Source organism: Lactuca virosa, chromosome 7, assembly GCF_052849685.1.
Source record: "Lactuca virosa cultivar CGN04683 chromosome 7, Lactuca_virosa_CGN04683_v6, whole genome shotgun sequence".
NCBI classification, from domain to species: domain Eukaryota; kingdom Viridiplantae; phylum Streptophyta; class Magnoliopsida; order Asterales; family Asteraceae; genus Lactuca; species Lactuca virosa.
This window is the reverse complement of record NC_136432.1, coordinates 35,171,473-35,243,007: the sequence shown is the minus strand read 5'-3', so window position 1 is coordinate 35,243,007 and position 71,535 is coordinate 35,171,473. Positions and strand designations below refer to the sequence as shown.

The following is a 71,535-nucleotide window of genomic DNA, read 5'->3' as shown; positions in this document are numbered from 1 at the left end:
ACATTTATACTCCCACTAGCTTTGACATGTATTCAGAAAACAGTTGGACTTCTAAAGACAATACTTATTGACTTCCAAAGTTCATATTTCCAATACGATGTGCTTCGATAAGCCTTTATCTAAGCTTCTCAAACTCATACACCTTTCCTCAGACAGCTCACATGTGTGTCTAAACTAATTCAGAACTTATATTACTAAGTCCCAAATGTTCAGACCAATTGCCAAATCTCACAATTCGAACTATGAAGAGGGATGCCGTAATCATAATCGAATTTGAGAATGCAATTTACATAATCGCTATCTCTTTAAAATCTATCTTAGTGAAAGCGTTTCCTCACAATCATTTTCATGAAGGAGAGAAACCTTATGACACTTAGATTTTATGGTGCATGTGTTCCTATCCATGCAAATTTGTCATAAGCATAATCATAAGATAATGTTTGTGACGAATTCAAACTCTTATGGACAGAACTTGTTCATTCTTAATTTCTTGCCATCAAGGGTCCCACCATTGCTTCCAAGTTATTTAGCAGCTCACCTATGTCGGTCAATGTACTTTCATTGAACAAGGTGTTTGCCCTTATGCAGTTAATTGAGAACTCGTAGAACTCATATGCATAAGTAACTTTACTGGAATGGCATAAAATTTTGTCAACACGATAGGTTATAAACCTCAAGTCGTGTGCTAGTGTTTAATAGGTTTACTTCTTGATTTGTTCTTGAAACTTTTCAAGATCTTTTAGACTCCCACTGACCTCTTGACATATTAGATTCTCTTATCAAGAAACATTTCTTGACAAAACAAATATCCAAGAGTTAGTGTGTGTCTATATCAAGACAAAACCTACACGCAATTTGGTACTAGTTGGTCTTTGTCTTATTCAAGACATCACAACTTACCAAAATGTGCAAGTGTAGGAACATTCCTACTTAAGATTATCTCACTCAAGTCACAATCTTGGAGTATGACTCTAAGACTTGATTTTGGAACGAAGTACGATACATCTTATTGACTTAACCATTTCAACAATTCTTGATTCCTCTTCTTAGCCAAACTAGTGCACTAAGGTGTCCTTATAGGATGAATCGTAATGTGGTTCCTACGATTACTAAGACGATCATAAAACACGATACAAAGTAGTACTCTCCCTTCTTCTTAGATTGTAGAAACCTTTTATCTTTCTGCCTTCATTAATTCTGCTTATTCGTTCTGTCATTCATTGAAACTTTTCAATGATTCAGAATTACACTTAATCTTGTAAGTATAACCACATTTACCAGACCTTTAGTAAATCATGAGGAATAATGTTATCATTATTTATGGTGGACTTGACTAGCGCACAACATTGTGTACTAGTTCCTTTAGTCCTTCACTTGACTCACATACTTATGTGAACAAGGAATTAGCCTTAATTACTTAAGTACCAAGATTTCCATACATCATACAATACAAGTTGTATGATTCCAAGTTTCTGTCCAATTGAAACTTAGGCGATAGGAATCTTTCCTTACTTAGAAAATTATGACATTACCATAAATAATATAACTAAGAATCACATCCATTTCAACATTGCTAATAATAGAAATACACAAATATCAATTTTTCATACATGTCATTGTAAGGATAAATAAATAAGACAAAATCAAAATTTATTTTATTGCGGAAAAATTTGTCCTTACAACGCAACTCAATTGAAAAACTATGTTATTACATTTCTTAGCAATCTATCCTAACTCTAAGGTAGCAGCTCAAAAAATCTGATCTTCGAATTCATGCGATCGAAATCCATTTCTTCACGATCAGATTCAGCACGCGTCTTCCTTTAAGCTTCCTTTCTTTTCTTCGATTCTACAAAACATCAAAAATGTAATATTATCACATAATGTATCAAGAATCAAAAATAGGAACTTATAGAGTTAGTTAATGGATTTTACCTGAAGCAGAGCCAAACGTCTTGACTCTCCTATCTCTTAGATCTCTCAGGTAGACAGGACAACTTCGTCTCCAATGTCCCTTCTCTTGGCAATAAAAGCAAATTGACTCTTTTGGAATAGCACACAGAACTACCTCAGACTTTGCCTTTCTCTTATGGTCAAACTTTTTGACCATGGCATGCCTTTCATTGCCATTGCCTATGTCCATGGAGGTTTGGAAGGCAGATCTACCAATCAACTTTGCTTCTCCAGTACGCCAAATCATTTCTGATTAAGTAGCAACAAGCAAATAGGTGAGATCGATGAGGGTCACGTCGTGGTCCATCATATAGTACTCTCTTACGAACTCACTATATGAGTCAGGAAGCGATTGAAGAACCCAGTCAACAGCCAGCTTCTCACAGACAACGATTCTTAACATTCTTAACTTGTCATTGTGCAACTTCATCTCTAAGACGTGTGCACACACTAACTTGCCTTCTTCATGTTTACTTTCCAAAAGGGCTTGAGTGAGCTTGAACTTTTCAAGTCTTTGAACTTGTGGGTTAGGGAGAATAATAGGAGGAGGTGGAGGAAGTGAAGCATGATCTCGTGTTCCTCGATCGAATCGTGGAATATCATCTTCATGTGGAAAGCTTGTTCCACGGGATTTGGGAAGACCATAGCTGTCATACTTTGACATCTACAAAACGGGAGAAAATTCAAGTTAGTTGATTGATTGAGTCCTTAATAAAACACCCAAATGAGATATTAAGGCTAGGACCCAACACAATACTCTACAACTTGGGAGAGGGATGCCGTAACCCAAATTGTAGAACATTTGAAGGTAAGTGAATGACGATTCACTAATTTTCCACCATGAAAAACGAAAAAGAGATTAAGTTTTAAATGTATTGAAAACTCCTAGATCCTTTGAGATTCATTGAACTTTTCAATGACATGTTTAAATCTCGATATGCCCATCAATTTGTGAATGGGATGCCGAGGATCACAAAACAGGGTGTGAATAACCATGCAAACTTACATGGTGCCCCCAATGTTATAGTCACATATTCGATGTGCCGGTTAACCACACACGCTCCACCGAACTATGACAAACATCGAGTCACCCTTTGCTACCTTTGCTTAGAAACCATTTAGTGTGCCGGTTAACCACACACGCTCCACTAACGTCTTAGCAAGGGTACAAAGTGTAATTTCATGGAATTGCATGAATTCACTTTTGCCTAAAGTAACTAAGATTGGGAATTTTTGTAAAACATTTAGTTACTTTAACATTCATTATACTTTTAATAAGGAGAGGGTTTGCCCTATCCTACCCGTTCGGCTAACGACCCTCTACCAATCAAGGAAGCGGTGGGTGAGAGTGGACACTCATTAAACGACCATTTTATAGGTCATAACTTTATACCCCCTTATAGATCGACTTCGTGAATAAGACCTACTAACGGTAAGACTAGCAGTTTTAGTTATACATATATAATATTAGACTTTTAATTTTTATATATAGTATAAGGGTGTATTTTACACTTTTAAAATACTATGTGGTCTAATTTAACGAATTACACTTTAAATTTAATTAAATATAAACCATATCATTATGGATTTATTAACTCTCTTTTAATTATACACTTAATTAATTTAATAAAACCATAAGGGTGCAATTTGAACTTTTTCAAAAATTAGGGTTTTAGAATTTAACATTTTAAAATTAAACTTTTAATTAAAATTTAAATTCCAAAACTTGAGGGCAAAATTTTGAAACATTTCAAATCATTAGGGTTCAGAATTTAAATATTTCAAAATTAAACCTTTTAATCAAAAATTTAAATTCAAAAACGTGAGGGCAAGTTTTGAATTTTTCAAAAACACAAAGAATCAAATAGCAAATAATTTTAAATTAAACAATTAATTTAATGATTATTTAAATTTGACCTAATCAAGATTATTTACAAGATAATTCACTAAATAAATTCAAATAATCAAAAATTATCAAATAAGGAATTTATTATTCAAATAATTGGTAATTATCTCTTGTTTTGTTAGGGATATTGACAAAAGGTAATAAAATTCGGATTTTATTAAACTAAAATGATTTAGGTAAGTATCCTTAAGCAAAACAGCAAGAAATCCTGAAAATCTTTCTGTCTGACAGCTAAACTCGTCGAGTCCACATTGGAACTCGTCGAGTTCATCCAACTCGTCGAGTTCATCAGACAGTTAGCTAAAAAAACGATTTTAAAGCATGAATGAATAAACAAGGCATCAATACAATAGAAAACAATCAAGGCTCTGATACCACTGATGAGTTTTATACAAAAGAACATTGTGCTCATGCAAACCCTATTGCTTGGATCTATGTTTCTCTATTGTACATGCAATTCATCCAAGACTCAAGAACCCTAATCTAGCATATGCATTTCGAAATTATCACATAAGAGCAGATCTGGATGATTACCTCTTCTTCAATGGCTTGAATCTTCTTGTCTTTGGAGCTTAGAGACACAAGTGTCACTCCTCTAATGGCTTACAAACACCACAAGCAAGAGAATGACTTATGAGAGGGAGGAGGAGCACCAAAAACGACCTAGGGTTCTTCCAAGAGAGTTCACACCATTTTTGGGGCCTTAGGGGTCCTTATATAGTTAGGCCATTAGGGTTTTCAACTAGGAAACCCTAATCTGACTGCTTAGGCCCTAAGCAGCCCATGAACTCCCTTTAGAACACCCCTTGGACGAATTCCTTATGGGCTTCCCATAGAATTCGTCCAACCTATGTTCCAAGGTGATCCATAGCCCAATTGTAATTATCTTATAATTACAATTCCAGTCCCCTAAGTTTAATTAATGTCTTTTAGTCACAAAACTAACTATTAATTAATTCTTGACTAATATTAATTAAACAATATGATTTCTCCTTTAATATATTATTCATATAATATATTAATAAATCATATTTAATCCTCTTTCTCCATAAATCATCCTATCAAGTTGCTTTGGTGAAGGCAACCCAAAAGGACCATGCACAACCGGGTCAAGTACATCCCAAATATAGTTACGGGCTTAGACACTAATCCAACACCAACTGTCCAACTCCAAAACCCGAGCCTGATCCCTCACCAACACCAAAACCATTAACTGGTCTTCGTCGAAGGGTCACCATACTGAAAATAGACCATTCAAACCATCAGAACACACATAAATAAATATCGAGGAGTCTCATACTCTACAAGCTTCCTGGTATCCTCTTAGCTCTCCTTGGCTTGAGTACGGATCCTCTGCTTCTAGTAGTACGGACCCTTACTACCTTCCACGTCTATCCGTACTTTCCTCAAGGATTGGTGTGAATCCTCCAATTCACTCCTTATCTATAGATACAATTCTCAACATGACAAGGCTCCCAACACTAAATCTCTTCCTAGGCATCTCCTAGGGAAATCACCACACCACTCTCCGCCATCAGTTGCGGAAGGAACTCCCACTAACTCCCTCTAACTAGCTCACGAATACAATTACATATCACCAACACCAGATAATTATTCGAATGAAAGGTCTCACACTACAACAGTTGGATTTAAAAAAGAGTTGAGCAATAGAGTTAAAACCTAACCTTCTAAAATTATTTAGTCTCAGTAATATGTAACTTAGCATATTCGCTTACTAGTTAGCTGAAGTTAATGAGAAATCCTAAAAACCACAAAGCAAGCAACATTCGAGCATTGAGTAAGTGAAATCAAACATAACATAAACAGGCCATCCTATCACTGACTGATCAGTACTAGCATGGAAGTCTACAAGCTCATATAGTAGGAATATAAAGACATCTCTCCTAGAACTCTATCATGCAAATCATGAGCAGATCCTTAGCCCTAACTAGCATGCGATTCACAGATTCCCACATCAAAGCATATCATCAAACATGTATGGATATTTTGGGAAAACTTACTTGAGCTCGGTCCATTGCATGCACCACACCCCTTTTCTTTTATTAGAAATTCCTTATTATAAAACATTTCTTTTTGAAAATTCTACCAAACCCTCAATTTAAGTTCAGACACACCCGAGAGTATGCCTGAATCCCTCCAACTAAGGCCCTGATACCAACTTGTAACGTCCCAAAAATTAAGACTAAAAATTACGTTTTTTAAATTAATAAAACCATTATTCAAAACCACATTATAAAAACCATGGTGAATCATAGTGTATCAATAAACATCCAAGTACATCAGAGTAATATAAAATGTGGAACAATATGGTGTCTGCACTGCAATCATCCCGGGCTCTTCCCCTTCGAACCAGAAGTACCTGAAACATAAACTAAAAATCGTAAGAACAAAGCTTAGTGAGTTCCCCAAAATAACACATACCATACATATCAAACATATAATGGGCCATACCCGTCATCGGGCCCCGCTCGGAACATATCTGTCAGTCATCTGGCCCCGCCTGGCATCGGGCCCCGTCCGGTATACATACAAACATATAAACACATGCAAAAATCACAAAGATAAATAACACACAATATAATCATCAGGCCCCGCCCGGTAAACATATCGTAAAACATACATGCAGAGTCACACAGACAACTAGCATCCTAATCATAATAAACCATGGGCCGATATTGGTGCCTTCGACCCGCTAACCACAGTGAGGAAACTCACCTCAAAATGTTGAATCTCTCAGATAAAATCTCGGTCGCCTGATCCAGAAAATCCCTGCACTATCATCATCAGTAATATCCAATTAATAATTGGATCTTAATCCAAAATCAAGAATCTAGATCACTTGTCCAACATCCAGGGTAAAAGACCATTTTACCCTTTTTCCTACTTGGCCCAAAACAAGATCCAACCCATTTGCTCCCTAAAGGCCCAATATCCTAAATGACACCCAAAGCCCAATATGGCCCAATCTAAGAAAGCCCAAGGTCCAGAAATTATGCATAGGAGTTAAGGGGCCAAGCCCAAATGAAACATAGCCCAAAAACCCAAGCCCACAACTCCTTCAGCCCACAGTCTAACGTACGCTCGGCGTACTAGGCTCGTACGCCCTGCATACGCGATCGATTCAGAAACGGGTTCGCAGCCAGTATGCTCAACGTACTCAGGAGTACGCCCTGCGTACTGCCCTGATCCCAAACCTTTGGCCAAACGACTTAATCACTTCAGATATTATCATTCAATCCACAAAATGTCATCATATTAAAGTCCTAATCCATAAAGTCGAAGGCTTTAAGCCTTTGCATGGCTAAAAACACCCCAAGGTCTAATTTTAGCATTTTAGCCCAATTAAGTGAAACATCAACTTTTCATGGATGCACAAAGCCCATCAAGGTGACATTTTTATGCATTATGGACCTCTAAAACGTCCAGATTTAGAGACTAAGTTCCTGAAGTGACTTTTACTTACAAGGACAAACCAAAGGAACTAAAATAAGCCATGAATCACCCCAAACTAGATCTATATAAAGAGATGTCAAGCTAAGAACTTTTTACCTTCAATAGCTTGAAAAAGAGGTGACAAATCTGGATCTCAAAGCTTCACTCCAAGCAATGAACCTTAAATGATATTCTATCTCTTCAAAATGGACAAGGAAACACTAATATTCTTCACAAGAGCTCAAGAACACTAAAATGGTGGCTAAGGGTCGAGATTAGGGTTTAGGAGATATGGAGGCTGATAAGAGGTAAGGATCAAGGGACATAATGAGCTTATATAGGGGTAAAACCCTAAAGATTAGGGTTTCTAGTTGGCCGGAGTACGCCCCGCGTTCTCCCACGTACGCCCAATGTACGTGGGCGCATCCGCGATCCATCGAAGAACCAGTACGCTCAGCATACCCATAGGGTATGCCCCGCGTACTGAGCTAGGGACCAAAATGAAAGGTTTTGGCATAAATGGTTAGAAAGGAAACATACCAATAATTCAAATGTTATATAAATAGACTCGGGGGTGAAATAGACCCGGGGGTGAAATAGACTCGTGGGTGAAATAGACCCGATTCAGCATTGAGCTGACATTTATGTATGATATGTGGTATTTGGGGAACTCACTAAGCTTTGTGCTTACGGTTTTTAGTTTATGTTTCAGGTACTACCAGTTCGAAGGGGAAGAGCTCGGGATGATCGCATCGCACCCACCATAATTTTCCGCTTTATTTGATCTTGATGTACTTTTGGATGATTGTTGAAATACTCATATTTTCCTTATGATTTTTATAAACATGTTTGGTTAATGGTGTTATTAACACAAAAATGAAATTTTTGGTCATAAATTTTTGGGACGTTACAATCGACTCGTTCCCCTTCTTTGATATAAGAAAACCTGAAATCATCTAAACCACAAAGCGTAAGCACAAAGCTTAGTGAGTTCCCTAAAATACCACATACAACATATCACATATAACATCTATGGGTTATCAACAACCCTAGAGACTACCCGAAGTCTCAGTGAGCAAACAATACGCCCGGTGGGTTATCAGCAACCCTAGAGACTACCCGAAGTCTTAGTGGGCAAACAGCATGCCCGGTGGGTTATCAGCAACCCTGGAGACTACCCGAAGTCTCAATACATACAGTAACACATATCAAAGTAACAACAAATAATATCTAACTGGTCAGCACACGTATACTACCACACAAGCAAGTATAGTGAGATGAATCACCTCAATCCGATGCTAATTAATCTCTCTCACACACACACGAGCTGTCGATGCGAATGCTCCTCACACTAATCATAACCAAAATGACCTTGATTAACAATTAAGGCAATTATCCATAAACAAGGGTCCATATTATATTCTATCATGCCAAGGGTAAAATACCATTTTACCATTCCGTTACTTGATCCATTTAACCATGGCCCAAACCTAAAATGACCCAAGGCCTAAAAATGTCCCAAATGGTTTTCTAGTGAGTACGCCATATGTACCCACCCATTACACCCCGCATACGCAACTTCAACAGAAATAGAATTCGGAGCAATCCCATTGCGCACTGCATACCAAGATGGTACACCCAACGTAACTCGTTGATGTCCAATCTCCACTTTTGAGTGCTTAATCCTTGCAAGCAGTCTGAGACCTATCCTTCCCCAGTTCACCCTTAATTCCCACTCACGATTCAAGGGATTAGATCTTACAACCGAACTTGTCAAGCTTCAATAAGGCCTAAACTTTACTTTCTCAAAGCCCCAAAGTCTTCACATAATCGATTTACGGCACACGAGTCCCGAATCACATAATGATCCAAAATAGGGTGTTACAGTGTGCTTGGGTTCCCTTGGAGAAATGCACAAGTTATTATCCTTATGAGTATCTAAGTAAGTTAGGGTTTGAGTTATGGGCTCATCCATGAGGAGGATCTCTCATTCTCAGAAATAAGCCTTCACTATATACATACACTCTTCCCACCAAGATGGTTATCCATTTAGGATAAACCATCTCCTTATACACATCGATCTAACTTGACTGTCGGAGACTGCTCCCAGGGCACAGTCGGTGAGATGGTTCTAATGGTTTTGTTCTTTGATGGTAGCGAGGAATCAATTTAGGAACCTGCTAACGACACCTACTCCAGATCTGACACCAAAATTCGATAGCCCGATTTCATGTCACATTAGTGGGTCTTATGACTATTTTCACTTAGCATAAATAACCCAATATTACCAAAATGAGCAAGTAATTTTGGTTTTTGTTCACATTTAAGTAACCATGTTTTTTTCGTATTTATTTGGCCAGTAAACTTGTTTGACATGTTTATACTAGGATAATATCACCGGTAACTACCATTCATCTTACCCGATTTTGAACATGTCAAACAAGTTTACTGGTCAAATATCTACGAAAAAACATAGTTACCTAAATGTGGATAAATTCTAAAATTCGTTACCATCCTAGGTCATTAACTCTTAAAAAAACACGTTCATAACCAAAACATTTTAATATTTTACCGTACACCAAAGGATACAAGATTAACGTAACTCCTCATTAAAACAAATAATATCCAATATTATGTCTGAAATATATATATATATATATATATATATATATATATATATATATATATATATATATATATATATATATATATATATATATAATTACTTTTTTTGAACTGTTGGATAATTTTATTAGAAAAGATTAACAAAAAGCTAACATATAATTACATAGGAATTATTTTATTAGAAAAGGTTAGCATAAACAATTAATTACAAAGGAATAGACAAAATCAGATTTGACATCCATGATATTCGACTAATACTAATTTGTTTATTGCTAATAAAAAAACCAGTTATAAGAATAGTCTATCAATCTATCAACTAACGAATTTCTAATAATAACAGTTTGTTGACTAAAAAGAATGCTATATAATTATATTTAAAATTAACGTTTGTACTATCAAAATGAATTACGTTAGATCAATATACATATATATATATATATATATATATATATATATATATATATATATATATATATATATAGGTTTTGGAATTATATATATATATAATTTTTATATTAAATAGGTTTTGAAAACGAAGTTACTATAATAACAATCTATTTTTTGATAAATCAACTTGACTTATTGAAAATATTAAACACCTATCTACCCCTTATTTCTATAGTGTATTAAAATTGCCACTTCAAGACTTTAAGTAAAAAACCATTTCATAACGTTAGACTTTTCAAATTTAAAGTTATATGAAAGAAATAAATTAGTAAGAACAACTATAAAAAACAGTTAAGTACTATATAAAATATTTCTATTTACAATTACAGTTGAATTCTATAAAAGTATTTCTATTAACAAATCCATAATGGAATAAGTTGAACTTATGTTCCAGTTTAAAAGGATGGTCTATTTTGATGGTTTAGTTTGAATCAAAATGATTTTTGAATGAATTTTATCATAGAAATTATAAAAATAAAAATATATAGATATAGATATACAAATACATATAAATATAAATTGATATAGATATTAGATTTTCTTCCTTTTGAAAGCGACTATATTATATTAATTATTATATTAATTGATTAAATAATCAATTTGTAATATAATTTAGATTATAATGTAAGATGTATGTGAAATTATGAAGGCTGTTGATTTAGTAATCAGTTTGTTTGATTATATTTTATTATTAATTTGTAAAACTAGTAAACATCTAGAAACATTTCTTATACCAAAGACTTATTCGTGGTTATCCCGAAATGATTAAATGATTTTGCATTTAACGAGCATTCGAAGACTACATCGTCTTGTAATGAGATTTCTATACTTGGGTTCAATGATTAATTGTAGTAGTCGAAAGGAAGGCACTAGAATTTTGGCTAAGTTCTATGTGAAATTCTTACTGCTAGCTTTCAACGAGGGAAAGGAAGCAAACTTCATAAAAAAAAACTATTGAATTTTATAAGGTTTAGAGGATAGCCATAGTGCTCAGAATGGTGTTATCTTTCTCTTAAGAATAATGTAAATAATCGGTCAAGACAAACTAGTAGTCTTTTGTTATAGCACAAATTTTGTAATTGTACAACTTTTGACACATATGGAAACAACTTTTGTACAAACATGATATATATATATATATATATATATATATATATATATATATATATATATATATATATATATATATATATATATATATATATATATATATATATATATATATATATATATATATATATATATATATATATACTAGCCGTTTACCCGCACAAAGCGACGGGTGCGAATAATTTCTTACGGAAATTAGTTTCTAGATGCAATTAGCGTTTTTGTACAAATAGTTTACGACATCTAAACAATTAACAATAAGAGTCACGCTAGCAGAAACGAAATAAAAATGAATTAAAAATGAAAAGTTGAGATTCTTTACAAATGTATATGAACACATGGTTGGTTGTGCAACACTTTTTTATACACTACATTTTATGTATAGACTTCACTGCTTTTGAATTGTTCGTTAAGGTTCACTAATTCTTTTGTATTGACACGTGATATCCGTTTCGATAATGTCACCTAAAGTTGACCATGCGTGAAAACCGATTCTGGAAAATAAATATCTATATTTGAAATTGTTTGTCCCTAAGCTTTATCGAATGTCATTGGGAAACATAATCGAATTGAATATTGTTTTTATTCAGCTTGAATAGGAACATGTCATCTTCACACGGACATAGATGAATCCTTAGCGAAAATACTCTCTTTCCAGCATATTGACTAACAGCTATTTCAGCATCAATGAGGTTGTGCTGAAAACTTTTACATATCAATCTGGTGCCACTACACAATCCATTTGATGTGTTGAGATTTCGTAACAATATACATCCAACTTTTAGTCATAGGTAATGAGGGGATAAACCACTAACACTAAGCGTGTACAACAATTCCACGGGATAAAAGTTATTTATATCGTTTAGAGTTAGACTAACGTTGACCGCCTCTAGTGTCAATTTAAATTTTAAATTTATGCTTATTTGGAATATTAACGTAGAATTATAACTTATTATTTATTTATTTTTTTAAAAATATAACTTAATAAATTCTCCAAATTTCTTTATTGCTTATTTATGTTAATAATTTGAATCATATAATCTTTAAAAGATAAAACAAAAAAAAACAATTTTTTCATGAAACATATCAAGCCCTAGTCAAAATGCAAGGCTTACAGATTTTTACACAACCACAAACACATAAATGTTGGTGTTTGACAGAAAAACCACAACAAAGCATGGATGAATCAGAGTCGTCGTTATTTCACATCCTCTAGATTAATCCAAGACATGTATAAAACTTACGAATTTCGTGAATATCTTTACTTCACCATGAAATTAGAGTTATTTTAAACCATTTAAAATTTCCATCTTATTTTTTTCCTTCGAACAACAAAAGATTATTAATTAAAAAAAAAGCAAGTAGCTGGACTAAGTAAAAGAAAAAAGACACTAAACATTTAAATATGAATTTCTAGTTCCTTGGTTCATAAGTAGAGACCACTATTTCCATCTTTCTTTAAAATTCATAAAAAATGTGTTGTCCAAGATGTAAAGTAGAGTTTATAGTTCTTAGTAGTTCCAGCAAAGAAAAAACTTTGGACAAAACCATTAATACATTGAAACTTAAATGCAAAAACGTACATTTTTATTTATCCATCTAATCGCATGGATTCACAAGCAACCAAAACAAAGATCAAGAATAACAATACACTGCATCAGAATCCGTTGAACAGTATAATAAAAAAAACTACAAGTGATGATCGATACTACTTAATCTTAATGACGATTTGCTAGTAGAAGGGAAACATACAAAACTTCTTGATGAATAGACTTACAAAATGGCATCTCAACAACATTATTTCCATGTTGACCTTAATAGAGTGAGTAAAAAAATACACATAAATGGAAAAAGGTAGTAAATATACTCCTTGCATTTGGAACTTGTTTTTGTTAATTCACGAAACCATTCAAGGACTTGATAACCATCAATATTGCCTGTCAACCACCAAGGACATCAATTAAAAAGGTCAAATTTAACAAACTAAAATTATATTGTCAATGGCTCATCAAAAGAGTAATGTTTAATACACCGATTTTAACTTTTTATTCAGCAACTAATTGTGGTTCACATACACCATTCTTGTACAAAAAATAAAAATCAAGTCAAATTACTATAAAACAGAGGAGGTAACCATTAATGACTACTAGACAAAGGAACTGATCCAAAAATTAACATATGAAATAGATGCAGATAGTACCTCAACAACATATTCCATCATCTTTTCTATAGGAACTCCTAGAAGCCATATGCCAAGTCAGAGGGCAGCTTATGTATATCAAAATCACCAACTATTGAAAATTATATATTATAAAAGATAAAATCTAAAAAACACTCACCATTCATGACTTTTCATAATCAGTAATCTAATATTTCTAATTATTCATCACCTGCAAAGGACAAAGATATACTTGTAATTTCGAAGATCTCCATGGGGACGATAACAGATTGGGGAAAAGAAGACCCATGTGAAAATAGCCGTCTACTTAGCCATCGATCCCAGGCACTAAACAAAAGCAGAAAAATCATAACGCGGACATAAAATCAAATAAACCCAAAATCAAAAAATAAACAGACATTCAAAATTTAGGTTAACCGAACAATAAATCGACAAAATATGTTCCATGACCTTCCTTGATTCTATTAGACAAAAATATCACCGCAATCGATACATAATGAAAAATGATGGAACAATGGAACCTCTAAGATAAAAAAAATGTGAGAACGTATAGATGAGAAATCAAACCTACTAAATCTGAAAACAAAAATTATGAAAATCAAACACAATGAAGGTAAACAGACCTTATTAAAACATATGTTCTTGGCACAAAAAGAGAAAATTAGGAAAAATGAAAATTACATTCATTTTCAGTAACATGGGAAGTGTAATCAGGGTGCTTTACCTCTTTTGAGTCGAGATAGAGTTATAGGGATGTTCATTGACGATTGGGAAGCGAATGGTCAAGAAAGAACACATGAACAGATGATGCATCAGAAGTACTTCACATTCTTAAACCTGGAATGAAAACAACCTGAAATGTTGACAAAAATCATATATTAGAATAAAAAAAAGTCTAATTTCAAGTGTGTACTTAAACCTTGTGTGTTCCTTAATAGAAAAAAAAATGATCCAAGATTTGATTCTCCTAAAAAAATCATCAAACAAGCACATTTAAAGTCTTACAACAAATTTCACAAAAAAAAGTTCAATCCTAGTGAGAGTTATCATACCCTCATCTTCCAGTGAGGTGATTTCACTTGTTATGACCTCAATATAAGTGCCTGTAAACCAAAAATTGTTGGAAACAAAAAAAATAATGAAATGAAGACTAAGTTATAACTATACTCTTCAAAGCATCAAAAACATCAAAACCAAGGTGAATTTGAAAGTATATTGATTGAGAAAGGAAAAACATACATACCACTCCTTTGACTTAGCTTCCACCGTGTCTTCATAAACTTAGAATAAAATAGAATCAACTAAAAGCATAAACTTTTTCATACAATCAAAAGAACAAAAAAAAACATAAACGTGAAAGTCAGGTAGATACCTTCCTCATAAATGTAACCAAACAAACCCACGACAAAAATCAGTAAAATGGTTTTTTGCTTTCAGGACAGGACCTGTAATCACACACACATTTAGATACGATGGATAGGGTTTAGAGAGAAAAAGGAGAAATAGTGGGTTTTTGCGATATGAAAAGTCGAAAAATCAAACCACCCACAACCTTGAGTTGATACTTACCTAAAAATAATCGATCTTGAGTGTGGAAAGTCCTAAACTTTACATTCGAAATTTTAAAAAAAATCAAGAAAATCTTACCTTGATATGGATATGATTTCAAAAAAATCAACGAAAGGGAAGAACCGGTGGGGTTTTCTGTGTTGGTGACTGGAGTAAAGGAAGATAAGAGAAAGAAAGAAGGTGATCTACATATGATCTTAAATCATACATGAGGGCGACGACTGGAAAAGACTGTGGTAATCATGGTACTGACTTCATTAGAGTCCTGAAAATCCATTTAAAACATAAATCAGAAAGATATGAAATCGATGATGGAGGTGTAGACGACTGTGTGTGGTGGTGGAGGTCACCGGTTAGGGAAGAAAGAGGTGGTTGTGTTACTATTAACTGATGATTGAGATGAAGGGGGAGAACAACATTCATTTTTGGAGAGCATATAAATGAGAGTGTGGTCATCATTTAAAAAGATTGGGAGTATGGGTGATGGCTTGCAATGGTCTCCAATTAAGTGGAGAAGGAGGAGGATGTTGATGGTGGAACGTCTTGGTGATGGCGGCGATGTCGATTCAACACCGGAGGTGTAGGGTAGGTGGGTAGTGGTCGGTGGCTGAATAGCAGGAGCGGGTAGCGTAGAAAAGTGTATGATGGTTATATAAATGGCCAAGAAGATTAGAGAGGTGCAGATTATAGGGCGGAAGAAATGGCGACACATTGGGGAGGTTGTTGGACGTGATAGAGAATGGGGAATGGGTCAAAGAACCTGCAAGATTGTTTAAGATCTTGACCAATTCAATTGTGGCTCAATTTTGACTGATTCACCTGTTTGACGGATAAGATTTTTTTGTGCATAAAGTTGTTGTAAATGCTGTTTTAAGGGATGTACCTCTTAAAATTCAGCAAAACATGGTAAATGTTTTTTAAGGTATATATATATATATATATATATATATATATATATATATATATATATATATATATATATATATATATATATATATATATATATATATATATATATATATATATATATATAGGGAAATGATCAAATGAGAACACCAAAAAGTTTGAGAACGCAAGAACACTTATGAACCAATCATTTTACAAGGGTATATTAGTAATTGCATATTTAATTTAAATTATAAAAAATCTTAATCTCCTAAATTTTAGCATTATTAATTACAGTTACTTAAATTAATAGATTAACCAATTTTTATTTTATTTTTTATTAATTTATGACAAATAATTTTTATTAATATTTTGTTAAAAAAGTCATTTTTTTTAATTTATCATTCATCAGATATTATATGTATAAAGATTGAATTTTTTTTTCTTTTGTATTCATAAATGACCGAAAACATACATTCAGTTATTCTTTTTTAAGAATTTTATTTGATTTGATTATGTTAATTGTGAAGGATTATATATAACAATAAAAGATGGAATGAGTAAAGCACCATCCAAAAAAAAACTAAAAATAAAAACTTAATTCAGTTGTAATCATAAATGTATAAAGTACATTTACAAATATAGAAAACCAATACATCTTGAATCATTAATGAATAAAGGAAAATGTAAAGATAAAAAAAAATCTACTTTAGTTGTAATCACAAATGACTGAAAAAGATAAAAAAAATCTAGTTTGATGCGATTCTTCTTGTTGCTACCAGCACACACAAAAACAAAGGTCACATGTGATCATTGTTATTCTTGGGTTCACACCTGCAAAATCAAGTTCAAGGATAATTAAAAAAAATCAGATAATAACGTTTTGTATACATCTTCACATTCACAAATGAATGTATGTTTGTCTTTTGATGGCAGAGAAAGGAAAAAAACTTTTTTAGTTTTTACCATAAACCTTATAATGAATAAAGATTTATTCATGTATGATGATAACTAAAATCATGTATGATGATAACTATAATCATGTATTAACACTGATGAATAAATTGAATAGAGCTTAAAATCATAAATAATTAATACTGATGAAATAAAATCTATTAGTTTTTATCTCCATTTCATAATCATTAGTGAATTTTAACATATTCATAATTAAATAGGATTGAAAAAAAATATAAAGTCTACCTTTTTAATATCTTGATTTGGATCCTTTTCATTTGAATCTTTAACAATAACAAGATTCAGAAGCTTGTAACGATTAAGGAGCATGGAGTTGAATCTAATGAGCTATTATAACCTCTTGGTTCAATCAAATTGGGATGATGAACTTTCCCTGAAATAAATGAGCGACATAATTAAAAATTACAAAACAAAAATCATGATCAATTTATGAGGGATAAACTAATCACACTTATTCAAACATAGTCATTGAAGCATTTGGTCGAATAGGTGTTGTGCCAAGAATAGTACACATATATTCCTTTGATTCACCTGCCTCTTCTTCTTCTTCTTCTTCAATGATTCAATGATTCAATTCTCTCCCTGAAATCTACAACATGCATCAAATAAAAAGTTTCAAGATATCCTTCAAGAAGCTTTCATTAATCCTCTCAACATTCAAGGAAAACTTTACATCGGAATCCTTCCAGGCATGAATTCAACCCATTTCCCCAATTCTCTATAAACCCAAGTTCATACCGTTTCTTATAATGATGGTAATTAATCAGGTGTGGAATCGCGACTTGCGATACTAACCCTAGATACAAACGATCTGAATAGAATTGTAGGAATCGATAACCATACCTTGATCGCAAGTAGGCCTTTCAAACCCTGATTGGTCGCTTGCAGCAGCAGCCGCACAAAGAGGCTGCAGGAATCAAGGTGATTGACAATTTTGAACAAGCGATGCCCTGAAAATCGATTCAACACCTCGAGCATCTTGATCTTCTCCATTCATCGAGACATTCACAATAGCACATTTAGGAAAAATCGGGAACAATCCTTTCTGATTAAAATCGATTTGCAAGTCTGGAATCTCAAGATGAAGGTTGTGATGATGGTTTTGGAAGTGTATGGTGGTGACGGCTCAATTAGGGTTTAAAGGTTTGAAATTTGTATTTAGAGAGTGAGAGGAAGAAGGATACGTGAGTTAGAGATAGAGAGATTCCAGCAACTTGACAAAAATAGGTGAACATGTAATGACCTTATTACCCTTTAGACTTTTAGAAAGTTACAATCTCATCCCATGACTTTTAGAAAGTTACAATTTCATCTCATGACTTTTATAAATTATATTAGTCTTAGATCGTAATATTTGAAGAGCTCAGATCTGTTCTCGCGTTCTCAACCTTTTTTGGTGTTTTCATTTGATCCTACTCCTATATATATATATATATATATATATATATATATATATATATATATATATATATATATATATATATATATATATATATATATATATATATATATATATATATATATAGAGGTAAGTTCAATTGAGAAAATAAAAAAGGTTGAGAATGGGACAATGGACAATCATTCTCAGCCACTCATTTATTTTTGACGCAAAAGCCTCTGTTGTACCAGCGGAAATATGGATAAGGAATACACATGTGTTTCCAACAAAACATGTTTCATTAAACTATACTAATCATTACCTTAATATATACAAAAACGTAGTTTTTTTTTCGTTTTTTTTTAATTTTTAAGAAACTATTTTTATCGAAAAATGATTTTAAATATACCAAAATTCATGATTTTTTATTCTCTACAAATAGACATCCATATTGATATACTTTTAAGATAAACCAATTTTTTTTTTATATTTTCAGCTATCATTATTCATAAATGAATAAAAATGAATCAGATTTTTTGCTACAGTACATTCGTTATTCACTTATGAATAAAAATATATAATTAATTTTTTTTACAGTTTAAGTATCATTTATACTACTTATTCATATATGAATAATAAATTAACTCTAAAAAAAATCTGATAAATGTTTTATTCATATATGAATATAAAATATGACGACAACTAATACACGTTTTATTCATATATAAATATAATATATGACGAAAGATGATGTAAAAAATATATTTTAAGTAAGAAAACTTTATTATGTGTCATATTCATATATGAACGATACTTAAACTATAAAAAAAAGTTAAGCATACGTTTTATCCATAAGTGAATAACGAATGTACTGTAATAAAAATCTAATAGATTTTTATTCATTTATGAATAACGAGAGCTGAAACTCTAAAAAAAATAAATATTTTATTTTATCTTAAAACTATATCAATATGGATGTCTATTTATAGAAAATAAAAAATTAAGAATTTTGATATATTTAAAATAATTTTTCGATAAAAATGGTTTTCTAAAAATAAAAAAAAACAAAAAAAAGTATGTTTTTGTGTATATTAAGGTAATGATTAGCATAGTTTAAAGAAACATGTTTGGTTGGAAAACACATGTTTATCCGTTATCCATTTATGACGGTACGTCTAAGTGTTTTGCGGCAAAATAAATGTGTGGCTGAGAATGATTCCCCAATTTTCAACTTTTTTTTTCTCAATTGAACCCTCTCCTCTCCTCTCTCTCTCTCTCTCTCTCTCTCTCTCTCTATATATATATATATATATATATATATATATATATATATATATATATATATATATATATATATATATATATATATATATATATATATATATATATATATCGTTTATGTTTATGTTTGGGACAACTTTGGTGCATATTAAATGGAAGCGGGACTCAGTTGTTTATTATCGGTTTTGATGCAAATGTCCATTAAATAAATTTCATATGTTTCCATTAAAGATCACGGGAAACGATGTTTTGCTACCAACGGTTAAAGTTGTAAAAATAGCTAGATTGATGACAGGAGTCAAATGATTGATGAGAGGATAAATTGAGGACCCTAAATTATGAATGTTTTTCTTAAGAATAAATATTATCAAATATCAAAGTATGATTCATTTTACGTTTAGATTTACATCAAAGATTATAAATATAGATAAAAGTTAAAAGAAATAATAAAGTTTGATTAATTTTAAGCCCAGGTACATAGAAATCAAGATAATCATAATGTAGAAAGTCGAACACCATCTTTGCATTTCATAAAATTTTGGTTAATTTCGATGTTTTGCAAAAATAACCTTATTGGAGATTATTGAATCATAGTTAGAAAGATATGTGTGAGAAACTAGAGAAAAAAAGACTGGTGCAATGTATAATTCAGTACTCATGTACATATATTACTTCAGGTACGTACAGACCAATGAGAAATAGAAAGAAAAGAAGAGACTCTGAGAATGAGAGTTAGACATATAGAATGATAGTGTGTGAGAGGGAAGAGAGAAAAAGAGACCTTGATCAGTGTGATTTATAGCTTATTTTATTTCCTTATTTTTATTAGTTTATTTTAGTATTTTTAGCTATTTTTATTAGTATTGCATTGTATATTCTTTATTTTTCTTTATCATGGATCGTATTGGGGACTTTCTATTTTGCATGAGAAATTTTGTAGGGTTTTGGAGTTCATTATGGTTGTGGTTTGTCTGAAGTTGGGCTTAGTGGGCTTCTCGATGCACTATTGGGCTTTGCGGATCCATCAATGGAGATTTGGGCTTAAAAAGTTGAAGGCTTGGATGAAGTGGGCTTGTGAAGATGGGTCATTGATTGTTATTTTGGCCTTGGAGCATCCATATTTGAAGCTTGAAGGTGATTGGCCAATTTCAAATCATATGAGTCATGGAGGGGACCAATGGAATCTTGGGTAGTGGAATGGTGTAGTGGAGGAAAAATGAGCCAATAGCATTCTAGCAATATTTGCGCAGGTGGATTCTCACGTGCGCGGGTACTCGCGCAACTGCCTAGTTTTGGGCATTTTTGTCATTTGGCTTACCCCGCGCAACTGCCCAGTTTTGGGTATTTTTGTCATTTGGCTTACCATTTACATGGGGGGTTGGATCTTTCAGCTACCACTTCGATTTTCCACCATTAGAGACCAGAGGAGGCGATTTTTGGAGCTTGGATACACATTCTTCTTATCTTCCAAAGTAATTGTTAGTTTCTTGATGCAATTAGACTTTTGTGATTGTTATTTTGTTGCCACGAGTTGCTAATTTCTCTATTTTGGTTAACTTTGGCTAAAACCCTTGGATGTTTGTGGGTTTTTGAAGGATTCATTCTTAAGGCTAATCAACTTCTTGGGTTCAATTGCTTCAATTGGATCTTTGATTTTGATTAAGAAGGTGTGTTGTGGGCTTCCCCAACCTCCATACTACCTATGAGGAATCTTAGCATATCATGCTTCATGATTGCTATAACCAATTTGGGATGAATGATAAGCTTCATGTTGAATCCTAATGATAAACACACAAATGTTCATTGTGTTGAATTGCCTTGGTTAACCAATTCTCTCCAATATTTGAGCATCTCACTATCTTGCTTAATTGCAAGTCTTCTTAGTTATTCAAGTCTTTTAGTTTTCAAGCAATTACAACACCCCCCCCCCCCCCTTTTAGTTTAATTGTAGTTAGTTAGTTTATTTACATTAGCTCTATTGGATTGCATTGGTGATTGAATACAACCATTTCCCCGAGGATCGATACCCCTTTTTACCATTATATTACGTTTTATTTGCAAACAAATGGTGTAATTTGCTTGGTGGATTTGACATCCCACTAATGATGACCAATGTCATTATGAAGGTTAACGTTGGAATGACGAGAGATGGAGAAACAAAAGTGCTTGTGTGATAAGAGAAAGAGATATGTGAGTCTGAAAGAAAGACATTTAGGTCCCGTTTGATACGCATCTTTCCAGGTCCAAACAAATCTTTCTGGCTGAATGGACCGGAAAGACTGTTTGATTTGCACAAAAAAAGAGTCTTTCCCGGTAAGATATGTCTTTCCCAGAAATGTAACGACCCAAAATCATGACTAAAAATTTTGTTTTAAAAAAACATTACTTAAACCACAACTGTCAATTCATAACATAAATCATAACATAAAATCATAATGTTAATTCAAAACATAATCTTCTTATCAGAGTAAAACATCCCAGGCTGACTAACTATGGTGTGTGCCATGCGATCATCCCGAGCTCTTCCCTCCGCTACCGGAAGTACCTGAAACCAAAACTGAAAACTGTAAGCACGAAGCTTAGTGAGCTCCCCCAAACTACCACATACCATACAATAACATAATAAGCACATACTGGGCCTTGCCCACTGCATCGGACCGAAGTCCGGACTAACTGGGGCCTTGCCCCCTGCAACGGACCGAAGTCCGGACTAACTGGGGCCTTGCCCCCTGCATCGGACCGAAATCCGGACTAACTGGGGCCTTGCCCCCTGCATCGGACCGAAGTCCGGACTAACTGAACATAGTATAACATGATCATAGCATATAAGCACATATACTGCATACTGCATCGGACCGAGGTCCGGACTAACTAACACATAAACATGCCTGAATCACAAAGACATCAAGCATACTGAACTACTGCATCGGACCAGAGTCCGGAACTACTGCTAACTAAACGGGCAGGCATTGTGGCCGTAGACCCGTTCCTACTGGGAGGAAAACTCACCTGAACTGATGAACTCTGCTGATAATCCTCTGGCTGCTAATCGACTATTCTCTGAAGCGATGCTCTCCTAGCTCACCGAGCTACCAACACCAAATAATAGAACTTAGCCTAACTGTCCTCCAGAGGTCAACTAAGTCAACTCTGGTCAAGGTCCTGGTCAAAGTCAACCTTCCAGTTGACTAGACTCGCCGAGTTGTTCTACCAACTCGCCGAGTCCATGCTCCTCAAATCCCAAACAACCCCGACTCCACTCGTCGAGTCTAGCGAGAACTCGACGAGTTCTCTTTCATCTAACACATCGGGACTATCTTTAACTGACTCGCCGAGTCCATCTTCATCAGCTAAGAAGATTGCCTTGGACTCGCCGAGTTCCTCCTTGAACTCGTCGAGTACCATGATCTTCATGTCCATCACAGACACAGACTGACTGAGTCCTTCTCTAACCCCACTCACTGATTCGACTCATAAACAGAAGGGTTTAGGTTTTGCGACCCGACTCGCCGAGTCCTCCTTGTGACAACTCTATTTTGTCGATTTCAGTCAATTCCAACACTTCCAACCCATAGATCTGGACTCCTTATGCTAGCATTGCACGTAAAGTTGCCAACTTTACGTGCATGCAAGGTGCTATGAGGCTAAAACACTTAATCTAAGCTTCAAGGAAGACCTAGGTCATGAAATGGGACCTTAGCTGAATAAAGCCAACTACTTTGAGCTTCTAAAGCTCAAGAGTGTCCAGATCTGTTGTCCAAACCATCCACAAAGGCTTAATACTCGGATTCTACTTGGAAATGATCCAATTGTGACAAAAAGGCAAGCTAGAAAGGGGATTTATCAATTGAAAGCTCAAGGTCCAGACTTTTTACCTTCTAACAGTTGCCAACTCGATGTGAAGGCTGGATCTACACTTCCTTCCTTGCTCCTTTCTCCCAAGCCTTCAAAATCCACTCCAATGGACCTTAATCTTCACCAAAAGCTCCAAAAATGAAGTTGGGTGGCTAGTGTTTTGGGGTTCTGGACGAGAGAGGCTGTAATGAACCCTAGGGAAGAGAATAAGATGCTTAAATAGGGCACCAAGTCCCGGAATTAGGGCTTCCTAACCCAGACCTGACTCGCCGAGTCCACTCTCCGACTCGTCGAGTCGGTCACTTAATCTTGCACTCGGATCCCGCTCCGACTCGTCGAGTTCTTCCTTGGACTCGACGAGTTGACCCCCTTTTGACTTAAGGTTTTTCTTTCCTTTCTTGGCTTTTCTGATACCGGGTGTTACAAGAAAGCCCCAAAATCATATCTTTCTGGCTGAATGGGCTGGAAAGACAATTATGCACCAAACCCCGCCTCTTTCTTTCTTTCTTGGATTATTAATTTTTTTTAAATAACTTTTTTTTTAAATTTATTTTTTATTGAATTATTACTTTTTTTCATCATTCAGCACAGTCAATCAGATGTACAATCAAACAGCATGATTTCTTTCCCAGTCCCAGACAACACTTTACCAGACAACACTTTTCCAGACAGACAACACAACTATCTTAACTACATACATAACAAACAACACAACTATTACACCTCTCTTACGAGTAAGTGGAAAGGAAAGATCTTGTACTTCCATTTTATGCAATTCTATTACCTAAAACTTTTAAATGCTAATTCATCTTGTAAATGTTAGTTCATCTTCCAATGAAGTAATCTTCGCTTCAAAATTACCTCCTCCAATTTGTTATCTCTTCTACGTCTTCAACTTCTTATTGATACCAACTAGGTTATCATGATACCACCTATTTTTAAGTTTCATAGGCCATTCCCAAGAAAAAACATTTCTTTCCTTAAACTTTTGAAAAACGAAAAAATAAAAATTGAGAGATTTGTTGGTTTAGTTTAAAAAATTGAATGTAATACCACTTACCATAGAGTTAGGGCACTCTCTAAACGATCTTCCAAAATTATCTTGTGTCCAAGATGTCTTCCATTGAGAGGCATGGTTATTCAATTTTGCACCATCGTATATAAGTTGGAAAAGATAGAAGAAGACATTGCTTCAATTTATTGTTTGTCCAATTCTAAGTAAAAAATGATGCAAGTTAAATGAGTGACACATCCATATATAAGTTCCTAATATTAAGTATTAATTAATACACATTTAGACACATAGATGCCAAAGAAACATTAACTTACAATATCTATAACCTAAATGATAGAATTTTAAACAATGATATGGGGTTTGAGGTTTAATGTTGTAAATCGTGTATAACAAAAAGGAAAATGACTATGACAAATTAAATATCATCTTATCTTTTCTTCCTATTTATCTTTCTATTTATGTGAAATGGTGACAAATATCATATTTTGATAAAATTAATTATATTTTAAGACACTTGCAATCATTTCAAATCGACAGAAAGATAATTAAGAAGAAAAGTAAGAAGATATTTATTTCTTAATGACTAAATATATACTTAGTTTATTTCTAAGTGATTAACTCAGTAGTATACATCAAGTCGTTATCTTAATCATACTTTTCCATGAAGAACTTTAAATATGACGAATCATTCGGCCCCATTACTTATCTCGTTATCTTAATCATACTTGGAGAGCATGCAGTTCATTGCAAAGAACTCATGGGGTTCAAATACAATCATGATATGGTTAGAGATGTTTTGGTTGGCATATTTAAGCGTGTCAGGGTTTCTGCCAAGAAAGATGCTCCTGTGAATTTCCTAACTGACTCGACAGTAGGAAGGTCAACTCTTAGATCGGCCGACGTTTTGATTTTTGGATGGGTTAGAGGGAAACACACATGTGTGGACCTTACATGGATATCCCCCCTCGTAGGCTTGAGGGACGGGGTTTCACGACGGGACAAACTGCATTAAAAACTGCTACATCCAAGGTCACCAAACATGAGAAACTGTGCATTAAAAATCAACACGTGTTCATACCATTTGCATTTGATACGTTTGGTTTTCCCTAGATCATGCATAACAATGTTATATCCCCTAGATCTATGGATGTAGTCTTCAAAAAAATTGGTTTTACCATACAAAAAGGCTTAGCGGTGCAACTTGTTGCCCGTTTGTCTTCTCATTCGTTGTACGATAATAACTAAGATGTATTAACTTATTGTAATATAATTAGTTAATTTCAATATATATATATATATATATATATATATATATATATATATATATATATATATATATATATATATATATATATATAGTCATTCACAATTTTTAAAAGAATATTTATGTGGTCAAAGTACTCAAAAAATTAAAAGAAAAAAAATATATAACACACCTTATTGACATTTGTTCCACCATTTCCACGAACTCTTTAAAGATAAGAGCCAACTTAAAATCTTCAATTCACCAAACCAATAAAGACAAAAACAAAAATTCAATTGATCTTTGTAACTTTCAGATAATGAAAACCCTCCATAGCCATGTCAGCACCTTCATCTTCACATTCTTTCTATTCTACCCTTTTCTCTGTGTAGCCATTGACACCATCACACCCACACAACCCCTCACCATCAATCAAACTCTAGTCTCTAATGGTGAAGTTTTCGAGTTGGGTTTCTTCAATACCAGCAATAATTTGTATATAGGAATCTGGTATAAACAAATACAACCCATAACATATGTTTGGGTAGCTAACAGAGATACCCCCATTACTTCATCCTCCGGGAACCTAACCATCGTCGACAACGGCAACATGGTGCTGGTAGATCAAGCGGGAACCATCGTCTGGTCGTCAAATCAATCTACACCGGTGGTGAAGACGGTGGCGCAGCTTTTGGACAACGGTAACTTTGTGCTTCGTTCGGAAAATGATGAGAACCCGGAGAATTACATTTGGCAAAGCTTTGATTATCCGACTGATACTCTCTTGCCGGAGATGAAACTGGGGTGGGACAGGAAATCTGGAATCAATCGGTTTTTGAAGTCGTGGAAGACGGAAGAAAATCCGGCGACCGGTGATTATTCTTTTAAACTGAATATCAGTGGGTTCCCGGAAATTTTGTCAACTAACAACGAAAATCTAATTTGGCGGACTGGGCCGTGGAACGGGAGAACTTTCAGCGGTACACCGGAGATGAATGGGGTGAGTATTTTGCGTTTTGAATTTCAGGAGAACTCCGACGAGATTATTTATTCTTTTGAAATACCCGATAGTTCTATTTATTCGCGAGTCGTTATAACTTCTTCTGGTATAAGTGAAAGACTTGTTTGGGCAGAAACAACAAAAACTTGGAATGTATTCTGGGCTTTTCCCGGTGATTTATGCGATCACTTTAGTGAATGTGGTCCGTTCGGCGTTTGTGATGCAACCACTGCACCGGTCTGCAATTGTATGACAGGATTCCGGCCGAAAAACAAACAAGCATGGAATCTACGAGATGGGTCTGACGGATGTTTACGAAAAGTCCTAAAATTTTACTATAATTTACGAAAAAGTCCCAAACTAAAATTTGTTTACGAAAAATCATGAATTACCGGTAAAAATGGCGATTTGACTTTTTTTTTCCGGTTTACCGGTTTTATTACTTACATGTTTCACTAAAGTCCATTATTTTACCCTAATTTGTGAATAAGTCCCAAAATAAAATTTACTGATAATTTGACCATTTTCTTCATGTAACATACATTTTATCGGTTTACCGGTTTTATTACTTACACTTAGTCATCAAATTAGCTGATAAAATGAATACGATGAGTTATATAATGTAACATTTACTGTAAAATTTGATACCCATCTCATCGGCTAATTTATGACTATGTATCTACGTCAGCAATAAAACCAATAAAATGTGTGTTTCCAAGAAAAAAAGAAAGAAAACGAGTTGATGTCTGATGAGATGGATATATTGGGTTACATAAGATTAGATAGACAATTTGATATTTCTTATAAACGTAAAAAATAACACAGTTGTTGTTAGTTTATGTAATTATTGTAGTCTTCGTTGGATGCATTTTATGTTCCAAAAAGATATACAATACATCAGGATATCAAGTTTTATGCTAAACATAGCATTATGTATAGTCAACATATCCACCTCATCATCTCATTTAATGACTAGGCGACCGGGTCAGCAATGAAACTGGTACAATGTATGTTACATAGAGAAAATAGTCAAATCATCAGTAAATTTTATTTTGGGACTTATTCGCAAATTAGGGTAAAATAATGGGACTTTAGTGAAACATGTAAGTAATAAAACCGGTAAACCGGAAAAAAGTGTTCAAATCGTCACTTTTACCGGTAATTCATGCTTTTTCGTAAGCAAAATTTAGTTTGGGACTTTTTCGTAAATTAGGGTAAAATTTTAGGACTTTTCTGGAGATTTCTCATCTTTTATTATTTAAAATTAATTTGACTAATCTCACACCCATATAAACCTGATCTTGAAACCCATTTCAAATCATCGATGATTAAAAGTTTGAACTTATTCACTACAGACAAAACACCGATGATTAAAAGGTCTAAAAATGGCTCCAGTAGTGACAACAAAGTTGTCAAACCTGTGGCAATTAGCATCGGTGCTTTTGTGGCGCTGGCATTTCTATTGATACTCTTTTACTTGAGGAAGAAGAAGCTACAATTGTCGAAGAAATCAGTGGCAAAGACAAAAGGTAATTTTCAGTTTGAAGAGTCAAGCACCTTAGTTTATAAGTCTAAAACCATTATCATTAAAGTAACATAGAAAATAATTCATACTCACATTAACCCCCTAAGGTTAAAAAAAGTTTGTGGTTCTGATTTGTTAGAGTATCGTGTGTCATCAAACTGTTTAGTATAAACATAATTAACTTTCGATAAGTTGAGCTCATATAAGTTGAATTAATCTTAAGAACATGGGGTTTGTGACATTCGTTACCCTTGTTTTTTAACATATGTGATTGATATATTTTATTATGATACAAATTAGGTCCACGAGAAAGAGCCGAAGATTTCTTATTAAATGATGGGAGTGTTGTGCCAAATAAAAGAGAGATGGATGAACTAGAATTACCTTTGTTTGATTTCTCGACACTTGTTACGGCCACAAACAACTTCTCAAACGCAAATAAACTTGGACAAGGAGGGTTCGGGTGTGTTTACAAGGTAAAGTATTTGCAGTGTATTAACATTTAAAATACGCCATCTTACAAAAAATAACATTCTTTTTTATTTTTTACTCATAATAGCAATAATAGAAACGTACATGTAACATGAAGTTACAAAATACTTACAAGTGTTAGACTAAAGATTATTTTGATCGGTAAAAAAACTAAGTGCATTGCTATTATGAGTAACTAAATGTACTTATGTTACTATTATGTTATGGTAAAGACATGTAAGTAGATTGTTATTAAGGGTAATGGATATATTCTATTTTATAAGTTTCATAATACATATTTTGTGGTTATCATTATAGAAATATAAATAAATTGTTATCATGAGTGTATACATTATAAATATAGGGTAAATTAATGGAAGGTGAAGTTGTAGCGATAAAAAGGCTCTCAAGAATTTCCGATCAAGGGATTGAGGAACTAAAAAATGAGGTCCGATTAATCGCGAAACTGCAACATCGAAACCTTGTTCGGGTATTAGGTTGTTGCATTGAGGCCGAAGAGAAGTTATTAATTTATGAGTTCATGGAAAATAAAAGTCTTGATATGTTCATTTTCGGTATGTTTGTAGCAAGATTTGCTTTTTCCATTTGATATAAAGTTTCTTACTCAAACCTAACTTGTTCTTTAAAATTGCTATAGAGAAAGAGAAAAACATGACACTCAATTGGAAAAGCAGACTTGAGATCATATGTGGGATTGCTCGAGGGCTTCTTTATCTTCATCAAGATTCAAGATTTAAAATCATTCATCGAGACCTAAAGGCTAGTAATATTTTGCTCGATAAAGATATGAACCCAAAGATATCTGATTTTGGTATGGCACGGATTTTTGGAAGTGATCAAACCGATGCAAAAACAAAGAAAGTGGTCGGAACATAGTAAGTATCAATGTATTTTATGCAAAATGCAAAAACAATGTCGCATTTTTTAGACTTATAATTTTTCTCAAATGTCATGTAGTGGTTACATGTCTCCTGAATATGCAATGGATGGACATTTCTCAACAAAATCGGATGTTTTTAGTTTTGGGGTTTTGGTTCTTGAGATAGTGAGTGGTAAAAAGAACACAGGATCATCTTACATGAGTAGCCAACATAACCTCCTTGGAGAAGTGAGTATTAAGATAACCTTTGATATAGATAGTAATAAAAGGATTGGAATGGAGCTTTATGTTGGCATGTTTGTTTGCAAGTAAAAATGAAATTGAACATTCATTGATTAATCAAAATTAAGATTTTTTGTTAATTAAAAAATTAAGATTTTTTTGTTATTATATTTATATTTTTTGATTTCATGATACTTAATTTTATTTGTTTAATTTTTATAAAAGAGTTTTTAAAGATAAATAAACTTTTATTCACTATTTGAAATACATATTAGATATATTTCAAATGGCATGAAACATGAACTTATGTGTAATTTGTTTGTCATATAAAAAAAATTATAAGATCAAAGTTGATTTCTATAAACTAAAATACTTTTCTTTATTTCTCAATTTAATTTCATTTGGTTTTCTAAAAAAAATAAAATAATAAGGAACCAACATAATAATCCATTCCATCCCCTCAAATTATATAATGTAATGACTCATTACATTATTTTGTTCATTTTATTTCAATCATATTCAATTATCCTATGTGTAACAAAGACAATGTTTTTAGACGTGGACTTTATGGAAAGAAGGCAAGGCTTTAGAACTAGTAGACAAATCTATCGCGGCCAATTTTTCGGAAAATGAAGTATTGAGATGCATACAAATTGGACTGTTATGTGTTCAGGAACTCCCGGAAGACAGACCTAATATGTCAAAGGTGTTATTGTTATTGTGCAGTGAAAATGCACAAATATCATTACCAAAATATCCTGGATTCTTTATTAGAAGAAGAAATACCGAAACAGAATCTTCAAGCCAACAAGATGATTTCATGACCATAAACGAAATTACAGTATCGATATTGCATGGTAGATAGGGAAACTAGCAACTAGCTACCATATAGTACATATATCTTAATGAATTTTACTTTATTAATTCTTTTATTACAACAAGGGCGATTATGCCATATTTTACACATTATAACAACAGATCAACAGCTAACCTTTTGGGTTGGATTTGTTATATTATCATACCAATGGTTTGTTGTGAGATGGACATTTCAGCTTATTTGAAGTAAAATCAAAATTTTAGACCAAATTCACACACTTTTCCTTGAAAAAATATATTCTAATTAAGATTTTTTTGACACCAAGACACATAATAAAGTTATCATCACAGGACCCAGATTTTTATTATTATATATTATATATATTTTTATTTAAAAATAAAAATTTATAATAACGATAATGGTCTTTTTTTTCTAACTCGTCTTGGGCCTTTGAGGATATTTAATTCCTCATGACCGATCCTGATTTAATCTAAAGAGTTTTATACTTAGTTGTTGAATTAATTTCTATCAATTGGTTCCATTATCGAGAATCGAACCCGGGTCTCCCGGGTGAAAACCATATATTCTAACCGCTGGAAGATAATGGAAATGGAATCAATTGATAGGAATGAATTCAACAACTTCAGTATAAGACTATTTAGATCAAATGAAAGCGTATGATTATATTACTTCATACATTACCGAATGAAGAAGATAAACAAAAGAAGAAATTCCATGAAGACCCAAATGGTTCTTCATGCCCTAATCAGAAAGGCTCTCCAATGAGACAGCCTTTTGCCCAAGCAATCACCACAGACTAGCAAAATGCAAAAATACTGGATGCTCCACTACTCTACTTATGCTATCCTTGAGATAATTCTAGATAGGGTCCAAAATAGATAATAATAAATATTACAATTAAGTCACCCATGTTTATGAAAGATCTTGTATGTTCAAAAGTCATATTAAAATGATATTGCTAATTAACATATGATCTTAAGGGTCACACTAACAACAACTTGATACATTTGATTATTTATTTATTAGAAACTGATTTTAATAAATATTCATAAACTCTTATAATAAATTAGAAAATATTTATTTCATGGAAACAAATAATATTCCAATGACAAGTAACATTATAATTTCATATGTTACGATTTAATATGTCATGCACACCATTTTGGACTAGATTAAACTTTTTGTTTTTTACCAAAAGGTTTAAATCTATATCTTATAAACTAGTTGTAGGATTTATAAAATTTTGAGTTTCTTTTGTTGCTTAAAACCATATATGGTTTAGGAGACAAGGAATGGGTTCTTTTATTTGTTTAATAAAAAAGCCTTAATCCTTAGAAAGCATGCATTAAGACATAGGGGCATGGTTGCTCAAAAGTGTAAAGATCTAATGGTTAACGACTTCACTTTATGCATGTAGAGTTGGGGCTTTCTGTAACATCCCAAAACCCATGACAATTTTTTTTCTTCATTTTGTTAAAAACATTTTAATAAACCATAAGATAATCAACCATTGTTTTTAAATCAAATCCGAAGAAATTAGAGTATCAATTAATCTCTCAAACACAAATCAGCAGGAGGATGTGTACGATCACACCTTTGTCTTGCCCCGTTTATCTGAAGTACCTGAAAGCATTGAAATCAACAACTGTAAGCCAAAGCTTAGTGATTTCCCTCAAAATACCCCACACGAAAATACATATACAGTGCATGAACACTAGGCCCAAAACATAAGACTGGATTGCCACTGAGCCCACATCATGAGACTGGATTGCCCCCTCCCGACCAAGAGCTCATGACTGGCTTGCTCTTGATCCCACAACATAAGACTGGAATGCCCTTCCCGACCCTCAACTTATGATTGGATTGCTCCCGAGTTTGTTGGCTTACAACACAAAGTAGTAATACCTCAATCCAATCATATTATGTCGACATATGTAAACAAATAACACTAGCTAACAATATAGGTAATCATACATATATACTAATCTACCATATCACTATAATATATCAACTTCCTACATAGAAGGACACATACTACAATACAAAGTTCTTGTGAGAAAACTCACCTCCCAGCCTAGTAGAAACAACAACGATCATAGATCCAAAAACCAACATACATGTCACATATACAGCAAACAGGGACCACATCTCAAACTACAACCCACGACCTTAAATTTGACCCAAAGTCAAACTTGATAAAAAAGTCAATGGCCAACGGTCAAAAGTTAACTCAGATAGCTGCCACGTCGTGACCAATCTTTGCCACGTCGAGGAAGCACCACGATAAAATAGCCGCAAACCTGCATAGCGTCACGACGTGGATGTCAATCTCCACGTCGTGGGAATTCCCATACCAGCTTATTGCATTAAACTCTTAATCCGTCAAGTTATCCATTCATACTTTCCAGAAATCATTCTTACACCCAAAACATCATAAAAATCGTTGTGCTATATACATGTATGTCCATTGCATGTCTTGAACTCAAACTAGGTCAAAATGGTGTAAAATAGGGTTTAAATTTTCATAGAAGTAACCAAAACTCAATAACCCTCTAGATCTACAACACCAAGCCCCAAAATAACCTCAAGGATTCATAAAGTTGCTAACTTTATAAGATCCATTCATCCAAACTTTCCCAATCATGAAAATACTAGCATGAAAGCCTAGATCTAGAAGTTTAATGCATCAAGGTTGAGCTTGGACACTTACAATGGTCTAGAACAAGTGCACAAAGATGATGACGAGAGTTTCTTGCTGAATTAATGCCCAAGGACCACCTTCTTCTTCTTCAAACCACCAAAAATCACCATAAAAATCAGGAAACTCAACAATGGAGTCTACGGTTTCAAGTAGGGAGGAAGGGAGGTGATGGAGGCTGAGGGTATTCAAACCCTAACCATCACAGCCCTTAAATATGGGTGCAAACCCCGTAAATTAGGGTTTTTCATTAAGTGGCTGCCACGTCGTGGCACCCACTAAACCTTAGTGCACCTTCCGGACATGGCCACGTCGTGGGATTCCATTCACCACGTCGTGGCCACCAAATCTAAAACTTGGAGAATAAATCTTCTTAAGAGAAACATAACAAAATCTTGGTGTTACATTTTCATTTTTCTCTCTCATTCTTGCATGCAAAATCTGAATTCTCTATTGCTCTCTCTCACTCTTCTCTTACAAAAGCATTAGAAGCATTTGGTTATTTGTCTTTCCTCTCTTTGAATCAAACTTGGGTTTGGTTCAAAGCTTTAGAGTCCATTGGGTCATCGCGTTGTGGTCTAAATAAGCATCGCGTCTGGGTGACATGGCAATACCACATCGTGGAAAGCCATCTACCATGCCGCGAAGGTGAGAATTTACAAAACCCTCCATATGAACAAAAGGGTAAACTAACATACCGGAATCGAGTGTTACAACTCTCCCCCACTTATCTGGATTTCATCCTCAAAATCTGTCTCGCTAAACAACTCTGGAAACTATCCTTGCATCTCGACTTCGGGTTCCCAGATCCATTCTAACCCTTTTTGATGCTGCAAATGCATCTTCACTAGAGTACTATTTCAATTCTATACGATTGCATTGGCTACGTATAAATACTATTTCAATTCTATATGAGTGCATTGCTATGCATAAATCCTATTTTAATTCTATACGGGTGCATTGGCTGCATATAAATACTATTTCAATTCTATACGAGTGCATTGGTTGCTTATAGACACTATTTCAATTCTATACGAGTGCTTTTAGAGTGAACTCTGGGGTTATCATGAGCATATAACCGAGCTAAATGAATGGATTGAGCCTCCGTATGACACTGCAAAGTGGCGTGCCGAGAACATCACCAACGCTTCATCGACGTCGTGAATGAACATTATCGCACTTTTCGACTCGTCAGGCGAAGGTTATAACTAGCTACTACAGTCGGTGGTGTCAACACGTATAGATCTATACACAACATTCCTCGCTCGTTTAAGATTCACAGTTATAGTACAATACAGAGGGTTTTACTAAGCTTTTGTTCTTAGTTGATGAAGAGTAACAACTCATATAGAAATCTCGATTTTAACAGATTTAAAAGTGTGTGCATTTGTGTTCGAAACTTTCTTTAAAATTTTTACTACATTATTGTTCGTTCGTTAAGTCCAAATCATTCAAAAATATTATTTTCATGTCTTAAACCTACACTTATAAAGTTTACTAGACTAAATGTTCGTTTGTTATGTAAAACTATAATAAAAGTTTTCTAATAAAAATTGGGCAGTATAAAAGCTGTATTTTTACAAAAACTATGTTTTATCGGTTGTTAAACCAATAAAAACAAAGTAATGTATAAGTTCATAAAGAAGTAAATATATCATTTATAATTAAAAATGACGCTTAACGACTTTCTTGAGCGTTAAGTTTACAAAGAATAAAATAACGATTATTGTTTATTAATTAAAACTATATCTTTAGTTAGTTTAAAACATAAGATATATATATATATATATATATATATATATATATATATATATATATATATATATATAAAAGAAAAATATAAACTTTTAACAAACCATATATAGTTTATATAAACGTAAAGCCGAGTTGTGTATGTATTCTCCCCCAAACATAAAAAACTTAAAGAGGGTCGTAGAACTCACGTTCATTACATGCTTTACCGTTGCTTTGTTCATATCTAAAACCGAGATTCGAACTACGACTTGGGATTTCACGAACGACACACTTTTTCAACGAAACAATACTTAAAGGCTGTACATCGGGCAAAAGCGAGTAGGAAAAACTATTCAAATTTGTCGGAAAAATTGTTCAGATCGGGAACCGGGATGCGTCTTACGATTTATAACTTTTCACCATACACGCTTTTGGAGCAGAATGCCTTCACGGGGTCGTAGATTGGGTTGATACGTGTCAGAAAAAGTACTTGTCGTCGCCGAAAAATTGCCCGGAGGCTCGCCATAAAATTTCCAAAATCAGTCGTTTGCTAAAAAAAAACTGGCTGCAAAAGTTGTTTTCAGGCGGAGGTTTGAGGTGAGACCTGATTTCGAGTGTTAAGGGGGTGGAGGAGAACCTTCTGGTCGAATTTCATGTAATTTGGTGATGCTTAACGACTGCAGCTAGCGGCGATGGTTGTTTCCGACAGTTATAGGGCTGTTAGGCCTTGCCTGAGTTGTTGTTGGTCGGAGGGAGGACTGTCGGATAGGAGCTGCTGGCCTGGGGCTCAGGTGGCTGCAGGTAACAGATGGTGGTGCACAGTAGCAACACGACGCTAAGGAGTGCCGAAACCTTCTCGTCGTTGACGGTTAGAGAGAGAGAGAGAGGGAGAGAGAGAGAGAGAGAGAGGTAGATAGAAATTGAGGATGGTTGAAAATTGTGTGAGATAATCTTCTTATTTATAGATGAGGAGAGGAATGAGAACCTCTCTCTATGTGACACGTGTCGCCTCGATAACCCTACCCAAAATCCGATTCCGTTTCGACTTTTTAATTTTGCCTGTCAGATGTACGTGCTGACTTCAGAAATATGATCGAAATTTCTGAACTAATGACGGTAATAGGTTACAATTGTACTCAAAGTTCTAACTTAATTATATTTATAGTTTTCTTGTTACGAATGTTTATATAAAACAACTATAATTTTGTGTTAAAAATATTTCGAGAATAAATCAAATAATAAAGTATAGTCTTAGTCTAAAAACATGTTAAAAAACGCTTAACAAGATGTATAACTAACCCAACGAATTAATACAATGTTCGTTTCCGGAAAAATAAGTTATATTACTGATTTTAGCTTTTTTAAAAGGGCGTATCTTTTGCGTACGATCTCCGTTTTCGACATTCTTTATATTCACAAAATCTTGTTAACATAATATATCCATTTAGAGTATCATGTGTTCCTAAGTATTATTGTGAATAGTGTTACGTTCATTAGCCGTTCAACATCAATAAGAGACAAACAGGGTATTCCACATGCAATTCTAAGTATGTAAACTTTATTTGCATGAATATGATGGAATTCAATACATTAGGTCTATTACCAATGGTGTTCACGGTGACCGAGACCGGTGAATGATTACCTAATTTTCTTGGTTGTTATAATTTCTACAGTGTCCTAAACTCACATTTATATTGAATTTTGTGGACACTTTAGCTTTAATCTTCCTTAAACTCATTTTGGCTTATCTATAATTTCACTCATAAAATGTTTTCATATCCACCTATAAGTCACTATTGACCCAAGCTTAAAAACTACAATAGTTATGTTCGCTAACTAGAGATTTGATCTGAAATGTCTTCTCTTTAGCCATCAAAGAGGCCCAAGGTATAAAGAGGCAAGATAGTGACTTGTTCTTTTTGTAACATTTAACTAACAATCTTTCAGAGTCATTTTTTTTTTCAAACCAAAAATCATACCCATTAGCAATTGCATAGCTGCTTAACATATGCTTAAGCTCAGTAGGATTAGAAATCGCATACCTAACATTGGTTTAATCTTATCCCATGGTTATCATGTACAAGGTATTGGGGTAGAACATTCTCATCATCTTCATTCGTAGGTATAGGAGGAAAAAGAATGTTTAAAAACCTATCATTAACAAAACATTTACAGTTTTGTTGGCTGCAAAAGGAAAAAAGCATCATCTTATCTTGGTCAACAGAACATGAATCTGAAAAGACTGAATCTTCTTCTTTATAGTTTTGATCTTCATCTTCATTTGTTTCTACGGGTTCCTCAACCTCAATCTAGTCAAAGATATGTCCATTGAGGTGGTCCACATACACATGCATTCTCTTTCATTAGCATATGTCATATCCAAAAATTCTTTGTAATCACCATCGTTGTGCAATATATGAATGCCCTAAGTCAATGATTCTTGTGGAAGGTAGAAGTACACATATTTTCAACTCTTACTAGTGAGCCTCTCAAGGAAATCAATGAACTCTAAGTACCCAAACCCACTATATTCAACGTCACGAACGGATTCTCCTTCAACATCAAAGTAGACTAGGGGCTTGGTACAAACATCCCATTGTAGTGGATGTCCACTACAATAAAGTTTCGATCACTAGGAGAAGATGCAATTCTTCAAAGTAAGGAAGGAGTGAGATGAAGAATCGATGCCCTAATCGAGTTCAGGGGTTAAATGTGAACTCAAGGTCTACTTTAATGAGGGGGGAAGCCATGTCATTTCCACGTAATGTTTCTTTTAAACATAATTAAAGACAAACTTGTAAAACCGGCTATAACCGGTATAATATACACGTTTCAATAAGTTCAAAGGTAAATAAAACACGAAAAATAATTCAATAACCAAATATGAAAAAAGTAGGTTGCCTCTCAACTCTCAAGTCATTATCCCTTTAATATATATCAAACTCTTTATCTTATTCACTGTTTTGCACAATCACCCAATGACTATGACGAACTTAAGATATGATTTCCATTACTTTTTTCTTGATAATCAGGCAATCGTCATTTCTAAAAGAAAATTCAACTTACCAAACCGGATTCAAGAATTAAAAAATATAACACATACCCTATTAACATCTGGAGACTTATTCCACCATTTCCATGAATTCTTTAAGATGAGAACCAACATAAAATCTCCAGTACCCCAAATCAGTAAACACAAAACAAAATTATATTGGTGTATGTAACTTTCAAAGAATGAAAACCCTCCATAGCCATGGCACCGCCTTCATCTTCATCTTCATATTCAATCTCATCTTCTACCCTTTTCTCTCTGTAGCCATTGACACCATCACCCCCACACAACCCCTCACCATGAATCAAACTCTAGTCTCTAATGGTCAAGTCTTCGAGTTGGGTTTCTTTAATACAAGCAATAATTTTTACATAGCAATTTGGTATAAACAAATTCAGCCGAGAACGATTGTTTGGGTAGCTAACAGAGACACCCCCATTAATTCATCCACCGGGAAACTAACCATCACTGACAACGGCAACTTGGTGCTCGTAGATAAAGCAGAAACCGCAGTCTGGTCGTCAAATCCATCTACACCGGTGGTGAAGACGGTGGCGCAGCTTTTGGACAACGGTAACTTTGTGCTTCGTCCGGAAAACGATGAGAATCAAGAGAATTATATTTGGCAAAACTTTGATTATCCGACTGATACTCAATTACCGGGGATGAAACTTGGGTGGGACAGGAAATCTGGAATTAATCGGGTTCTCCGGTCGTGGAAGACAAACGAAGATCCGGCGACCGGTGATTACTCATATCAAGTGAATATGATTGGGTTCCGGGAGCTTTTGTTACTGAACAACGACGGAAAAATAATTTGGCGGACTGGGCCGTGGAACGGGAGAAAGTTTAGCGGTGTACCGGGGATGAAAGCGGTGAGTATAATGCAGTTTGAATTTGAGGAGAACTCCGAGGAGATAATTTATTCATTTGAAATGCTGAATGCTTCTCTTTATTCACGTGTGGTTATGAATTCTTCTGGTATTGCTCAAAGATTCGTTTGGGCTGAAACAACAAAAACCTGGAATGTATTCTGGTCTTTCCCCGATGATTATTGCGATAAGTTTAATGAATGTGGGCCCTTCGGCTTTTGTGATGCAAACACTGCACCGATGTGCAATTGCATGACACCCGGATTCGCGCCGAAAAACAAACAAGCATGGGATTTTCGAGATGGGTCCGATGGGTGTGTTCGGAATCGGAGCTCCAAATTGGATTGTGGGTCGGATGGATTTCTGCCATTGAAGAACATGAAATTGCCGGAGAGTTCGAAAGCGTTTGTAGATCAGACGAAGAATTTGAGCGAGTGTGGTGAGATTTGCAAAAAGAAATGTTCTTGTGCAGCTTATGCTAATATGGATGTCACTGAAGGCGGGTCGGGTTGTCTGATTTGGGAAATGGATCTGGTCGATATGAGGCGGTATGCTGATTCTGAAGATGGTGGACAGGATCTTTACGTTAGAGTTGCAGCTTCTGACTTGGGTATGTTTCATAATGCACATTTATATTTTGTTACCCTTCGATCAAGATTTTGAAAATATGTGTTCTTTGATTCTTTATACAATCATTCCAATTCAATTAAACACAACAATTTATTAAGAAGAGTAATTTTCTATATTCTTCATATGGACGCTAATTAATTTTATTTTTATCATATTATTAATAAGCCGTCCAGATTTTTTTATTAGGGTAAACTACTTTTTGGGTCCATGTGGTTTGTACTAGTTTACATGTTCGATCAAAGTGTTGAAATCGATACGGATGGTTCTTGTAATTTTAAATTCCATCGCATTTGGTTTATTTCTTAAGACTCTCATAATTTATTTATTTTTGCCATTGGACCAAAAGTAATAACATCTATAAACTTCATGAACTATTTCTAAAATCATTAGCGAGTGTGAAAGAAAAGTCATACTCTAATAGACTCTTTTGTTCAACATAATCCCTCCACCTCCATCAGTTTATTATTCATTACTTGACAACATCTGTCCACACACACACAACCATCCACCTTCATTTCTGATCAAATCTTCATTTCAATAAGAGAATAAAATCAAAAACATCATCTTCATGGATTGGTGGTGATCTGGAGGAGTCCGTGGGTTTTCCAAAAAGAAAGGGAATAGGCAAGTCATTTCTTTAATAATTATAAACAATTATATGATAATAAAATTAGAAATTGGCAAAAACATGGGTATATTTTTGTCATTTTACACGAGTTTAACGGTTGAGGCTAGAGACAACCGAGAAAAATACCAACTTTGTTGGATTTTTAAAAGCACAAGAACCATCTGTATCAATTGTTCAAAACTTAGGCCAAATCTACAAAGTGCAAACCACATGGACCAAAAATATAATTTAATTTGCCATTTTTAATAAAATATTATTATTTATAGCCCTATTACAATTTATTGTTTAAACTTATAATAATGTTAATATTTTTAATTTTAAAGAAAAAATAGAATAAACTTATATTTTTATTGTTATTTTTTAAACTTTATGATTATAAAAAAATAAAAAAGGTTTATTAAAATTTGTAAACACGTATGTATCAATCAAAAACCTATTATAGAACGAGTTTGATCCTCTTTCTTGGTATTCTTCTTTATAAGTACGATTTTGATTGCTATAATACATGTCTATATGCAATAAAAAATATTTATATTTCTAAACACATTAATATATGTATTTAGACTTCTAAAAAACATATATACATCTAAAACTTAAAAAATATATATATTTATATTTATAAAAACATATTTATATATTTAAAAAATTTATCTATATATTTCTAAAAACATGTTTATACTTCAACATGAATACATATAATATAAAAAAATTAGGATAAAAACATAAATATACTCTATTTTTTAATTAAAAAAATTATATATAAATACGTTTTATACTGTATGAATACATATAATATGAAAAAGTATCAATATATTCATTGTAAAAACGTAAAAGATTACAAACTTGGAAGTATATTTCAAATATACTGAAACATATGATAACATAACGGTAAAAATAGAAAAAGTTGCAAAATTTATGCATCTAAAAAAAATTGCTCTTTTAAACCTTCATTTTAAACAAATTGTAGGATATCCCAGTAATCAAAGCTAACCAAAGTCTAGTTCTAGAATGGCTTCGTTGATTTTTTTTTTCTCTTTTTTATTCATTTTTTTAACTAGTAATTAATTATGTGAGAATCTTTGACAGTTTTAACGACCCATTCATCAATGAGCTTAGCATAACAAAGACAGTTTGTTAATTAAGCTTTTAAGCAACACCATAAATTGGTCTTTTCACGAAGCGATTGGGAAAATTGTTCTAAATGTGATAATTAAAACAAACATCAACATCACTGATTTATATAATAATGAAGAAAAAAAAACCATTAATTAAATATTTAAAATGACTGATGAAAGAAATTATGACACCATTGTATGTTATGGTCGATGTGTTAAAACTATAATCAGTAATATTAAATCTGTGAAATACTAAATCGTTGTTTTTCTGAAGAGAAACTTATTACATAGGTTTTGCCTTCAAATTCTTTTGTTTGACATGCGAGTTCGTAGGTTTGACCAGCAAAAAATGACCAAAACTTTAGAAAAAAAAGATTGACATAAGAAACTATTGTTCTTTATATACTGCCAGAATTGTTTATATTTTTATGAAAACCATTAATTATTGTGGTAGCAATCTTCAAATACCATTTTCACAGGAAAAATAAAGATTTCACTGATAAAATGAAGTGAATTTCTTTTTAAAAAAAATGGTATATAAAAAAAACTGAAAAAACTAATGAAGGCATGTGAAATTAGTGGTTATTTAATAAAAAAAACTTTATTTTCATCTATATTTCGGATAAAGCATAAAAATTGTCTTTTTCACAATAAAAAAAAAAAACATTTTTTTGTCGCATGAACATCATTTCAAATCCAAACCTCGATACATATTAAATACAATACAACGGATTATGTTTTTACATAACAAATATTACAAATCGTAGTTTATTTTCTTGCCCATGAGGCCATGAATGACCATACTTCAAAATAAGTAGCTATCTTTTGGTCCAAAAGTTTCTTTAATTTGTCATCTTGATAATATAATCAGTAGTCAAAAGTTTTATTTAGGCATGTTTTACCCAAGTTGTTCTTTTGGAAGAAAACAGACTCACGTAATGTGTATCTCATGCATTAATATTATATACAACATTAGACTTCGTTACTTTGGGGGACACACAAAAACTTACTTTGGCAGTTTGGTGAAATTTATCATATGTATTAAAAGTTGTAGATTTGCCTTGGATTTTACAATTTCAGATATCATTAAGTACGAATCTATTCACTGTAGGCGAATCACCGATGACTAAAAGTTCTAAAAATAGCTCCGGCAGCAACAACAAAGTTGTCAAACTTGTTGGCATTACCATCGGTGCTAGTGTGGTGCTGATATTTCTAATTATACTCTTTCACTTGATGAGGAAGAAACTACAAAGGTTGAAAAAACTAGAGTCAGATATACCAGGTAATTTTTAACTTTGAGGAGTATAAATATCATTAAATTAACATAGAAAATAATTTAAAATCACATTAACACTTAAAGATTTCTAAGGTCAAAATAGGTTGTTTTCTTGATTCACATATGACTAGTATACTTTTTTAATGATCAAAATTAGCTCCAGAAAAACGAGTCAAAGATTTCACATTAAAAGATGGGGTGGTGGTGCCAAATAAAAGAGATTATTATGGTGAAACAAAGACAGATGAACTTGAGTTACCTTTGTTCGATTTTATGACACTTGTTATGGCTACAAACAACTTCTCGAACTCAAGTAAACTTGGGCAAGGCGGGTTCGGGTGTGTTTATAAGGTAAAGTATCTTCAACGTATTAACAATTGAAATACCCACAAATTGCATAAAATAGCAAATTACTTTACTCTTTCTACCCATATAAACAACATACTATACATTTTACTCATAATGACAAGTTACTTAACAACATACTTTCTTTTATCTACGGATTATACCAACATTTTACCTGAAAGTTACAAAATACTTACTAGTGTTAGATTACATATTATTATTATAATAGCAAAAAAAGAACAAGTGCATTGTTATTATTAGTAAATAGATGTACTTATTTTGCTACTATTCTATGGCTAAGAAATGCATTTAAGTTGTTAACATGAGTAAGAAATTAAGTATATTTTTTTATAAGTTTCATGATACATATTTTGTTGTTATCGGTGAAGAAATATAAGTATATTGTTATTATGGGTACAAAAGTATAACTAGTGTTGTCGGAAAAAATAGTGCATTCCCTATATTGATATCAAGAGTATAAAATGTTATTTAAGTTTCCCTTTTAAATTATTGTGTCGTGATAAACATGAGAACATCAAGAAGATTTTTGTTGTTGGTAATACAGGGTACATTAAAGGAAGGTGAAGTTGTAGCGGTAAAAAGACTCTCAAGAATTTCTGATCAAGGGATTGAAGAACTTAAAAACGAGGTTCAGTTAATCGCGAAACTCCAACATCGGAACCTTGTTCGAGTATTAGGTTGTTGCATTGAAGCCGAAGAGAAGTTATTGGTTTATGAGTTCATGGAAAATAAAAGTCTCGATATGTTCCTTTTTGGTAATTTTTTCACAGGCTTTATTTTTTTTTCATTCGATACATATTTTTTATTCAAATCTAAGGTGTCTTTTGAAATAATTATAGACAAAGAGAAAAACGTTACTCAGTTGGAAAATCAGACTCGAGATCATATGTGGGATTGCTCGAGGGATTCTTTATCTTCATCAAGATTCAAGATTTAAGGTCATTCACCGGGATCTAAAAGCTAGTAATATTTTGCTCGATAGACAAATGAACCCGAAGATATCTGATTTTGGTATGGCACGGATTTTTTGGGGTGATCAAAATGTAGCGAAAACAAAGAAAGTGGTTGGAACATAGTAAGTAACAATCTATTTATGCAAACTAATATCATTGTAGTTTTAGACTTATTATATTTCTCAAATTTCTTGTAGCGGTTATATGTCACCTGAATATGCAATGGATGGGCATTTTTCAACAAAATCAGATGTGTTCAGTTTTGGAGTTTTGGTTCTCGAGATAGTAAGCGGTAAAAAGAACACCGGATCATGTTATACAAGTAGTCAACACAACCTTCTGAGACAAGTAAGTATTAAGATAGTGTTTGAATTATAGTAATACAAAAGGAATAAAATGAAGCATTATGTGGCATTAAATAGATCTTGTTTGTTTATCCTTATGTACAAATGAATCTGAGCTTTCTTTGATGATTGTGATTATTTATCTTTAGGCAATTTTCATTCATTTGGAGAGATCTGTTCTTTCCATTTCCTTTTTAATGGAATGAAATGATTTATTATATAACTACTTTATAAAATTCAGTAATATTTAAAAAAAAAATCAAAACTTTAACTAAGTTAACTTTTGTTATTTTATAAAGATTAAGAATCGACTTTGATTATAATTTTACTTTACTTTCATTATACTCAATTTTGATTTTGTTTTATTTTATAAACAAGCCTTTAAAGATTAATTACTTTCCACTGTATGAAATATTTATTATATATTTCAAATGTTATGAAATATGTTCATATGTAATTTTTTCTTTCATATATTTTTAATTTTTTAATATTAATTTTCTAATAATTTGTTGCTTTCGTTTAAACTAATAAACATGACAATATAATATAACGACTCATTAAATTACATTGTTCATTCCCTTGCTTTGTTAATTTTATTTCATCATATCAAACATACCTTAACTATGATAGATTAAGAAATTCTAACCATTTCTTGATATTATCTTATATGTAACGATTACAACGATTTTAGACATGGACGTTATGGAACGAAGGCAACGCTTTAGAACTACTAGATGAATCTATCAGGGCCAATATTTTTGAGAACGAAGTATTAAGATGCATACAAATTGGATTGTTATGTGTTCAAGAACATCCGGAAGATAGACCTAACATGTCAAATATATTGTTGCTACTGTCCAGTGAAATCGCACAAATATCACTACCAAAATATCCTGGATTCTTTATTAGAAAAAGGAACACTGAAACAGAATTTTCTAGAATACAAGATGATTCAAGGAGCATAAACGAAATCACGGTATCAATATTACATGGTAGATAGTGCAAGTAGGTTAGGAACCATCTACAATTGTACAACATTTTATTCTATTTCTTTATTACTTTTGCTTTATTAAATATCTTAGTACAAGAAAGTGGAGATTATGTCATGTTTTCCATATCCATGCTCTTCTCATCTATCCTTTCCTCATCCCTAAATGAATGAGTTTCAGGGACTCCTTCAATTGTAATTTGGCTATCTATTCATATATCATGTAATAAGCATAACAATGAATAGTTAGTAGATTAAACACCATAAGTGATGCATATTACATAACATGAAGAATGAGAAAGCATACTACAAACATATCAAGATCCATATGTACTTATTTTACACCTTCAAACTCTTGTAATTTTGCTTCATTGATTATGATACAGTCCATGATCTCCTTTGTAGTGTACTTTGACAATTAGGATCCTTTGTAGCTTCAAGAAGACCCTAGCATATGAAAAAGTAAATTAGTAATTGTTATTAGAAAGTGTTATAAATGATAAGTAAATAATGGAATCATTGTTATTACCTTGTGTTGGTCACTGATGACACTTAATCCCCTACCATCCTCTAATGAATGGTCTTCAGTAACTAGTTCTAAGAACCATTTTCAATTAACCTTGTTTTCAACCTCAATAACATCCCATGTTATAGGGTAAACTTGATTGTTTTCATCTCTACCTATTGAAGTTATTAGCTCACCCTTACATTGTCCCTTTAAGAAACAATCACCCATGCCTATTACCATTCGACATCCTCTTTTCCATCCCTCTTTGATTGTTTTAAAACAAATATATATTCTATGAAAATTTGTATCAGGGTTAAGGTTAACATAAATCCTAACTATACTGCTTGGATTGGACCTCATCAACTTATGTTTGTAATCCCACACTCTCGCGTAATGGTTACTCAATTTGCCATTAACTAAGGACAGTGCCCTACACCTTGCTTTATAGCACTTTGACCATGAGACCTTGTAGTGAAATTTACTTTGTATAATTTCCTATATTTCCTTTTTTAAGCTTGGTTTAGTTATCAATTCTTTCACAAATTTCTTTGCTAACCAAGTTGGATTCATAAGTGTTGAATTATTAAAATTCCTAACACATATATGCATGTCATTCGTCTTCTTTACCTGGAATGATTTTTCAGTACTCATCCATGAAGCCCTAACCATGAAAGGGAAATTTTCTAGATCACTTTCATATACAAGTATACAACCACTAATCTAACCTTATCACACTTCTTGAAACGAATTTGAAAACCCTTATAGATGGAACGATTTGTTAAACATAGTTTTAGATGACGTATGAATTCATACTTTTCTCCACACACTGGTGTCATAACATTTCATCTGGCCTTCGGATCATGGGTGACATACTAGAATCTATCTTCCTCACTATCTTCCTCATCATCTACTTCTCATCCAAGTCCACTTCATGATGGTCTACTTCAGCTAAATGCGCTTCATCATTAATCTCATCATGCAGAGCATTTAGAAACTCATCTTTGCGTCTTGAAATAGGTTTTCTTTTGAAATACTCATCAAGTTGAACGTCGATGGTGTCCGACTCAAATAGTTCATCCATCGACAAAAGCTTAGGATGAAATGAGGGAATGTTAGGAAGAAAATGTTGGATGAAAAAGAGACAAATGGATTTTCTTTTAAAAAACCTAAATTAATGAGGTTAACATACACAATCCCCAACTAATGACCACATCAACAAGGGTAACCAGTTAAATGAGGGTTACCAGGTATAATAGGTTAAAGTGAACGATTTATCTGGTTTATGGGCTCTTTTATTAAATAAAATTAATGACTTAGTCCTTAATTTTTTCAAAATAATAGGATTTTTTTACAAATTACCCTTAAAATTTTGATTTGTACCAAATCCATAAAAAAAGATTAAATGAGACCAAAATAGAAAAAATATTCTTTTTTTAATGAGAAATCTCCATTAAAGTCCCATTATTTTACCTTAATCTATGAATAAGTCCCAAACTAAAATTTATTTACGATAAAACATGAATTACCGGTAAAAGTGACGATTTGACTATTTTTTCCTGGTTTATTGGTTTCCTTGCTGACATGGACGCAATAAAGTCTCATTATTTTACCCTAATTTACGAATAAGTCTCAAACTAAAATTTATTTACGAAAAAACATGCCTTTTCTCATTTGAAATTTCTTATAACTTAATCAAATCTATCCATCTCATCAGCTAATTTAATGATTATGTGTTTAAGTCAGCAATAAAACCGGTAAAATGTGTGTTATAGGATAAGTTATTGCTAGTTTATGTAATTATTATAGTATTTGTTGGATTCATTTTGATATTCCAAAAAAAAAATACAATGCAAAAGGATATCAAGTTTTACGATAGACATATCATTACATAATCCAATCTATCCATCTCATCAGCTCATTTAATGATTATGCGTTTAGGTTAGCAATAAAACCGGTAAAATGTGTATTATAGGAGAAAATGGTCAAATCATCACTTTTACCGGTAGTTTATGTTTTTTTCGTAAACAAATTTTAGTTTAGGGCTTATTCGTAAATTATGGTAAAATAATGAGACTTTGATGCATATAGGTCTGTAATGTATCAAATAACCACTTTTACCAGTAATTTATGTTTTTTCGTAAATAAATTTTAGTTTGAGACTTTTTCGTAAATTATGATAAAATAATAAGACTTTAATGGAGAGCTTCGGTATAGATTTGGATTTTTTTTTTCCTCCAATAAAGCATGTTTTCAAATGGGCCATATTTATTGTTCAAATAATATTCTAATGAAAGTACTCAATGTCTGAATGTTTTTTTTACTAACTTTATTTTAAATTATTTGTTATTTATATATCTTTTTACCTAAATAAATAGAGTTGGTAATTCGACTAATAAGTATGTATATACATTAGTATTTTTAGTAGTATTTCTTTTTTCCCAATTTGACCGTTTCTAAGTCTGTCCCTAGTTATCCACATTAGTTTACTTGCCATTGCTCTTGACTTCTTGAGGTACTTACCATATAATTTCCGTAAATTATTAATCAAGTTTTATTCGAAAGTCAACTGATCAAACTGGATTCAAGAATTATAAAAATATAAACACCATCTCCACGAATTTTTTGAAGTTGACAACGTTCATATAACATCCAATCACACAAATCAATGAACATAAAAATTCTGTTAGTGTTAATCTGTAACTTTCAAAGAATGAAAACCCTCCATAGCCATGTCAGCACCTCCATCTTCATCTTCATCTTGTCACTCTTGTACCCTTTTCACTCTCTAGCTGTTGACACCATCACATTCTCACAGCCACTTACCATCAATCAAACTCTAGTTTCTAAAGGTGAACATTTTGAGTTGGGGTTCTTCAATCCAGGCAACAATAATTTATATATAGGCATTTGGTACAAGCAAATTCAGCAGAAAACATATGTTTGGGTAGCTAATAGAGACACCCCCATTACTTCATCCTCCGGGAACCTAACCATCATCAGCAACGGCAACATGGTGCTTGTAAATCAGACGGGAACCATCGTCTGGTCGACAAATCAACCTACACGGGTGGGGAACACGGTGGCGCAGCTTTTGGACACCGGTAACTTTGTGCTTCGTCCGGAAAACGATGAGAGTCCAGAAAATTATATTTGGCAAAGCTTTGATTATCCGACTGATACTCTATTGCCGGAGATGAAACTTGGGTGGGACAGGAAATCTGGAATTACTCGGATTTTGAGGTCATGGAAGACGAACAACGTAGATCCAGCAACTGGTGATTATTCTCTTATATTCACTGTTCGTCAGTTCCCGGAGATTTTGCTTATGCGCAAGGAAACGTTAATTCGTCGGAGTGGACCGTGGACTGGAAGAAGGTTTAGTGGTGTACCGGAGATAAAAGGGAGGAGTATAATGCAGTTTGACGTTGAAGATAATTCAGATGAGATTTATTATTCATTTAAATTGGTGAATAGTTCAATTTATTCGCGATTGGTTGTATTTTCTTCTGGTGTGAATCAAAGATTGGTTTGGGCTGACACAACAAAAACCTGGAGCGTGTACTGGTCTTTCCCCGGTAATTGCGACCACTTTGGTGAATGTGGTCCGTCTGGCATTTGTACTGCAAACCCTGCACCGATCTGCAGTTGTATGACTGGATTCCATCCGAAGAACAAACAAGCATGGGATCTCCGAGTTGGGTTGGATGGGTGTGTTAGAAACTCCAGTTTGGATTGCAGGTCGGATGGATTTAAGCTATTGAAGAACATGAAACTGCCGGAGACTTCGAAAGCTTTTTAGATCAGACGATAAATTTGAAAAAGTGTGGTGAGATTTGCAAAACGAATTGTTCTTGTGCTGCTTATGCTAATATGGATGTCACTGAAGGCGGGTCGGGTTGTGTGATTTGGGAAGGGGATCTCATCGATATGAGGCAGTATGCTGATTCGGATAATGGTGGAGATGATCTTTACGTTAGAGTTGCAGCTTCTGATTTGGGTACGTTTCTAAATCAATCCAAAAATCTATAATGATTCCTGCATTAATAGTTTGTACAGTGCAAGTCTCTAAGGCATTCATTTTTTTTTAAATGGTCTTTGTGGTATGTATTTTTTTTAAGAAAATACTCCAAACTACAAAAGTTTTGAATTATTAGTCCAAATATGTTTCTAAGATTGAAATAACAAAATTGCTTTATTATATTTATTTTCTATTTTTTTCTATAAGTATTTACTATTATTAAATAAAGAAAATACGCCAACATACCCACCCCATGCCACCCCACTTCACCAATTCAACATAAGAAAACTCATTCCAGAATCGATTTCTTGCCCATTAATTTAACGGTGAGAGTTGTGTTTGCTTCCATTTGTCCTTCAAGCTTCATAACAATGACTGGGCAGAGGGTATGTGATGTCGAGATCAACCCCACATACGCTTGACATACAGTTTCTTCATGTTTTTTTTTTTTTTTTTTTTTTTTTTTTTTTTTAATTTATGGTTTGATAGTTTTAGATCGTAGGATTTTTCCAAATCGGAGAAATGGTGGGATTTAGGATTCAGTATAAGACCCACCGCCCGCCGCCATGCCTTTTGTCATCTCTCTCTCTCTCTCTCTCTCTCTCTCTCTCTCTCTCGTAGAATCGTGATTTAGGGTGGAGCTTTAGACCAAGGAAATCAACGACGGGGGAGACGAAGATGGTGGTTGTTTCTTATTTTTTTTGGGGGGGGGGGGGGGGGGAGAGAGAGAGAGAGAGAGAGAGAGGTAACTGGTTATGGGGAAAAATGGGGGTTAGGAATGTATTTTATTTTTGTTTGTTTTTTAATCTACTCTAATAAATGAAGATCCATTTTACCACATGTTATTTTATGGTTATTTTCAATTAAATTTTTTTCCACATGGCATTTTTGTGAATATATTTTTTTTTTATTTTATCAAATTCCACATAATATTTAAATGTAATATTTATAATAATCTACTGTAATAAATGAAGATTCATTTTGCCACACGTCACAACCTTTTTTGGTGTTTTCATTTGATCCTACTCCTATATATATATATATATATATATATATATATATATATATATATATATATATATATATATATATATATATATATATATATATATATATATATATATATATATATAGAGGTAAGTTCAATTGAGAAAATAAAAAAGGTTGAGAATGGGACAATGGACAATCATTCTCAGCCACTCATTTATTTTTGACGCAAAAGCCTCTGTTGTACCAGCGGAAATATGGATAAGGAATACACATGTGTTTCCAACAAAACATGTTTCATTAAACTATACTAATCATTACCTTAATATATACAAAAACGTAGTTTTTTTTTCGTTTTTTTTTAATTTTTAAGAAACTATTTTTATCGAAAAATGATTTTAAATATACCAAAATTCATGATTTTTTATTCTCTACAAATAGACATCCATATTGATATACTTTTAAGATAAACCAATTTTTTTTTTATATTTTCAGCTATCATTATTCATAAATGAATAAAAATGAATCAGATTTTTTGCTACAGTACATTCGTTATTCACTTATGAATAAAAATATATAATTAATTTTTTTTACAGTTTAAGTATCATTTATACTACTTATTCATATATGAATAATAAATTAACTCTAAAAAAAATCTGATAAATGTTTTATTCATATATGAATATAAAATATGACGACAACTAATACACGTTTTATTCATATATAAATATAATATATGACGAAAGATGATGTAAAAAATATATTTTAAGTAAGAAAACTTTATTATGTGTCATATTCATATATGAACGATACTTAAACTATAAAAAAAAGTTAAGCATACGTTTTATCCATAAGTGAATAACGAATGTACTGTAATAAAAATCTAATAGATTTTTATTCATTTATGAATAACGAGAGCTGAAACTCTAAAAAAAATAAATATTTTATTTTATCTTAAAACTATATCAATATGGATGTCTATTTATAGAAAATAAAAAATTAAGAATTTTGATATATTTAAAATAATTTTTCGATAAAAATGGTTTTCTAAAAATAAAAAAAAACAAAAAAAAGTATGTTTTTGTGTATATTAAGGTAATGATTAGCATAGTTTAAAGAAACATGTTTGGTTGGAAAACACATGTTTATCCGTTATCCATTTATGACGGTACGTCTAAGTGTTTTGCGGCAAAATAAATGTGTGGCTGAGAATGATTCCCCAATTTTCAACTTTTTTTTTCTCAATTGAACCCTCTCCTCTCCTCTCTCTCTCTCTCTCTCTCTCTCTCTATATATATATATATATATATATATATATATATATATATATATATATATATATATATATATATATATATATATATATATATATATATATATATATATATATCGTTTATGTTTATGTTTGGGACAACTTTGGTGCATATTAAATGGAAGCGGGACTCAGTTGTTTATTATCGGTTTTGATGCAAATGTCCATTAAATAAATTTCATATGTTTCCATTAAAGATCACGGGAAACGATGTTTTGCTACCAACGGTTAAAGTTGTAAAAATAGCTAGATTGATGACAGGAGTCAAATGATTGATGAGAGGATAAATTGAGGACCCTAAATTATGAATGTTTTTCTTAAGAATAAATATTATCAAATATCAAAGTATGATTCATTTTACGTTTAGATTTACATCAAAGATTATAAATATAGATAAAAGTTAAAAGAAATAATAAAGTTTGATTAATTTTAAGCCCAGGTACATAGAAATCAAGATAATCATAATGTAGAAAGTCGAACACCATCTTTGCATTTCATAAAATTTTGGTTAATTTCGATGTTTTGCAAAAATAACCTTATTGGAGATTATTGAATCATAGTTAGAAAGATATGTGTGAGAAACTAGAGAAAAAAAGACTGGTGCAATGTATAATTCAGTACTCATGTACATATATTACTTCAGGTACGTACAGACCAATGAGAAATAGAAAGAAAAGAAGAGACTCTGAGAATGAGAGTTAGACATATAGAATGATAGTGTGTGAGAGGGAAGAGAGAAAAAGAGACCTTGATCAGTGTGATTTATAGCTTATTTTATTTCCTTATTTTTATTAGTTTATTTTAGTATTTTTAGCTATTTTTATTAGTATTGCATTGTATATTCTTTATTTTTCTTTATCATGGATCGTATTGGGGACTTTCTATTTTGCATGAGAAATTTTGTAGGGTTTTGGAGTTCATTATGGTTGTGGTTTGTCTGAAGTTGGGCTTAGTGGGCTTCTCGATGCACTATTGGGCTTTGCGGATCCATCAATGGAGATTTGGGCTTAAAAAGTTGAAGGCTTGGATGAAGTGGGCTTGTGAAGATGGGTCATTGATTGTTATTTTGGCCTTGGAGCATCCATATTTGAAGCTTGAAGGTGATTGGCCAATTTCAAATCATATGAGTCATGGAGGGGACCAATGGAATCTTGGGTAGTGGAATGGTGTAGTGGAGGAAAAATGAGCCAATAGCATTCTAGCAATATTTGCGCAGGTGGATTCTCACGTGCGCGGGTACTCGCGCAACTGCCTAGTTTTGGGCATTTTTGTCATTTGGCTTACCCCGCGCAACTGCCCAGTTTTGGGTATTTTTGTCATTTGGCTTACCATTTACATGGGGGGTTGGATCTTTCAGCTACCACTTCGATTTTCCACCATTAGAGACCAGAGGAGGCGATTTTTGGAGCTTGGATACACATTCTTCTTATCTTCCAAAGTAATTGTTAGTTTCTTGATGCAATTAGACTTTTGTGATTGTTATTTTGTTGCCACGAGTTGCTAATTTCTCTATTTTGGTTAACTTTGGCTAAAACCCTTGGATGTTTGTGGGTTTTTGAAGGATTCATTCTTAAGGCTAATCAACTTCTTGGGTTCAATTGCTTCAATTGGATCTTTGATTTTGATTAAGAAGGTGTGTTGTGGGCTTCCCCAACCTCCATACTACCTATGAGGAATCTTAGCATATCATGCTTCATGATTGCTATAACCAATTTGGGATGAATGATAAGCTTCATGTTGAATCCTAATGATAAACACACAAATGTTCATTGTGTTGAATTGCCTTGGTTAACCAATTCTCTCCAATATTTGAGCATCTCACTATCTTGCTTAATTGCAAGTCTTCTTAGTTATTCAAGTCTTTTAGTTTTCAAGCAATTACAACACCCCCCCCCCCCTTTTAGTTTAATTGTAGTTAGTTAGTTTATTTACATTAGCTCTATTGGATTGCATTGGTGATTGAATACAACCATTTCCCCGAGGATCGATACCCCTTTTTACCATTATATTACGTTTTATTTGCAAACAAATGGTGTAATTTGCTTGGTGGATTTGACATCCCACTAATGATGACCAATGTCATTATGAAGGTTAACGTTGGAATGACGAGAGATGGAGAAACAAAAGTGCTTGTGTGATAAGAGAAAGAGATATGTGAGTCTGAAAGAAAGACATTTAGGTCCCGTTTGATACGCATCTTTCCAGGTCCAAACAAATCTTTCTGGCTGAATGGACCGGAAAGACTGTTTGATTTGCACAAAAAAAGAGTCTTTCCCGGTAAGATATGTCTTTCCCAGAAATGTAACGACCCAAAATCATGACTAAAAATTTTGTTTTAAAAAAACATTACTTAAACCACAACTGTCAATTCATAACATAAATCATAACATAAAATCATAATGTTAATTCAAAACATAATCTTCTTATCAGAGTAAAACATCCCAGGCTGACTAACTATGGTGTGTGCCATGCGATCATCCCGAGCTCTTCCCTCCGCTACCGGAAGTACCTGAAACCAAAACTGAAAACTGTAAGCACGAAGCTTAGTGAGCTCCCCCAAACTACCACATACCATACAATAACATAATAAGCACATACTGGGCCTTGCCCACTGCATCGGACCGAAGTCCGGACTAACTGGGGCCTTGCCCCCTGCAACGGACCGAAGTCCGGACTAACTGGGGCCTTGCCCCCTGCATCGGACCGAAATCCGGACTAACTGGGGCCTTGCCCCCTGCATCGGACCGAAGTCCGGACTAACTGAACATAGTATAACATGATCATAGCATATAAGCACATATACTGCATACTGCATCGGACCGAGGTCCGGACTAACTAACACATAAACATGCCTGAATCACAAAGACATCAAGCATACTGAACTACTGCATCGGACCAGAGTCCGGAACTACTGCTAACTAAACGGGCAGGCATTGTGGCCGTAGACCCGTTCCTACTGGGAGGAAAACTCACCTGAACTGATGAACTCTGCTGATAATCCTCTGGCTGCTAATCGACTATTCTCTGAAGCGATGCTCTCCTAGCTCACCGAGCTACCAACACCAAATAATAGAACTTAGCCTAACTGTCCTCCAGAGGTCAACTAAGTCAACTCTGGTCAAGGTCCTGGTCAAAGTCAACCTTCCAGTTGACTAGACTCGCCGAGTTGTTCTACCAACTCGCCGAGTCCATGCTCCTCAAATCCCAAACAACCCCGACTCCACTCGTCGAGTCTAGCGAGAACTCGACGAGTTCTCTTTCATCTAACACATCGGGACTATCTTTAACTGACTCGCCGAGTCCATCTTCATCAGCTAAGAAGATTGCCTTGGACTCGCCGAGTTCCTCCTTGAACTCGTCGAGTACCATGATCTTCATGTCCATCACAGACACAGACTGACTGAGTCCTTCTCTAACCCCACTCACTGATTCGACTCATAAACAGAAGGGTTTAGGTTTTGCGACCCGACTCGCCGAGTCCTCCTTGTGACAACTCTATTTTGTCGATTTCAGTCAATTCCAACACTTCCAACCCATAGATCTGGACTCCTTATGCTAGCATTGCACGTAAAGTTGCCAACTTTACGTGCATGCAAGGTGCTATGAGGCTAAAACACTTAATCTAAGCTTCAAGGAAGACCTAGGTCATGAAATGGGACCTTAGCTGAATAAAGCCAACTACTTTGAGCTTCTAAAGCTCAAGAGTGTCCAGATCTGTTGTCCAAACCATCCACAAAGGCTTAATACTCGGATTCTACTTGGAAATGATCCAATTGTGACAAAAAGGCAAGCTAGAAAGGGGATTTATCAATTGAAAGCTCAAGGTCCAGACTTTTTACCTTCTAACAGTTGCCAACTCGATGTGAAGGCTGGATCTACACTTCCTTCCTTGCTCCTTTCTCCCAAGCCTTCAAAATCCACTCCAATGGACCTTAATCTTCACCAAAAGCTCCAAAAATGAAGTTGGGTGGCTAGTGTTTTGGGGTTCTGGACGAGAGAGGCTGTAATGAACCCTAGGGAAGAGAATAAGATGCTTAAATAGGGCACCAAGTCCCGGAATTAGGGCTTCCTAACCCAGACCTGACTCGCCGAGTCCACTCTCCGACTCGTCGAGTCGGTCACTTAATCTTGCACTCGGATCCCGCTCCGACTCGTCGAGTTCTTCCTTGGACTCGACGAGTTGACCCCCTTTTGACTTAAGGTTTTTCTTTCCTTTCTTGGCTTTTCTGATACCGGGTGTTACAAGAAAGCCCCAAAATCATATCTTTCTGGCTGAATGGGCTGGAAAGACAATTATGCACCAAACCCCGCCTCTTTCTTTCTTTCTTGGATTATTAATTTTTTTTAAATAACTTTTTTTTTAAATTTATTTTTTATTGAATTATTACTTTTTTTCATCATTCAGCACAGTCAATCAGATGTACAATCAAACAGCATGATTTCTTTCCCAGTCCCAGACAACACTTTACCAGACAACACTTTTCCAGACAGACAACACAACTATCTTAACTACATACATAACAAACAACACAACTATTACACCTCTCTTACGAGTAAGTGGAAAGGAAAGATCTTGTACTTCCATTTTATGCAATTCTATTACCTAAAACTTTTAAATGCTAATTCATCTTGTAAATGTTAGTTCATCTTCCAATGAAGTAATCTTCGCTTCAAAATTACCTCCTCCAATTTGTTATCTCTTCTACGTCTTCAACTTCTTATTGATACCAACTAGGTTATCATGATACCACCTATTTTTAAGTTTCATAGGCCATTCCCAAGAAAAAACATTTCTTTCCTTAAACTTTTGAAAAACGAAAAAATAAAAATTGAGAGATTTGTTGGTTTAGTTTAAAAAATTGAATGTAATACCACTTACCATAGAGTTAGGGCACTCTCTAAACGATCTTCCAAAATTATCTTGTGTCCAAGATGTCTTCCATTGAGAGGCATGGTTATTCAATTTTGCACCATCGTATATAAGTTGGAAAAGATAGAAGAAGACATTGCTTCAATTTATTGTTTGTCCAATTCTAAGTAAAAAATGATGCAAGTTAAATGAGTGACACATCCATATATAAGTTCCTAATATTAAGTATTAATTAATACACATTTAGACACATAGATGCCAAAGAAACATTAACTTACAATATCTATAACCTAAATGATAGAATTTTAAACAATGATATGGGGTTTGAGGTTTAATGTTGTAAATCGTGTATAACAAAAAGGAAAATGACTATGACAAATTAAATATCATCTTATCTTTTCTTCCTATTTATCTTTCTATTTATGTGAAATGGTGACAAATATCATATTTTGATAAAATTAATTATATTTTAAGACACTTGCAATCATTTCAAATCGACAGAAAGATAATTAAGAAGAAAAGTAAGAAGATATTTATTTCTTAATGACTAAATATATACTTAGTTTATTTCTAAGTGATTAACTCAGTAGTATACATCAAGTCGTTATCTTAATCATACTTTTCCATGAAGAACTTTAAATATGACGAATCATTCGGCCCCATTACTTATCTCGTTATCTTAATCATACTTGGAGAGCATGCAGTTCATTGCAAAGAACTCATGGGGTTCAAATACAATCATGATATGGTTAGAGATGTTTTGGTTGGCATATTTAAGCGTGTCAGGGTTTCTGCCAAGAAAGATGCTCCTGTGAATTTCCTAACTGACTCGACAGTAGGAAGGTCAACTCTTAGATCGGCCGACGTTTTGATTTTTGGATGGGTTAGAGGGAAACACACATGTGTGGACCTTACATGGATATCCCCCCTCGTAGGCTTGAGGGACGGGGTTTCACGACGGGACAAACTGCATTAAAAACTGCTACATCCAAGGTCACCAAACATGAGAAACTGTGCATTAAAAATCAACACGTGTTCATACCATTTGCATTTGATACGTTTGGTTTTCCCTAGATCATGCATAACAATGTTATATCCCCTAGATCTATGGATGTAGTCTTCAAAAAAATTGGTTTTACCATACAAAAAGGCTTAGCGGTGCAACTTGTTGCCCGTTTGTCTTCTCATTCGTTGTACGATAATAACTAAGATGTATTAACTTATTGTAATATAATTAGTTAATTTCAATATATATATATATATATATATATATATATATATATATATATATATATATATATATATATATATATATATATAGTCATTCACAATTTTTAAAAGAATATTTATGTGGTCAAAGTACTCAAAAAATTAAAAGAAAAAAAATATATAACACACCTTATTGACATTTGTTCCACCATTTCCACGAACTCTTTAAAGATAAGAGCCAACTTAAAATCTTCAATTCACCAAACCAATAAAGACAAAAACAAAAATTCAATTGATCTTTGTAACTTTCAGATAATGAAAACCCTCCATAGCCATGTCAGCACCTTCATCTTCACATTCTTTCTATTCTACCCTTTTCTCTGTGTAGCCATTGACACCATCACACCCACACAACCCCTCACCATCAATCAAACTCTAGTCTCTAATGGTGAAGTTTTCGAGTTGGGTTTCTTCAATACCAGCAATAATTTGTATATAGGAATCTGGTATAAACAAATACAACCCATAACATATGTTTGGGTAGCTAACAGAGATACCCCCATTACTTCATCCTCCGGGAACCTAACCATCGTCGACAACGGCAACATGGTGCTGGTAGATCAAGCGGGAACCATCGTCTGGTCGTCAAATCAATCTACACCGGTGGTGAAGACGGTGGCGCAGCTTTTGGACAACGGTAACTTTGTGCTTCGTTCGGAAAATGATGAGAACCCGGAGAATTACATTTGGCAAAGCTTTGATTATCCGACTGATACTCTCTTGCCGGAGATGAAACTGGGGTGGGACAGGAAATCTGGAATCAATCGGTTTTTGAAGTCGTGGAAGACGGAAGAAAATCCGGCGACCGGTGATTATTCTTTTAAACTGAATATCAGTGGGTTCCCGGAAATTTTGTCAACTAACAACGAAAATCTAATTTGGCGGACTGGGCCGTGGAACGGGAGAACTTTCAGCGGTACACCGGAGATGAATGGGGTGAGTATTTTGCGTTTTGAATTTCAGGAGAACTCCGACGAGATTATTTATTCTTTTGAAATACCCGATAGTTCTATTTATTCGCGAGTCGTTATAACTTCTTCTGGTATAAGTGAAAGACTTGTTTGGGCAGAAACAACAAAAACTTGGAATGTATTCTGGGCTTTTCCCGGTGATTTATGCGATCACTTTAGTGAATGTGGTCCGTTCGGCGTTTGTGATGCAACCACTGCACCGGTCTGCAATTGTATGACAGGATTCCGGCCGAAAAACAAACAAGCATGGAATCTACGAGATGGGTCTGACGGATGTTTACGAAAAGTCCTAAAATTTTACTATAATTTACGAAAAAGTCCCAAACTAAAATTTGTTTACGAAAAATCATGAATTACCGGTAAAAATGGCGATTTGACTTTTTTTTTCCGGTTTACCGGTTTTATTACTTACATGTTTCACTAAAGTCCATTATTTTACCCTAATTTGTGAATAAGTCCCAAAATAAAATTTACTGATAATTTGACCATTTTCTTCATGTAACATACATTTTATCGGTTTACCGGTTTTATTACTTACACTTAGTCATCAAATTAGCTGATAAAATGAATACGATGAGTTATATAATGTAACATTTACTGTAAAATTTGATACCCATCTCATCGGCTAATTTATGACTATGTATCTACGTCAGCAATAAAACCAATAAAATGTGTGTTTCCAAGAAAAAAAGAAAGAAAACGAGTTGATGTCTGATGAGATGGATATATTGGGTTACATAAGATTAGATAGACAATTTGATATTTCTTATAAACGTAAAAAATAACACAGTTGTTGTTAGTTTATGTAATTATTGTAGTCTTCGTTGGATGCATTTTATGTTCCAAAAAGATATACAATACATCAGGATATCAAGTTTTATGCTAAACATAGCATTATGTATAGTCAACATATCCACCTCATCATCTCATTTAATGACTAGGCGACCGGGTCAGCAATGAAACTGGTACAATGTATGTTACATAGAGAAAATAGTCAAATCATCAGTAAATTTTATTTTGGGACTTATTCGCAAATTAGGGTAAAATAATGGGACTTTAGTGAAACATGTAAGTAATAAAACCGGTAAACCGGAAAAAAGTGTTCAAATCGTCACTTTTACCGGTAATTCATGCTTTTTCGTAAGCAAAATTTAGTTTGGGACTTTTTCGTAAATTAGGGTAAAATTTTAGGACTTTTCTGGAGATTTCTCATCTTTTATTATTTAAAATTAATTTGACTAATCTCACACCCATATAAACCTGATCTTGAAACCCATTTCAAATCATCGATGATTAAAAGTTTGAACTTATTCACTACAGACAAAACACCGATGATTAAAAGGTCTAAAAATGGCTCCAGTAGTGACAACAAAGTTGTCAAACCTGTGGCAATTAGCATCGGTGCTTTTGTGGCGCTGGCATTTCTATTGATACTCTTTTACTTGAGGAAGAAGAAGCTACAATTGTCGAAGAAATCAGTGGCAAAGACAAAAGGTAATTTTCAGTTTGAAGAGTCAAGCACCTTAGTTTATAAGTCTAAAACCATTATCATTAAAGTAACATAGAAAATAATTCATACTCACATTAACCCCCTAAGGTTAAAAAAAGTTTGTGGTTCTGATTTGTTAGAGTATCGTGTGTCATCAAACTGTTTAGTATAAACATAATTAACTTTCGATAAGTTGAGCTCATATAAGTTGAATTAATCTTAAGAACATGGGGTTTGTGACATTCGTTACCCTTGTTTTTTAACATATGTGATTGATATATTTTATTATGATACAAATTAGGTCCACGAGAAAGAGCCGAAGATTTCTTATTAAATGATGGGAGTGTTGTGCCAAATAAAAGAGAGATGGATGAACTAGAATTACCTTTGTTTGATTTCTCGACACTTGTTACGGCCACAAACAACTTCTCAAACGCAAATAAACTTGGACAAGGAGGGTTCGGGTGTGTTTACAAGGTAAAGTATTTGCAGTGTATTAACATTTAAAATACGCCATCTTACAAAAAATAACATTCTTTTTTATTTTTTACTCATAATAGCAATAATAGAAACGTACATGTAACATGAAGTTACAAAATACTTACAAGTGTTAGACTAAAGATTATTTTGATCGGTAAAAAAACTAAGTGCATTGCTATTATGAGTAACTAAATGTACTTATGTTACTATTATGTTATGGTAAAGACATGTAAGTAGATTGTTATTAAGGGTAATGGATATATTCTATTTTATAAGTTTCATAATACATATTTTGTGGTTATCATTATAGAAATATAAATAAATTGTTATCATGAGTGTATACATTATAAATATAGGGTAAATTAATGGAAGGTGAAGTTGTAGCGATAAAAAGGCTCTCAAGAATTTCCGATCAAGGGATTGAGGAACTAAAAAATGAGGTCCGATTAATCGCGAAACTGCAACATCGAAACCTTGTTCGGGTATTAGGTTGTTGCATTGAGGCCGAAGAGAAGTTATTAATTTATGAGTTCATGGAAAATAAAAGTCTTGATATGTTCATTTTCGGTATGTTTGTAGCAAGATTTGCTTTTTCCATTTGATATAAAGTTTCTTACTCAAACCTAACTTGTTCTTTAAAATTGCTATAGAGAAAGAGAAAAACATGACACTCAATTGGAAAAGCAGACTTGAGATCATATGTGGGATTGCTCGAGGGCTTCTTTATCTTCATCAAGATTCAAGATTTAAAATCATTCATCGAGACCTAAAGGCTAGTAATATTTTGCTCGATAAAGATATGAACCCAAAGATATCTGATTTTGGTATGGCACGGATTTTTGGAAGTGATCAAACCGATGCAAAAACAAAGAAAGTGGTCGGAACATAGTAAGTATCAATGTATTTTATGCAAAATGCAAAAACAATGTCGCATTTTTTAGACTTATAATTTTTCTCAAATGTCATGTAGTGGTTACATGTCTCCTGAATATGCAATGGATGGACATTTCTCAACAAAATCGGATGTTTTTAGTTTTGGGGTTTTGGTTCTTGAGATAGTGAGTGGTAAAAAGAACACAGGATCATCTTACATGAGTAGCCAACATAACCTCCTTGGAGAAGTGAGTATTAAGATAACCTTTGATATAGATAGTAATAAAAGGATTGGAATGGAGCTTTATGTTGGCATGTTTGTTTGCAAGTAAAAATGAAATTGAACATTCATTGATTAATCAAAATTAAGATTTTTTGTTAATTAAAAAATTAAGATTTTTTTGTTATTATATTTATATTTTTTGATTTCATGATACTTAATTTTATTTGTTTAATTTTTATAAAAGAGTTTTTAAAGATAAATAAACTTTTATTCACTATTTGAAATACATATTAGATATATTTCAAATGGCATGAAACATGAACTTATGTGTAATTTGTTTGTCATATAAAAAAAATTATAAGATCAAAGTTGATTTCTATAAACTAAAATACTTTTCTTTATTTCTCAATTTAATTTCATTTGGTTTTCTAAAAAAAATAAAATAATAAGGAACCAACATAATAATCCATTCCATCCCCTCAAATTATATAATGTAATGACTCATTACATTATTTTGTTCATTTTATTTCAATCATATTCAATTATCCTATGTGTAACAAAGACAATGTTTTTAGACGTGGACTTTATGGAAAGAAGGCAAGGCTTTAGAACTAGTAGACAAATCTATCGCGGCCAATTTTTCGGAAAATGAAGTATTGAGATGCATACAAATTGGACTGTTATGTGTTCAGGAACTCCCGGAAGACAGACCTAATATGTCAAAGGTGTTATTGTTATTGTGCAGTGAAAATGCACAAATATCATTACCAAAATATCCTGGATTCTTTATTAGAAGAAGAAATACCGAAACAGAATCTTCAAGCCAACAAGATGATTTCATGACCATAAACGAAATTACAGTATCGATATTGCATGGTAGATAGGGAAACTAGCAACTAGCTACCATATAGTACATATATCTTAATGAATTTTACTTTATTAATTCTTTTATTACAACAAGGGCGATTATGCCATATTTTACACATTATAACAACAGATCAACAGCTAACCTTTTGGGTTGGATTTGTTATATTATCATACCAATGGTTTGTTGTGAGATGGACATTTCAGCTTATTTGAAGTAAAATCAAAATTTTAGACCAAATTCACACACTTTTCCTTGAAAAAATATATTCTAATTAAGATTTTTTTGACACCAAGACACATAATAAAGTTATCATCACAGGACCCAGATTTTTATTATTATATATTATATATATTTTTATTTAAAAATAAAAATTTATAATAACGATAATGGTCTTTTTTTTCTAACTCGTCTTGGGCCTTTGAGGATATTTAATTCCTCATGACCGATCCTGATTTAATCTAAAGAGTTTTATACTTAGTTGTTGAATTAATTTCTATCAATTGGTTCCATTATCGAGAATCGAACCCGGGTCTCCCGGGTGAAAACCATATATTCTAACCGCTGGAAGATAATGGAAATGGAATCAATTGATAGGAATGAATTCAACAACTTCAGTATAAGACTATTTAGATCAAATGAAAGCGTATGATTATATTACTTCATACATTACCGAATGAAGAAGATAAACAAAAGAAGAAATTCCATGAAGACCCAAATGGTTCTTCATGCCCTAATCAGAAAGGCTCTCCAATGAGACAGCCTTTTGCCCAAGCAATCACCACAGACTAGCAAAATGCAAAAATACTGGATGCTCCACTACTCTACTTATGCTATCCTTGAGATAATTCTAGATAGGGTCCAAAATAGATAATAATAAATATTACAATTAAGTCACCCATGTTTATGAAAGATCTTGTATGTTCAAAAGTCATATTAAAATGATATTGCTAATTAACATATGATCTTAAGGGTCACACTAACAACAACTTGATACATTTGATTATTTATTTATTAGAAACTGATTTTAATAAATATTCATAAACTCTTATAATAAATTAGAAAATATTTATTTCATGGAAACAAATAATATTCCAATGACAAGTAACATTATAATTTCATATGTTACGATTTAATATGTCATGCACACCATTTTGGACTAGATTAAACTTTTTGTTTTTTACCAAAAGGTTTAAATCTATATCTTATAAACTAGTTGTAGGATTTATAAAATTTTGAGTTTCTTTTGTTGCTTAAAACCATATATGGTTTAGGAGACAAGGAATGGGTTCTTTTATTTGTTTAATAAAAAAGCCTTAATCCTTAGAAAGCATGCATTAAGACATAGGGGCATGGTTGCTCAAAAGTGTAAAGATCTAATGGTTAACGACTTCACTTTATGCATGTAGAGTTGGGGCTTTCTGTAACATCCCAAAACCCATGACAATTTTTTTTCTTCATTTTGTTAAAAACATTTTAATAAACCATAAGATAATCAACCATTGTTTTTAAATCAAATCCGAAGAAATTAGAGTATCAATTAATCTCTCAAACACAAATCAGCAGGAGGATGTGTACGATCACACCTTTGTCTTGCCCCGTTTATCTGAAGTACCTGAAAGCATTGAAATCAACAACTGTAAGCCAAAGCTTAGTGATTTCCCTCAAAATACCCCACACGAAAATACATATACAGTGCATGAACACTAGGCCCAAAACATAAGACTGGATTGCCACTGAGCCCACATCATGAGACTGGATTGCCCCCTCCCGACCAAGAGCTCATGACTGGCTTGCTCTTGATCCCACAACATAAGACTGGAATGCCCTTCCCGACCCTCAACTTATGATTGGATTGCTCCCGAGTTTGTTGGCTTACAACACAAAGTAGTAATACCTCAATCCAATCATATTATGTCGACATATGTAAACAAATAACACTAGCTAACAATATAGGTAATCATACATATATACTAATCTACCATATCACTATAATATATCAACTTCCTACATAGAAGGACACATACTACAATACAAAGTTCTTGTGAGAAAACTCACCTCCCAGCCTAGTAGAAACAACAACGATCATAGATCCAAAAACCAACATACATGTCACATATACAGCAAACAGGGACCACATCTCAAACTACAACCCACGACCTTAAATTTGACCCAAAGTCAAACTTGATAAAAAAGTCAATGGCCAACGGTCAAAAGTTAACTCAGATAGCTGCCACGTCGTGACCAATCTTTGCCACGTCGAGGAAGCACCACGATAAAATAGCCGCAAACCTGCATAGCGTCACGACGTGGATGTCAATCTCCACGTCGTGGGAATTCCCATACCAGCTTATTGCATTAAACTCTTAATCCGTCAAGTTATCCATTCATACTTTCCAGAAATCATTCTTACACCCAAAACATCATAAAAATCGTTGTGCTATATACATGTATGTCCATTGCATGTCTTGAACTCAAACTAGGTCAAAATGGTGTAAAATAGGGTTTAAATTTTCATAGAAGTAACCAAAACTCAATAACCCTCTAGATCTACAACACCAAGCCCCAAAATAACCTCAAGGATTCATAAAGTTGCTAACTTTATAAGATCCATTCATCCAAACTTTCCCAATCATGAAAATACTAGCATGAAAGCCTAGATCTAGAAGTTTAATGCATCAAGGTTGAGCTTGGACACTTACAATGGTCTAGAACAAGTGCACAAAGATGATGACGAGAGTTTCTTGCTGAATTAATGCCCAAGGACCACCTTCTTCTTCTTCAAACCACCAAAAATCACCATAAAAATCAGGAAACTCAACAATGGAGTCTACGGTTTCAAGTAGGGAGGAAGGGAGGTGATGGAGGCTGAGGGTATTCAAACCCTAACCATCACAGCCCTTAAATATGGGTGCAAACCCCGTAAATTAGGGTTTTTCATTAAGTGGCTGCCACGTCGTGGCACCCACTAAACCTTAGTGCACCTTCCGGACATGGCCACGTCGTGGGATTCCATTCACCACGTCGTGGCCACCAAATCTAAAACTTGGAGAATAAATCTTCTTAAGAGAAACATAACAAAATCTTGGTGTTACATTTTCATTTTTCTCTCTCATTCTTGCATGCAAAATCTGAATTCTCTATTGCTCTCTCTCACTCTTCTCTTACAAAAGCATTAGAAGCATTTGGTTATTTGTCTTTCCTCTCTTTGAATCAAACTTGGGTTTGGTTCAAAGCTTTAGAGTCCATTGGGTCATCGCGTTGTGGTCTAAATAAGCATCGCGTCTGGGTGACATGGCAATACCACATCGTGGAAAGCCATCTACCATGCCGCGAAGGTGAGAATTTACAAAACCCTCCATATGAACAAAAGGGTAAACTAACATACCGGAATCGAGTGTTACAACTCTCCCCCACTTATCTGGATTTCATCCTCAAAATCTGTCTCGCTAAACAACTCTGGAAACTATCCTTGCATCTCGACTTCGGGTTCCCAGATCCATTCTAACCCTTTTTGATGCTGCAAATGCATCTTCACTAGAGTACTATTTCAATTCTATACGATTGCATTGGCTACGTATAAATACTATTTCAATTCTATATGAGTGCATTGCTATGCATAAATCCTATTTTAATTCTATACGGGTGCATTGGCTGCATATAAATACTATTTCAATTCTATACGAGTGCATTGGTTGCTTATAGACACTATTTCAATTCTATACGAGTGCTTTTAGAGTGAACTCTGGGGTTATCATGAGCATATAACCGAGCTAAATGAATGGATTGAGCCTCCGTATGACACTGCAAAGTGGCGTGCCGAGAACATCACCAACGCTTCATCGACGTCGTGAATGAACATTATCGCACTTTTCGACTCGTCAGGCGAAGGTTATAACTAGCTACTACAGTCGGTGGTGTCAACACGTATAGATCTATACACAACATTCCTCGCTCGTTTAAGATTCACAGTTATAGTACAATACAGAGGGTTTTACTAAGCTTTTGTTCTTAGTTGATGAAGAGTAACAACTCATATAGAAATCTCGATTTTAACAGATTTAAAAGTGTGTGCATTTGTGTTCGAAACTTTCTTTAAAATTTTTACTACATTATTGTTCGTTCGTTAAGTCCAAATCATTCAAAAATATTATTTTCATGTCTTAAACCTACACTTATAAAGTTTACTAGACTAAATGTTCGTTTGTTATGTAAAACTATAATAAAAGTTTTCTAATAAAAATTGGGCAGTATAAAAGCTGTATTTTTACAAAAACTATGTTTTATCGGTTGTTAAACCAATAAAAACAAAGTAATGTATAAGTTCATAAAGAAGTAAATATATCATTTATAATTAAAAATGACGCTTAACGACTTTCTTGAGCGTTAAGTTTACAAAGAATAAAATAACGATTATTGTTTATTAATTAAAACTATATCTTTAGTTAGTTTAAAACATAAGATATATATATATATATATATATATATATATATATATATATATATATATATATATATAAAAGAAAAATATAAACTTTTAACAAACCATATATAGTTTATATAAACGTAAAGCCGAGTTGTGTATGTATTCTCCCCCAAACATAAAAAACTTAAAGAGGGTCGTAGAACTCACGTTCATTACATGCTTTACCGTTGCTTTGTTCATATCTAAAACCGAGATTCGAACTACGACTTGGGATTTCACGAACGACACACTTTTTCAACGAAACAATACTTAAAGGCTGTACATCGGGCAAAAGCGAGTAGGAAAAACTATTCAAATTTGTCGGAAAAATTGTTCAGATCGGGAACCGGGATGCGTCTTACGATTTATAACTTTTCACCATACACGCTTTTGGAGCAGAATGCCTTCACGGGGTCGTAGATTGGGTTGATACGTGTCAGAAAAAGTACTTGTCGTCGCCGAAAAATTGCCCGGAGGCTCGCCATAAAATTTCCAAAATCAGTCGTTTGCTAAAAAAAAACTGGCTGCAAAAGTTGTTTTCAGGCGGAGGTTTGAGGTGAGACCTGATTTCGAGTGTTAAGGGGGTGGAGGAGAACCTTCTGGTCGAATTTCATGTAATTTGGTGATGCTTAACGACTGCAGCTAGCGGCGATGGTTGTTTCCGACAGTTATAGGGCTGTTAGGCCTTGCCTGAGTTGTTGTTGGTCGGAGGGAGGACTGTCGGATAGGAGCTGCTGGCCTGGGGCTCAGGTGGCTGCAGGTAACAGATGGTGGTGCACAGTAGCAACACGACGCTAAGGAGTGCCGAAACCTTCTCGTCGTTGACGGTTAGAGAGAGAGAGAGAGGGAGAGAGAGAGAGAGAGAGAGGTAGATAGAAATTGAGGATGGTTGAAAATTGTGTGAGATAATCTTCTTATTTATAGATGAGGAGAGGAATGAGAACCTCTCTCTATGTGACACGTGTCGCCTCGATAACCCTACCCAAAATCCGATTCCGTTTCGACTTTTTAATTTTGCCTGTCAGATGTACGTGCTGACTTCAGAAATATGATCGAAATTTCTGAACTAATGACGGTAATAGGTTACAATTGTACTCAAAGTTCTAACTTAATTATATTTATAGTTTTCTTGTTACGAATGTTTATATAAAACAACTATAATTTTGTGTTAAAAATATTTCGAGAATAAATCAAATAATAAAGTATAGTCTTAGTCTAAAAACATGTTAAAAAACGCTTAACAAGATGTATAACTAACCCAACGAATTAATACAATGTTCGTTTCCGGAAAAATAAGTTATATTACTGATTTTAGCTTTTTTAAAAGGGCGTATCTTTTGCGTACGATCTCCGTTTTCGACATTCTTTATATTCACAAAATCTTGTTAACATAATATATCCATTTAGAGTATCATGTGTTCCTAAGTATTATTGTGAATAGTGTTACGTTCATTAGCCGTTCAACATCAATAAGAGACAAACAGGGTATTCCACATGCAATTCTAAGTATGTAAACTTTATTTGCATGAATATGATGGAATTCAATACATTAGGTCTATTACCAATGGTGTTCACGGTGACCGAGACCGGTGAATGATTACCTAATTTTCTTGGTTGTTATAATTTCTACAGTGTCCTAAACTCACATTTATATTGAATTTTGTGGACACTTTAGCTTTAATCTTCCTTAAACTCATTTTGGCTTATCTATAATTTCACTCATAAAATGTTTTCATATCCACCTATAAGTCACTATTGACCCAAGCTTAAAAACTACAATAGTTATGTTCGCTAACTAGAGATTTGATCTGAAATGTCTTCTCTTTAGCCATCAAAGAGGCCCAAGGTATAAAGAGGCAAGATAGTGACTTGTTCTTTTTGTAACATTTAACTAACAATCTTTCAGAGTCATTTTTTTTTTCAAACCAAAAATCATACCCATTAGCAATTGCATAGCTGCTTAACATATGCTTAAGCTCAGTAGGATTAGAAATCGCATACCTAACATTGGTTTAATCTTATCCCATGGTTATCATGTACAAGGTATTGGGGTAGAACATTCTCATCATCTTCATTCGTAGGTATAGGAGGAAAAAGAATGTTTAAAAACCTATCATTAACAAAACATTTACAGTTTTGTTGGCTGCAAAAGGAAAAAAGCATCATCTTATCTTGGTCAACAGAACATGAATCTGAAAAGACTGAATCTTCTTCTTTATAGTTTTGATCTTCATCTTCATTTGTTTCTACGGGTTCCTCAACCTCAATCTAGTCAAAGATATGTCCATTGAGGTGGTCCACATACACATGCATTCTCTTTCATTAGCATATGTCATATCCAAAAATTCTTTGTAATCACCATCGTTGTGCAATATATGAATGCCCTAAGTCAATGATTCTTGTGGAAGGTAGAAGTACACATATTTTCAACTCTTACTAGTGAGCCTCTCAAGGAAATCAATGAACTCTAAGTACCCAAACCCACTATATTCAACGTCACGAACGGATTCTCCTTCAACATCAAAGTAGACTAGGGGCTTGGTACAAACATCCCATTGTAGTGGATGTCCACTACAATAAAGTTTCGATCACTAGGAGAAGATGCAATTCTTCAAAGTAAGGAAGGAGTGAGATGAAGAATCGATGCCCTAATCGAGTTCAGGGGTTAAATGTGAACTCAAGGTCTACTTTAATGAGGGGGGAAGCCATGTCATTTCCACGTAATGTTTCTTTTAAACATAATTAAAGACAAACTTGTAAAACCGGCTATAACCGGTATAATATACACGTTTCAATAAGTTCAAAGGTAAATAAAACACGAAAAATAATTCAATAACCAAATATGAAAAAAGTAGGTTGCCTCTCAACTCTCAAGTCATTATCCCTTTAATATATATCAAACTCTTTATCTTATTCACTGTTTTGCACAATCACCCAATGACTATGACGAACTTAAGATATGATTTCCATTACTTTTTTCTTGATAATCAGGCAATCGTCATTTCTAAAAGAAAATTCAACTTACCAAACCGGATTCAAGAATTAAAAAATATAACACATACCCTATTAACATCTGGAGACTTATTCCACCATTTCCATGAATTCTTTAAGATGAGAACCAACATAAAATCTCCAGTACCCCAAATCAGTAAACACAAAACAAAATTATATTGGTGTATGTAACTTTCAAAGAATGAAAACCCTCCATAGCCATGGCACCGCCTTCATCTTCATCTTCATATTCAATCTCATCTTCTACCCTTTTCTCTCTGTAGCCATTGACACCATCACCCCCACACAACCCCTCACCATGAATCAAACTCTAGTCTCTAATGGTCAAGTCTTCGAGTTGGGTTTCTTTAATACAAGCAATAATTTTTACATAGCAATTTGGTATAAACAAATTCAGCCGAGAACGATTGTTTGGGTAGCTAACAGAGACACCCCCATTAATTCATCCACCGGGAAACTAACCATCACTGACAACGGCAACTTGGTGCTCGTAGATAAAGCAGAAACCGCAGTCTGGTCGTCAAATCCATCTACACCGGTGGTGAAGACGGTGGCGCAGCTTTTGGACAACGGTAACTTTGTGCTTCGTCCGGAAAACGATGAGAATCAAGAGAATTATATTTGGCAAAACTTTGATTATCCGACTGATACTCAATTACCGGGGATGAAACTTGGGTGGGACAGGAAATCTGGAATTAATCGG

The 71,535-nt window shown here is 33.6% G+C and overlaps 1 protein-coding gene and 5 pseudogenes across 3 annotated transcripts; all 6 read left to right on the top strand.

The window, feature by feature from the left end:
* The first annotated feature begins 26,113 nt into the window (after window positions 1–26,113).
* On the top strand, window positions 26,114–27,273 carry LOC145126184 (receptor-like serine/threonine-protein kinase SD1-8 pseudogene; annotated as a pseudogene).
* Window positions 26,783–30,988, top strand: LOC145126183 (G-type lectin S-receptor-like serine/threonine-protein kinase SRK). 2 transcript variants are annotated; one of them, XM_079061586.1, is made up of 7 exons: window positions 26,783–26,874; window positions 28,230–28,403; window positions 28,700–28,875; window positions 29,235–29,445; window positions 29,529–29,766; window positions 29,849–29,999; window positions 30,550–30,986. In XM_079061586.1, exons 2-7 carry the CDS (start codon window positions 28,241–28,243, stop codon window positions 30,856–30,858), a joined length of 1,248 nt encoding a protein of 415 aa, XP_078917712.1. In that variant the 5' UTR covers window positions 26,783–26,874; window positions 28,230–28,240; the 3' UTR covers window positions 30,859–30,986. The 2 variants fall into 2 exon arrangements, with proteins under 2 accessions (XP_078917712.1, XP_078917714.1); XM_079061588.1 differs by lacking the exons at window positions 26,783–26,874; window positions 28,230–28,403; window positions 29,235–29,445 and having other exon boundaries at window positions 28,792–28,875; window positions 30,550–30,988.
* Window positions 30,989–38,403: 7,415 nt separating this feature from the next.
* On the top strand, window positions 38,404–45,617 carry LOC145124608 (receptor-like serine/threonine-protein kinase SD1-8; annotated as a pseudogene).
* Window positions 45,618–48,646: 3,029 nt separating this feature from the next.
* Window positions 48,647–63,499, top strand: LOC145124607 (receptor-like serine/threonine-protein kinase SD1-8; annotated as a pseudogene). Its single transcript, XR_013715659.1, has 7 exons — window positions 48,647–49,995; window positions 60,746–60,919; window positions 61,216–61,391; window positions 61,751–61,961; window positions 62,045–62,282; window positions 62,365–62,515; window positions 63,066–63,499. The product of XR_013715659.1 is annotated as a receptor-like serine/threonine-protein kinase SD1-8 (transcript).
* Window positions 58,630–59,789, top strand: LOC145124610 (receptor-like serine/threonine-protein kinase SD1-8 pseudogene; annotated as a pseudogene).
* A 7,420-nt stretch (window positions 63,500–70,919) lies between the features above and the next one.
* LOC145123287 (receptor-like serine/threonine-protein kinase SD1-8) overlaps window positions 70,920–71,535 on the top strand; it is a 7,214-nt pseudogene continuing 6,598 nt past the window's right edge.

Excerpts from the sequence above, each read along its gene's own strand:
- LOC145126183 (XM_079061586.1), top strand. The coding sequence starts at position 28,241 with ATGATTAAAAGGTCTAAAAATGGCTCCAGTAGTGACAACAAAGTTGTC. Across the intron at positions 29,446-29,528 it reads TCTTGATATGTTCATTTTCG|AGAAAGAGAAAAACATGACA; the intron begins GTATGTTTGTAG and ends AAATTGCTATAG. Across the intron at positions 30,000-30,549 it reads AACATAACCTCCTTGGAGAA|ACGTGGACTTTATGGAAAGA; the intron begins GTGAGTATTAAG and ends CAATGTTTTTAG.